Source organism: Mustela putorius, unplaced genomic scaffold (genome assembly GCF_011764305.1).
Source record: "Mustela putorius furo isolate JIRA1106 unplaced genomic scaffold, ASM1176430v1.1 tig00003845_pilon_pilon_pilon, whole genome shotgun sequence".
NCBI lineage: Eukaryota > Metazoa > Chordata > Mammalia > Carnivora > Mustelidae > Mustela > Mustela putorius.
Window position 1 is genome coordinate 54197013 of NW_025421998.1, and position 72089 is coordinate 54269101.

The window sequence follows — 72089 nt, forward strand, 5'->3', positions numbered from 1 at the left end:
ATCTCCAAGAGTCCCCTGGCCTTGTCTTTTTTTTTTTTTTTTTTTTTAATGACTTAGACTTATAGAAGAAACCAGGATGATGTGTCTTATAGGACAGTCCATATTCTGGATGTTTGATGATTTCCTTGCAGTAGCTCAATGTTTTTTAAAAATATGTTTTTGAAATAGTGATCTACATGTAGAATTCAGGCAATTTTCAGAGTCAAATTCTGGATTTCTGGCTTCTTTTGAAAAACATCGAAAGATCAGATAGCACTGGGTCGGTGCTATTGGCCAGTTACAATTTGTGGCACCACATATGGGCTTCTGCCTTTCAACGGGCACCCATGCTGTCTTCAAATTAGCACCCTGCTCGTCTCACCCATCTGCGTAGCACCTAAAGGCGCCTTAGTTTGTGACTACATCAGTTAAGGTTCTCCAAAGAAACACAGCCAATAGGATACATACAAAGATTTATTTTTAGGAATTGGCTCACGGCATTGTAGGGACTGGCAAGTCTGAAATCCCTAACATAGGCAGGATTTCAATGCTGCACACTTGCAGAATTCCTTCTTCTCTGGGAAAAACCTCAGTTTTTGTTCTTAAGACCTTCAGCTGAGGGGATGAGTCCACCCATATTACCAGGATAATCTCCTCTACCTAAAGTCAGCTGGTTGTAAATGTTAACTGCATCCACAATATAAGCAACATCTATCGAGGGCTCGCTCAAACAACCAGCTGGACACCATAGTCTAGTCAATTTGAAACATATAATTAACCATCACAGTAAACATTCTAAAACCAAACGTATAAATGTTGGTTTTACTTTGCTTTCTTATCACAAAGCCTTTTTCTTCCTTCATGTTAGTTTTCCATTGTTGTGTGGCATGGAAAGTTTAAGCCCCAAAACTTGTGGCTGAAAACAATACAAATTTATTATCTCTCAATTTCTGCAGGTCAGCAGTCTGGACACAGTGCGGCTACATTCTCTGCTCAGGGTCTCATTTGGCTAAAACCAAGGTGTTGGGTGAAACTACACTCTCATCCAGAACTTTGTGGCCTTTTCCAAGCTCTCTGCTTTTTGGAAGAATTCATTTTCTTATGGCTGTAGGCTGAGGTCTGTCAGCTAGGAGCCGCATTCAGCTCCCAGGGGTCACCCACGTTCTTTAGATGTGGCCCCCTCCATTTTCAGGTCAGTCAAAACACATCAAATCTGTCTCCTGCTTCAAATCTCTGCCTTCTTCTGCAACTGGCTGGGGAAACACAAGCAATCAACAACAACAAAAAAACTCTCTGTTTTTAAAAGTTTTATGTTGGGGCACCCGGGTGGCTCTGTCTGTTAAGGGTCTGCCCTCAGCTCAGGTCATGAGATTCCCTGCTCATTGGGGAGTCTGCTTTTCCTTCTCCCTCTGCCCCTCCCCCTGCTCATGCTCTCTCTCCCTTAAATAAATAAAGAAAATCCTAAAAAGAAAACAAAAAGAAAAACAACCTCATGTAATTAGGTCAGGCCTACCAAATAATTTCCCTTAAAGTCAGCTGTGCCATATAACATACTGTAACACAGGAGTAAAATCCATTAATCATAGTCTTATTTATTTATTTATTTTTAAAGATTTATTACTTATTTTAGAAAGAGGGAGTGGGGAATGGGCAGAGGGAGAGAAAGAATCCTAGACTCCTTGCTAAGCATGCAGCCCGACACAGGGCTCAGTCTCACAACCCTGAGATCACAACCTGAGCCGAAATCAAAAGTTGGACACTTAACTAACTGAGCCACCCAGTTGCCCCATAATCCCACATATTTATTACACAGAGCACCTACATGGAAAGGAGAGGTGCAAAGGCTTGGGCGCATGTGAGAAAATGCCGACCACATACTTGTTGAGGTTATTTTCAAAATGGTTATACTTCATATTCACAGAAAGAACAGAATCACAGGGAGCTGCTCAAAAATCAACTGATGAGCAAAACCAGTTTCCTAATTAGTACAAGAAGGTAGCGAGTAGCTGAGCCATGCCTTCCTAGACAGGACCAGGAGCACTTTTAAATAGAGCCTTGCTAAACTATGCATTCTCATAAAGTGTAAAGGGGATCTCCCTTTGTTTCTTTCCACAAACCTTGCCTTCAGAGTAAGAGTTTACTCATCTCTTCCCATTCTGAGCTTTATTGGTAGCTTCTTGTAAAACCAGTCGCAGCTACACCCAGCCAAGTAAGCATGAAAGACCTATGAAAGCAAAACCAGAAACCAAACACACTCCTTGGCATCACGTTTTAAAAATAATCATGAAAGGGGGAAGAGGGAAAAGATCCCAGACAGGGGCCCACAAATGCGTCTGTTAATCTCAAAGGGCCTTATGGTGGTAATTCAAATGTCTTGCACTCAGTTGCTATCTGGTGTACAGGAAAAGTGGGAAAGAAAAGTGAAAGAGGCAACATTGAAGAATGGATCAAAACCCCAAATTCCAGATAAATAGAAATGATGATTGGGCCACAAAAATGTGCAGCCACACTTCTAGGCTTTATCTTTTTATAACTCCTTCCTGTGTGTTTTACAGATCATTTTATAATAAGTCATGCATTCGTCTTCCAAAAATAAAAAGCCCAAAACAAAAAACTGACCTATTCACAGAGCAGCAGCAGACACACATTTATCAAGTCTCCATTTTATATAGAGTTCAGCACTGGTTACACTGACAGTCTTTGCCCCAGAATATTTCTCCAAAGACCTTTACAGGGAAGTTTTAAAAAGAAAAAGAGATGCCTCCATTCGCTTATTTGATTTGTCTTTCATTAGAAAACCTGGGGGGAGGGGCGCCTGGGTGGCTCAGTGGGTTAAGCCTCTGCCTTTGACTCAGGTCATGATCCCAGGGTCCTGGGATGTAGCCCCACATCGGGCTCTCTGCTCAGTGTGGAGCCTGCTTCCTCCTCTCTCTCTCTGCCTGCCACTCTGCCTCCTTGTGATCTCTGTCTGTCAAATAAATAAATAAAATTTAAAAAAAAAGAAAGAAAGAAAGAAAGAAAAAGAAAACCTGGGAGGGGGGAAAGCAAAACTCAGACATCACTAAGTGAGAAGACCCATTTTTTTCCTTGGATCCAATTTATAATCCTACCCAACAGAGAGGAACCTAAACCTTAAAAAAAAAAAAAAAAAGAAAAGAAATCATGAATGTTGCTAACATTTATCTTTCAACCTTATTTTATAATGCATGGCACTTTGGCATAGACTTGGCAATCTCCCGAAATGAACTGCTGGAAGTCCCCTCAGGAGAGCTTTTCCTCAGTGAGGAGCTACAAATGACACCTCACTTGAAGTGACTGTGATCAGAAGAATTTATAAGGAACTGAAATATTCTCATGAATTTTAATGTTTAACTTAAGCATTTCTTCTCCAAGCAAAATCTAAACAGAAACCTTGCCAGATACCTCTGAAAGCCAGCAGAACTAATAACGCAATCTCCTGTCAAGTGTTTGAGATACAAGATTGAAAATAATGATGTCAAGTGGGTAGAAGAATAAATGAAACAAGATGGGATTGGGAGGAAGACAAACCATAAGTGACTCTTAATCTCACAAAACAAACTGAGGGTTGCCGGGGGGAGGGGGTTTGGGAGAAGGGGGTGGGATTATGGACATTGGGGAGGGTATGTGATTTGGTGAGTGCTGTGAAGTGTGTAAACCTGGTGATTCACAGACCTGTACCCCTGGGGATAAAAATATATGTTTATAAAAATAAAAAATTAAAAAAAAAAAAAAAAAAAAAAGAAAATAATGATGTCTCTCTCAAGAGTTTTTAGGCCCAGGATTCCCTGCCCCCCACATTCCAACTTCCTGGGGAGCTTTCTCCTTTATATATCCAGGATGTTTCTTATTATATTTATTTAATAATGGAGAGTGGGGGGCATGAATGACAAAGGAATAACTATTTGGCTTCCTTGTATGTTGCAACCTAAAAAGAAAGACAAACATGGCATGATGAGGCAAAGGCTCAAACATGTCCAAGGCAAAGGCTGGGAGGAGACACCAAAAGCAATAGTCATTCATCATTCCTAACCCCTAGAAAACCCTGAGTGAGGGTCTAGAAAGAGAAGCTGTGATTTGTTTAGATGTCACAGTTCAGAGTCCCTGGAACCAACTTCCTTGTCTCATCTATAAATTAAAGCTCCTTTCATCACCCAGACTTTATTTTAGGGGAAGGTAAGAATGAGACTATAATAAACACATGTCTTCTTGACAACATAAATTATAGTTCCCAGAAGTTTCCTTCATGTGTTCCAATATTATCATTACCACTATTTACCACAATTGCATGTAGTCCCCCAGAGATGTCTAGAAGAAAAGCTATTTAAATCAACACCTCCTACAAGGTAAATAACTTCTCAGCTCACAGTTTTCATCCATCCAGCATTTCCTTCTTTTCTGTAGTCTCTCCTCTCCCTCTTGACTAAGGAAAATTAGACTCTCTCTTCTCACTTAGCATTAGTTTTGTATGGGTTCTCACTTCTTTTTCTTCTCCCCTACACCCATGGCAGTTGCGTATCCGACAGGATCCCTTTTATGAAGACATTTGTCTTTGACTAAGACATAAAACAAAGTGTGTCTATGGTGTTGGGTTTGAGACTAATAAGTTAACGTTTTCAACCTTGCCTGAACTATTGAGTTAGGTAATCCATGTGGGGGTAGGGGGCTGTACTGGACAGCTCATGAATAATAAGTTAGCAGCATCATCCCAGACCTCTATACTTTAGATGCCAGTAGGACCTCCCTCCCCCAGTGTGACAACCAAAAATAGCCCCATATGTGAAATGTGTCCGGGAGAATAAAACTGTCCCCAGTTGAGAAGCACTAGATTAAGTCAATGAGAAAAGAAACATAAGGCATAAGGCAGGGTCCCTTTGCTTCAATAGTTTGAAATCTTAGGGAGACATAGAATGTTAGATAAAGATGTATCCTCAGAAATGATCTTGATCAACTCTCCTTTGTGTGTGTGTGAATAAAATATGTGAGGCACAGAGGCATTGAATGACTTGCTCAGTGAATTGTACAACAGGAACACGGCAGAACAAAGCAGCATATCATTGTATTTGTGTAGACTGCACTCATTATGAAAATCTAAAGAAGGGAGAGAGCACAATGTTGGTTGGCAGTGGCATGGAGGAAGTAGGACTGAGCCTCATATGAGGAGCACTTGAAAGGTGAGATAAGGGAAAGGAATGCTCGGCATGCTGTTGCATGACCACAGTATGAGCAAAGGCTCAGAGCTCAGGAGAACGTGGAACATTGGAGGAATGAGACAGAGACTACCCTTGAATGGCGAGAGGTGAGGTTGGAGAGGTAGAGTGGGTCCGAATTCTGGAGGCATCTGATTTCCTGGATTAAGTCCCAGCTCTGATCCAGAGCCTTCCAAAAATTAATTAATTAATTAGTTAATTAATTAATTTAAAAAAGACTTCTGACATCCTCTTGGGGAAGGCAGAAAAATGGAAATACACAAAATGGGAGTCAAGAGATCTGTGCTCTAGTCTCAGCAATTCACTGACAGCCCAATGACTTGGACAAGCCCCTTTATTTCCCCAGGTCTCAGTTCCTACATCTTTAAAATGAGAGGGTAGAACTGGATGATCCCAGAGGTCCTTTCCAGCTCTCACATTGTATGATTCAGTGAACACTCACCCCTCAAAATACCCCCATGAGATTAGACCCACCTGCTCTCACACTACTGGCTCAAGAGCTTTTTGTCACTTGCCCTCATATGTCTCAGCAGCTCCCTGAAGAGAGCCACGAAGTGAGAGGGATGTAACTTCTGGCCTGACCCCACATCACATCCACATGTGAACAGCCTGACTAAAGAAATGTGCTGAAGTCCCAAATGTTCCTGATTAGTTGCAGTTTTTTCTGTTATAACATAAGGCCTGCCATTTCCGGCCCTGATTTTTGCTGAACACATGATTGCAGGGTTGACTGGGTTCAGGAAAAAAATAATGTACAACAGCTGAAGAGCAAGTGAACAGAGAACAAGTCATCTAACAGACATTATCACATCACTTAGTAAACTACAACAAAGCCAGAAAAGGGGATTAATGATGTTTGGTATGGTAAAGGCAACCAAAGAGAAAATGCAACAAATTTAAAACTTCTGTTTAAGGACAGCTAAAAAAGTGGATAAAGTTATTTGCAATGTCTAAAACCAATAAGGGACCGTTGATTAGAATATATATGAAATTTCTGAAGGTCAGTAAAGCAATTTCAGTAGAAAAATCAATAAAACCCATGAATAAGCAAGTTCCAAAAGATAAAAACCCCCAACACTAATAAGCATACCATGAAGATACTCAAAATAAGGGTAATCAGAGAAATGGAAAATTGAAGGAGTGCTAAGATACTCCTTTATGCCTATATGGCTAGTTAAAATTTAAAAGCTGGATGATGCTAAATGTTGGCAGAAATGTAGGAATTTCTAAATACTGTTGGTGGGAGTATGAACTGGTACAAGTAGTATGGAGAGCATTCTGACAGATGATCAAACGAAGTACATTCATACTTCTCAGTCAGCATCTGTATTAGTTTCTTAGGGCTGCCTTAACAAAGTACCATAAACTTGGTGGCTTAAAACAACAAAACTTCATTCTCTCACAGTTCTGGAGTTCAGGAGTCTGAAATCAAGAGATAAATTCCCTTCAGAGCCTGCAGGGGAGAAAACTTCCTTGTTGGTTTCAGAGTCTAGTAGCTCCAAGTGTTCCTTGACTGCCTAATTTCAATCTCTGCTTCTGTCTTCATGTGGGCTTCTTCTCTTTTTCTGTGTCTTTTCTTCTGTCTCTTCTAAAGGTAACCAGTCAATGGATTTAAAGCTCACCCTAATCCAGTATGACCTTGTCTTAATTTGATTACATATGCAAAGACTCTATTTCCAAATATGTCACATTCACAGGTTCCAGGTAGATATGATTTGGCGGGGATGTTAGTCAACCCAGCACAGTTCACTCTCTGGTCCCCCCAAGAGTTTGTCCTTCCCACATGCAAAATAGATTCAACATCCCAATCCCAACATCTTCCCAAATTTTAACTCAGTCCACTATCAACTACAAGTTCAAAATCTCATCTAAGTATCATCAACTAGAAAAGTTCTAAATCTCGTCATCTAAATCAGGTATGGGTAAGAATGGAAGTATGGTTCATCCTGGGGCAAAATTCCTCTCTACCTATGGATCTGTGAACACTAGAAAACAGGCTATCTGCTTCTGAAATACAGTGTTGGACAGTTAAGGGATAGACATTCCCACTCCAAAAGGGAAAAAATGAAAGGAATAAAGGGGCCACTGGTCCCAAGAAAGTCAAAACCGATTAGGGCAAATTTCATTTTCAATTTCAAGCCTGAGAATAATCCTCCATGGGAACACTATCCTCTGGGCCTGCAGTGATCCCACCCTCTGGCCCTCTGGTGACCCTGTCCTCTGGGCCTACAATGGCACCTCAGAGTCATTCTTCCTTTTTCTTGAAGGGTTGCAAGTGTTTGTAGTCAGGTAGTTCTATCAGCCAATTCTGTCTGTCCTGTAGAATTTTGGAAGTCTGAGAGCCTTCTCTAATGTTATCCCATCCCTCTTCTTTTCAGTCCAAGCTGGTAGTGTTTCTCTAATCTAACATTTCCAAAAGTCTTGTGGATCGTGGTACATGTCACATGGGTTCATGCCATTAGACAAGAGGGTTCTTGTCTGTCAAGAAAGACAGCTCTTTCCTGTGTAACACTATCTCTTATCCCAGCTTCTGTTGTGATAGCCAAGTGAATCCATGAGTCACATGGCTAACCTCTTCAGCAAAAAGTTATCGGCCAACACCCTTAGCCTACCCCCTAGAGCACACTTCCCAATAGTGAAATTTCCTAATTTTAGTGTCCTTTATAGCCCAGGTAGACTGAGAGTCTCCCCAGTCAGAGTGCTGGTTCCTTTTTATTTAATAGTTCCTTCTTCAGCTTATCTTTCTTCTCACAATTTACCATAAACAGCAAGGGGAAACCAGGCTGCACCTTCAACACTTTGCTTAGAAATCTCTTCAGTTAAATATCCAAGCTCATAGTTTACAAATTCTGCTTTCTACATGACAAAGAAAACACAATTTGACCAAGTTTTCTACCATTATATAACAAGGATAACCTTTGCTCCCATTTCCAGTACATGTCCCTCATTTCCTTCAGAGCTCTTGCCTGAAGTACCTTTAATGTCCATTTTCCTAACGGTATTCTATACATGGCAATATATGTATCCGCTAAGACCACAGATGCTTTCTCCACTGTGCTGCTCATGTCCTTGTGAGTTTCTCACCAGAATCTAGACTTTATTTATAATGAACCTTAAAATTCTTCTAGCCTCTGTTCATTACCCAATTCCACAGCCATTCCCACTGTATTAGGTGTTTATTATAGCATCTCCAACTTCTAGGTCACAAAATCTGTGTTAGTTTTCTAGGGTTACCTGAAAAAGTAACATGAAATTAGTGACTTAGTACAGTGAAATTTATTCTCTTACAGTTCTGAAGCCCAGAAGTCCAAAATCATGGTTGTGTTCTTCCTCTAAAGGATCTAGGGGGAGAATCCTTCCTTGTCTCTTCCAGGTTCTGGGGGCTCCAGGTGTTTGATTGGCTGCATCACTCCAAGATCCACCTCTATCTTTACATGTCTTCTCCTTGTCTGTGTCTTCTTCCCTTCTATCTCTTACAGGGATTTTTTTCATTGATCTGGGGCATGCCCACCTCTATAATCCAGGATGAGCTCATCTTGAGCTCTTTAATAATTATATTTCCAAAGTCCCTGTTTTCCAAATAAGCTCCTATTCACAGGTTCTGAGGGCTAGGATGTGGATATATCTTTTGGGACACCAGCCTTCAACTGACCACAACATCCCAGAGAAATTCTCACTTTGGTTTATGTGGCTATAAACCAAGGGTATTCACTGCAGCATTGTTTGTGGTAGTTAAGAGGTGGATGCCCACCCCTAGGGCAGTATGTAGATAAAATATGGTAGATGCTGGCTGCGTCAGAGACACTTACAGCTCACTGACTACCCATGGCATACCCTATATTTCCCAGTTGCAACACAGTTGGCTAGGGTCATATTACAGTTTTGATCAGTGTGCGGTGAGTGGCAGTGACTTGTGTTCCAAACTGAAGAACATCATAGTGGGTATGAATTTTCCATGCCCTCTCCTTCCCTGCCTCAGCAATCCTAGGAGGGATGTTCCTAGTGCCATAGCTATAAAGTACAAGTGGTAGGGACCCCTGAATCACAGCTTGAAAGAGCTGCCTGGACAAACTGCCAGACCCCCATGGGATTCTGCATGAATGAGAAACATATTTTTATGTGTTACGCCCCTGTGATTTTGGCGTTGTCACTTCAACATAGCCCAGCCCACTTTGAATAATGTGTACACCATGAAATACTATCACCTCTTAGGAGCAACAGATTACAAATATATAGCCCCACAGACAGGTCTTAAAAACACAGCGCTTAATGAAAAATTAAGAAAGAGAATGAGATAAAGAGCATAATATCATTTACAAATTTTGAAAGAAATGCACACAAATATGCACACAAAGAACATGTCCACTTTTTTAAAAAATACAATTAAATTGGGAGTCAGGGAGAGGAATGAAAGTGAGATAAGGAGGACATCAATCCTTCTATCAAATGAGGGACTCGCCAGTTCTTATTACAATAATATGCCAAGATCTGAGGAAGATGATTAACCAGACACACTCCTCTTCAGGGCCAAAACAGAATCTGGGGTATGCTGGCCTAGGGTGCTGCCCCAGGAAAAGAAAGAAGAGAAGCTTGGGGTCTGCTGAGACTAAAGAGGTGAGGATGAGAAAGCAAAGAGCCAGCTAAGGAGCCTGAGGAGGAGGAAGAGTTAGAAAAGATAAGAAGGTAAATAGTCCAGATGAAGTATAACAAGACCCTGACAAAGAGCACAGCTAGGAGAGTAAAAAGGAAGGTGTAGATAAAGGAGTTGGACTAAATAAAACACAATTAACTCCAACCTGTCTGCCATGTCCTACAATACAGCTCTCTTCATCTTTTCTTGACCCACAACTCTCTAGACAGTGGTCTCTCAGACTTTTTCAAACAGTCTCAGGGGCCAGACACTTGCAGTTTCCTTTATCTCAAATAATTACCTACCTCCCACCCTGACTTTGCATGGTTCTTAACATTCAAGTAGCCTCTCTGAGAGACTCTTTCTCTGACCACACTTCCTAAAGTAGCCTTCCCATCACACTCTCTCCCATTCCTTTTCTTTCTTTATATCCTGCTTGTTGCCTGAAAGTAGAATTATCTCTTCACTATCATCCTTCTCCCCACAAAACTGCAAGCTCCATAAAAGCAGGCCTTATCTGGTTTTTTCATCATTGTATGTACAGTGGCTGGAACAATGGATGGCACATAGTAGGTGACTGAGAAGTTTAGCCCAATTTATAGGGTGCACAGAACTGCTATTGACAACTGAGATAAGAATGGTGAGAAAAAGGAGATACTTTGAGAAATAGACAAGGAGTTTGGTTTTGTAAATGTTGAGTTTTGAGGAAGCCCATGAACTATTCAGGTGTAGCTTTCCAACAGGTCATGAGTCAAACACTGGGAGAGATCTATAGATCTGAGGGCTGTTGGCTATCACAGTTGAAATTGTAGAGGAAGAGGAAAGTCTTTTTCCTCTACCCTCTTAGGTCCATTGACTGGAATCCTGAGAATTAGACTGACAAAAGACAGATTGACAGGAGAAGAAACATGCAAATTCCATTTGATGTTGTTTTATGTAACATGAGGGCCTTCTTAGAAAAGATGTGAAGAACCAAAGAGGTGGATAGGCCTGAAATCTTATACATCACTTACAACAAAGAATGATAAATTGTAGAGATGTAACAAGACAAAGGAAAAGGTTTTGGGGGCTTCTGGTAATTGCAAACTGTGGGAAAGTAAATATAAAAAGGAAGTTAATGGAAGATAAAGGTTATCCCAGCTAAGTTTTTCATGCAGATTCATCTTAGTGTCGACTTTTCATTTTTCTTCATGGCCACAGATCTTCCCTAGCAGAGGGGACTGACGGCGGTTTTTATTTCTCAGGAGTTTCTGCTTTTAGTTGGATGAAAGAAGCTCCAGAAAGGTTTCTTTCTACATCTGTTGAAACTCAAATGTCTCTAGCTCAAAATAACTTTTGTGCCAAATTGGCATATTTTGGGGTGATATATTCTGATTCCCTTCTCCCTATGAGGAGAGATAAGGTAGTAGAAAAAGAGAGAACAGTACAGTTGAATGAGGTCATAGTATACAATGCTTGAGCCCCACTCGAGAACCTAGTGTCAGGATCCATGAGATATGGCTCTGAATTCCACTCCTAAGTGAAAAATTATAGCAGCAAGACTACAGCACATTTGCCCATTGTCTGGCACATTGGGACAGATGCAATCCCTGCCATCCAGGGAGCTTATGCTAAGCTAAACATACCATATATGCTGAAGTTCAGGGAGGCACAGCTGGGTCCCTGGAACACCAGTCTGACGCCTCCGCTACCTAAAAACCATTGTTCTGTCTTGGAGTCCCCCCAATAAAACCGTCTTCTCACCTGAGGCTCCAGGGGCTGAAACACTGCTGGAGCCTGGGAACATATCACTTTTTTTTTTAAAAGATTTTATTTATTTATTTGACAGAGAGAGATCACAAGTAGGCAGAGAGGCAGGCAGAGAGAGAGGAAGGGAAGCAGGCCCCCTGCTGAGCAGAGAGCCTGATGCGGAGCCCGATCCCAGGACCCTGAGATCATGACCTGAGCCGAAGGCAGCGGCTTAACCCACTGAGCTACCCAGGCGCCCCGGAACATCACTTTTGAACAGAAAGTTAACTATAATATTCAGATCAAGATGGCCTTTAAATAATCCATATCAATCACAGGCTTCTTACCTGGCCGTTCTAGATTCAGGGAAAGTTGCCCACGGACTCACTGAAAGAAGAGGGGAAATGCTAAGCCTTGGGGGTAAACCAGTGCTCATCCCTGGTTGCATGCAGAGTCATCAGGGGAACTTTAAAAACAGCCATGCCGCCCAAGTCCCTCCTCAAACCAATGAAATCAGATGTAGGTAGTTATGTTGTGAAAGCACTACAGGTGATTCTAGTCAGTCTTGGATGAGAAAAAAAAATGGGTTTGAACTATAAGTACGTGTCACTGGAAAATTTTCCTTTCTCCCTCCACGTCTCTCTTTCCTGGAAATAGAAGACATAAAAGCAATCTCAGCATGTATGCCTCACCCAGGTCAGACCTGGGTGATCAGCACCCCTTGGAGCTCTGCCCAAGAGTGGTGGTTGAATGAATTAGTCACCTCCCTGTTCCCCAGGAGGCACTGGGAAAAAAGATCCACTGGGAACGCAGAGGGAAGGAGAGAGAGTGGATCAGTTCCCAGAGACAGCTCGATAGCTTTGGTGGCTGCTGACTTGTTCAGTTGGTATTTCCCCCTCCTTCCCCACCCTCTTTGCCATGAAGCATGATCTTAAGACCTCTAGATCCCACCAGTAAGAAGACCAGGATTAATTTTCGGACTTCTTTAAAATAATGAGTGCTTTAAAATCCCGGAAGCGGGAACCATACTGGCTTCAATTCTGTTATTAATGATAATTAAACAAAATAATTTGACCAATGATCCACCACTGCATTCTTTCTCAAAGTCACCTGCTTAGTGACAGGACACATTCTCTCCATTGCTGTGACTGCTCCTCTTCCTCCTCATACTAGCCCCACACTTTTCTTGGGGCACCCCTGAGGTATCTCTGTGTGGCTATAAAGTTCCTCAGGACAGCTTGAAGCATAATTCAGCCCTATTGCCTCATTTTATAAGACTGAAAATTGAAGTCTAATAGGGTGAGTGATCTGCCCAAAGTCATAATTAGTGACAGGATCAAGAGTAGTGCTCCTATCCAGAGTGTCATCTGCATTCACTGCTTAACTCACCTTACCACTGACTTGGACACAAAAGGAAAAACAACAAAAGGTATCCATCTGGAAGATACTCTTTCTGTCCGGTCTTCTAAATCCTTGCTATTCAAGATACAGTAGTGTAGTGTAGGCCCCACCGGCCTAGTAAATGATTCAAAATCTGCATTTTAACCAGATCGCTAGGTGATTCTAAGGCACACTTAAATTGGAGAAGTACTTTTCTAAATTAGCATTTAGATATGCATTCACACAGAAATGCAAGTACTTATTTAACACACACAGTATAAACCAGAGTGATAGCCAGTGAGACGGTAATTCTACCAGAAAAAAACAAAATAACAACAACAAAACCACAAATAGAATATAATAATCTTAAAAATTTTAGAAATAATGGTAAATTAAGGTATTTAGTTGGATACCAATGATACAGATGGATCCAATAGCCTGATTTCCATCTCAAATAATTCTAGACTTAAATACTGTACTAACTTAAAAAATAAAAATTTAAACACTCATTATCCTGGTATTAAGTGCATGTGTCAAATTCCAATGTTCCCAAAGCACTCTTCATTGCAATTCAAAGCCTCTGCTTTGAATCAAAACCACTATGACATAGGACTGAGTCTGTTTTGAGGTCAAGGGCTGCACACCAGTTTCATTCTGGCAATTGTAAAACTCCTGGCATGGAATAACCTCACTTCCCTAGACCAATTTCCTTGATCTTGTTGCTGTCAAAACATCGATTCTGGTATAGATTCAAGCAGGCCCAAAGCACACCTGATGTCTGCCAACTTTCCTTTCCGCTTTTTTATTAACACTGAGTTTCACCTCAAGAGTTTTGGCCTCTCCTTGTTTCTTGGCAACAGAGCTTCCAGAGAAAGTGCAAGAGCAAGGGCATACACAAAGACCGGAACAGAACAAAGGCACAGAGGATAAACGCATACGCAGTGAAACACAAAACCTGTGAATGGCAGAATAATGGGCTCTTTGGTGAAATGAAAATATTTATCAAACCCCAGGCATCACAGCTCCTCTGCTCACTGCTCTAGCACTACTTTTGTGTGCTCAGGTGGTGGCCTTTGTACCCATCTAGGGGACTCTAATTGACTGTTGATTGTCAATAAGGTCAAGTGCTAACTCATGGAAGTGAAAGCCTTTAGAGTAAATATACTTGGGAAGAAAAGCAGTACGTGTACAGAACAGTAATGTCAGTGCCAGCCCAGATGTGACAGCAGCCAAGTGAGGGACAGAGATAAAACGTGTAACAGATGTTTAAGGGAAAAGCCCAGACTGGAAGCAAGGAGGAAACTGTCTTTTCCTCTTTGCAGACTGGCCTTTTTACTTCTCTGTGTGCATGAGAGGTGGAAGATGGCTACCCCACAGCTTCCAAGTTTACGCATTACAGATCTCTCATGGTCATGACTACAAATTCCCAACAGAGAAAATGACTGCTCTGATGTGAATCAGGGGATCGCCCCTGCACGGTCAGCTGCCGCCAACGTATGTTAGCAATCCCTGACTGCCTGTGCAGGGGAGAGGGATCCATTCCTAGAACAGGGAGTTTACTATACTGGCTTGTGAGCTGAACATACACCCCAGCAGATATTCACGGGTGAGACAGATGCAGTGACAAATGCAAGTGTCAGCCAACAGCAGCACCAAGTTCAGGAGTGGCTGGCTGGGCTGGATGGAACCCCACTGTCAAGAGTCACCCACAGGCAGAGCAGCAACATTTAACAGATAGTCTGGGGGACAGTAACACAAGTCTAAAAAGAGTTATAAACTCTTTCCTTCATCTCTCAAGCCTGCTCACTTATCAGTATGTGGTCATTTCCTACCACTTCAGTGCCTTCTTTGGAAACTCACTCTGACCTACCCTCCCCACTGGAGCTATTGTCCTTGTAGTACAGGTACCTGTCTTCTGGTGCAAGTATGCCCAGACTTGTGTCAGGAACAAGATGCTGTCCAGCCTCTGGTCAGCTTTCCATTTCCTCATTCTAGTCCCTTTCTGCGGTTTACCTTCTAAAGGATGAACAAAATGGTATTATTCAAAGACTGAATGTGAAAATAAATGCAAGTTTCTTTGTGGTTCCAGGCAGGTAAGGCCTGAAGTGAATCTGGGCCATACTCTGAACCAGTTTTTTGTTGTTTTTTTTTTTTAAGATTTTATTTATTTATTTGACAGAGAGAGATCATAAGTAGACAGAGAGGCAGGCAGAGAGGGAGGAAGGGAAGCAGTCTCCCTGCCAAGCAGAGAGCCCAATGCGGGGCTCAATTCCAAGACCCTGAGATCATGACCTGAGCTGAAGGCAGAGGCTTTAACCCACTGAGCCACCCAGGCACCCCTGAACCAGTTTTGATATTTTGATAAAGACTCTATACAATAAACCTGCTATTTGGTGTAAATTATATTCTAATTACAGGTATACTCAGGGATTTGAATTTCCAACTCCAGCACCACATAAGTGACCAAAGAGCTTTTATGTGTGCCACGAAGGGAACCCTATTTCTGATAGCTGCAGAGCTGAAATTATTTAAAATAAAATGTAGAACTTCCTCTGGTGACTGGTTGAATTATAACACAAGTTCAACACTCAGACTCTCAGGGAGTCTACTACTGAAGTGAGGGCATTGACTGGGAAAGAATGGGATCCTGTAAATGGGGAGGTGGGGACATGTAGGAAGACCCTGATGAAGTCAGGGACATTGGGCTCCTAAATTCTGATGGTCCCTCTCTGCCAGTGGAATAGGCCTCCCCACAATTACTGGTATAGGCCCACTTGTGGGGGGATTAATTCTGCATTGCCCAAGGAACTTGTAATGGCCTCCTCTAAGGCAGTTCCCATGAAGGCAAAGCTGATTCTCCTCAATAACCCCCTCCACCACTTTTCTTTACTTCTTCCTTATGGGGAAGTGAGGAAGTGTACTATACTAAAACGAGTTGAGTTTTCTAATTTATGCAGATAGAAATGAAGGAAACATTTATTAGGAATGGATACTAAGGATGTGGAATAATGGTGGAAGGATCATAAAGTTAGATTGGGCCAAATTTATGGATATGGGCTCACTAAGCAGAGATTCTACATCTAGTGTTACAACTTGGGGAGTTAGAAGGGGCCCTAAAAGTTTATTTGGTTGGCTAAAACATAGATGAAAATGTGGCTTATGATAAGTGAATCAGACATGCCTGACCTGCTTGATTTAACATAGAAGAGATTTAAAGGCAGAGAGACTGCAACATTACGGTGTATTTGTCATTTAGGACCTACTCACCCACACTGGGAGGGTGCAGAGACATACCTTTCACCAAGACTATGAGAGGAATAAGAAATAAATTTGTGAGGGGAGCCCCAGAATCCTAGAAGGGCTCCATGATTACTCTCTCTGTAGGCCAGGCCTTACAGTGGGAACTCAGCCGTTTAATCGGGAAACCAAAATTCAGTGGGAGTAATTGGACCTTGAAGTGGCAGGATCTAAGTGGGTGCACTCAAGAGCCAAAGGCAAGGTAGGCAGAATCACCACAATGGACAGCAGAATCAAAGCAGAAATCAGAAGTCTGATTCATGCAGATCTACGGCATTGACTACTTGATCTTGCTGCTCCTAGAAGTAAACTAGATAAAAAGTTTACTAAATTCTTACTTGATCTGTGTAAGCAGAAAAATCCCAAGTCAAGTGAATAAAAGTCCAACCTGAATCATAAAAACAGAGAGCCATGATCCCTCAGTCAAGTCCCAGATCTGTTTATAGACCTAGAATCCCTTGAATGAAGGGAAGTCTTCATTGCCTTGAGGAAGGACTTTGGCATACTACCAAAAATTGATACTGTTAATCTTTCTTCCAGAGGGAGATGCCTCTCCCCCAGAGGGAGGGGGATATGTGCATTAGAGAAAAGAAAACCATCAGACCCTTCAGGAACACCCTCCAAATTGACATTAATTCCAGGAGACCCAAATGTCACTATGGTCTACCAGTCAGAGTAAATAGTAATAGTAAATAGTAAATAGTAAATCAAAGGCAATAGTGCATTCCTAAAAGGATTGTAAAAACTAATGCTACTGTCAAGGACTTGAAGGATGTGGAGTGCCTATTCCCACCACATCTCAATTCAACTTTCCTATTTGGTCTGTGCAAAAGACAGGTCTTGGAGAATAACAGTGGATTACTATAAACTTAACCAGGTGGTGACTTCAATTACAATTGTTGTACAGATGTAGTTTCATTGCTCGAGCAAATTGAACACATGCCTAGTACTGGGCCTTTAACTATTGATCTGGTAAATGCCTTTTTTCTATCCCTGTCCATAATGCCCATCAGAAGCAGTTTGCTTTCAGCTGAAATGGCAAGGATTATAAATTCACTGTCCTTCCTCAGGGGTATATCCTGCACTATGTCATAATTTAGTTTACAGGGATCCTGATCACCTTTTCCTTCTACAAGATATTACACTGCTCTATTATATTGATGGCCTTGTGCTGATTGCACCCAGTGAGCAAGAAGTAGCAATTACTCTAGACCTACTGGTAATATATGCATACCAGAAGATAGAAGATAAATCTAATATTCAGAGGCCTTCTCTGTCCATGAAATTTGTAAGGATCCAGTGGTGTGGGGCATGTGGAAATATCCCTTCTAATCTGAGGGGTAAATTGTTACATCTGGCCCCTCCTACAACCAAGAAAGAGGGACAATGCCTCTTCATTGTGGGCTTCTTCAGATTTTGCAGGCAACACATTCTTCATGTGGGTGTGTTACTATGACCCACTTACTGAGTGACCTGAAAGTTTCAGTTTCGAGCGGGTCGCAAAACAAAAGAAGGCTCTGCAGCAGGTCCAGGCTGCTGTGTAGGCTGCTCTGCCACTTGGGCCATATGATCTGGCAGTTCCAATGGAGCTTGACATGTCTGTGGTGGGTCAGGATGCTGTTGTGAGCTGTTGGCAGGCTCCCATGAATTGCAGTGACAATTCTTAGGACTTTGGAAGAAAATCCTACAGCTTTCCACTGATAACTTCTCTCCTTTTTAGAAACAGTTCTTGGCCAGCTACTAGGCCTTAGTAGAGATTGGCTGCTTAACAATGGACCACCAAGTTACCATGCAACCTGAGCTTCCCGTCATGAACTGGGTTTATCTGAAAGAGCAAATCATAAAGTTTGGTGTACCATTATCAACAGAAGTGGTGTATATGTAATCAGGCCTAAGCAGACTCTGAAGACACAAATAAGTTACATGAAGAAGTAGCCCAAGTATCTATCATCCCCATTCCTGCCACTTTACCTTCTCTCTCCCAGTCTGCATAGTCTCATGGGACGTTCCCTATGATCAGCTGACAGAGGATATGAAATTCAGGCCTGGTTTATAGATGGTTCTACAAGATATATTGGCACCACTTGAAAGTGGACAACTGCAGCACTACAACTTGAAGGTCAGTGGTGAAGGGAAATCCTCCCAAGGGCAGAACTTTGGGGGCAGTGCATAGTTCACTTTGCTTAGAAGGAAAAATGACCAGATATGTGATTATATACTGATTCATGGGTCATGGTCCATGGTTTGGCTGGATGGCCAGAGACTTAGAAGGAATAAGATTAGATCATTGGTGACAAAAGATTTTGTGGAAGAAGTATGTGGATAGACCTCTCTGAATGGGCAGAAGAAGATATTTGTGTCCCATGTAGATATTTACCAAAGGGTGACCTCAGCAGAGGAAGATTTTAATAATCAAATGGACAGACTGAGAGACAGAGCTACTCTGTGAACACCAGTCTCTTTCCTCAGTCACGACTGTCATTGTGCAGTGGGCATAGTGGCAGGGATGGAGGTTATGCATGGGCTCAGCAACACTGACTTCCACTCACCAAAGCTGATCTGGCTAAGTCTACCACTGAGTGTCTAATCTGTTAGCAGCAGAGACCAACACTGAGTCCCCTATTTGGTACCATTCCCTGAGGTTATCAGCCAGCTACCCTGTGGCAGGTTAATTATATCATGGAAGCAACACTATTTTGTTCTTACTGGAATAAACACTCTGGATACAGATTTGCCTTCCCTGCATGCAATGCTTCTCCCCAAACTACCATCTATGGACTTCCAGAATGCTTTACCAATCATCGTGTCATTCTAGATAGCACTATTTCTTATTAAGAAAATCATTTCACAATAAAAGGAATTTGACAGTGGGTCCATGCTAATGGAATTCACTGATCTTACCATGTTCCCCACCACCCTAAAGCAGCTGGCTTCATAGAACGTTAGAATTGCCTTTTGAAGAATCATTTACAGTGACAGCTTGGTGGCGATAGCTTGCAGTGCTGAAGCAAAGTTCCCCAGAAGGCTATATATGCTCTCCATCAATATATGCTGCTATTTCTCACATAGCCAGGGTTCATGGATCCAGGAATGAAGGTGTGGAAATAAGAACAGCGCTGCTTACTATTACCCCTGGTGACCCACTAGCAAAATTTTTGCTTTCTGTTCCTACAACACTATGTTCTACCAGCCTAGGGATCTTAGTTCCACAAAGAGGACACTTCCAACAAGAGAGACAGCAATGATTTCATTGATCTAGAAGTGCCATCCAGCCGATTTGGACTTCCCATGCCTTGAAATCAACAGGTAGATAAGGAGTTACTGTTTTGGCTGGAGAAACTGGACTGCCATTCCATCACGGAAATCAGGGAAAGTATATCCAGAATACAGGAGATCCCGTAGGGCATCTCTTAGTATTACCTAGTCCAGTGATTAACGTCAATGAAAAACTACAACAACAACAACCCAATCCAGCCAGAACTACTAATGGCCCAGACTTTTAGGAATAAAGGTTTGGGTCACCTCACTAGGTAAAGAACTGTGGTCAGGAGCTCGTGGGTGGCTCAGTTGGTTAGGTGACTGCCTTCAGCTCAGGTCATGATCCCAGGGTCCTGGGATTGGAGCTCCACATCAGGCTCCCTGCTCAGCCGGGAGCCTACTTCTCCCTCTCCCTCTGCTGCTGTGCCTGCTTGTGCTATCTCGTGCTTTCTCTGTCAAATAAATAAAATCTTTAAAAAAAAAAAAAAAACAAAAAACCGTGGTCAGCTGAGGTGCTTGCTGAAGGTAAAGGGAATGCAGAATGGATAGAGAAAGAAGGTAGTTATAAATACCAGCTATGACCACATGACCAGTTACAGAAACAAAGACTGTAATTGTCATGAGTGCTTCCTCCATTATTGCCATGAATATATTTTTCTGTATGTATGTATCTTTGTTTTCTGTCCTTTCTTATTCTCTTACATAAAATAAGATATCTTGGCTTTATAGCAGTATTTAAATATTGCTAATTTTACATCATAGTAGTTTGGTTTAGGATTTCAAAAAGAGTAAACACCATTCAAGGACTTCTCCTCCTCTTCTGGAGAAGAGGTTAGTGCATTTTCAGTTGTATGCAAGATAGTTATATCATACTACACAGAATTATGACCTTGTTGTTGTCTTCATGTGGATATTAAGTAGAATTTAAGGAGATGCATGTGGGTGCCAACTTGATAGACTGGGGGGACTTGTGCTGGTTGGTTTTATGTGTCAACTTGACTGGATCACAGGGTGGCTGGATATTTGGTTAAACGTCATTTTTGGGTTTGTCTGTAAGGGTATTTCTTGATAAAATAAGCATTTGAATCAATGAACTAAGGAAAGTAGTTTGCCCTTCCCATTGTGGGTGTGCGTCAACCAAAATATTGAGGGCCTGAATAAAACAAAGAGGCAGAGGGAGAATTTCACCATTTCTTCCTGGCTGAGAGTGCTGAAACATTTTCAGGCTCTCAGCATTCCTTGTTTTCAGACCTCGAAACTTGAACTTGAATCTATATCATTGGTTCCCCTGGTTCTGAGGTCTTTGGATTTACACAGAATGATACCACTGGTTTCCATAGTTCTCTAGTTTACAGAGAGCAGATTATGGGACTTCTCAGCCTCCATAACTGCAGGACCCAACTCCTTATAACAAATCTCTTCCTATATGTATATCCTATTCATCTATTTCTCTGGAAAACCCTTGCTCATAAAACCTGTTAGCTGGCTACCCTCATGATCCCAAGATGGTTGCTCTCTCATGAGTCTAAGATATTTGCATCTTAGGAGTCAAGTATTGGCAACATCCCCAGGATAGTTCCTCAAGAGAGTTTCTTTTCATCAAGGAGGAAAATATTTCCCAGAAGCCTGCTGCAGACTTTCCCTTATCTCATTGGCCAGAATCATATCAGGCACACAGGGTTAAGTTAATCACAGGCAAAAGGAATGGGATCACCATGATTGGCTTAGGCCAATTAGAATTCATTCCCAGGACTGACCAGGAGCTTCAGTTTCCCCTGATACATCTGAGTATCTGATACCCCAAATTTTGGAGTTCTATTAGCAAGAGCAATGGGTATATAACCAATCATGTCTACGTATTCAACGTCAGAAGCTCCAACTTCTAAAAAGGCATTTCTGGTTTAAAAAGAAGACACCTGGGTAGCTCAGTCAGTTAACTAGCTGCCCTTCATTTGAGTCGTGATCCCAGGGTCCTGGAATCAAGCCACACATTGGGCTCTTTGCTCAGAGGGAGGTCTGCTTCTCCCTCTGCCTACCTCTCTCTCTCTCTCTGACAAATAAAAATAAAAATCTTTAAAAAAAAAAAAAAAAGATGACACCTTTCTTATCAAACAAACATAGAACCAGGATTAGAAAGTCGCTTCACTCAGTCACTTGTCCTATTCAAGTTATATGGACACCCCAGTAAGTGCTGAACTATGAGATAATAATAAAAGCAATAATGACAACTTAATAACAATTTCTAAGCGCTCACCATATGCCAGGCTCTGGGCTAAGTGCATTACACACAATTGGGAATGCTGTGCAGGGACAGCACTAGGGTGAGGCAAGCAAGGCACAGAATTTAAGGAGGCATTCACTCTCAGGATGGTGCACATGCAGTTTGACACTTAAGAGTGAGTGCCTCCTTAAATTTTGTGTCTAGGGTCCTTACATGCCTACCTCTAATTTCAGGCCTGATGCTGTGTTGTGCCACCCAGACCACTCCATTTAGAATTAAGGCACCCATTCCCCCAGACGCTGGGACTATGGGTAGCTCAGAGTTCTAGGCTGACGTCTCCCTGGGGGAATTACCCTCAGCTGAAGACAGTTGCTTTGTCTGAATTCTCATCCTTTCCAGGAAGCAGTCCCTACCCAATGACTGCTAAATGCAGAGGTATCAGCTCAGGTAAACTCTGCAAGGGTCATCCCATATCCAGAGTAGCCCATGCGATTGACTAAGACCTTTTTTGTAACTGTACTGCAGTTCAGCTTCTCTTTCTGTCCCATCTTATTTCCTTCATTCACAAAAGCACTTCCTAATCACCTTTTAGCATACAAATCTGAGAGCTTATTTCTTAGTGAACCTCTATGGCAATATTGGTATAGATGTCTGGAAAAGCAGACATTAAAATAGGCCACAACAAGGACTTTGTCCACAGTGATAAGATGAAGCACTGTTAGACCCTGATATACTTTAATAGTGAAATTTAGAAACTTTTATAGGATGAAGTAGGGTAGGACACAGTGATAGAGTATGCACTATAATGTGTCAAGCATTCAGGAGATGGGGTAGATAATAATTTAAGGAGTATGGAATTGGATGGCTATTGCAGGGAGAAGAGATGCATTGGAGAAAAACAATGAAAGACTGAGTGTGATTAATTACTAATTAAAGTTAGATGTTAATACCAGAAGGCTTCCTTAGAAGCATATTCAAACAAACAAACAAACAAACAACTCTCATATCCTGTAGCCAGAAGGCAGAGAAAACTGAGTATCAGACTCAGGACTTAATTATAATAGCAGAGCCCCAAAGGAGGTAGAATTGTCAACCTAGAAGGTATTCCACGTCAGAACCTGGTCCCTAATTAGGAAAGGGTGAACCCTAGAGACTTGGGATAGGAACATCTCGTTTGATGCACTCAAAAACCTCAAATCCTAAGATTCCCCTAGACACTTTGGGTCTGCCAAATTGGTTCACTCCTTCTGCCAAAGGCTAGCATTCAAACCTTGCCTAAAGATGATGTAGAACTTCTTCTTGCAAAATAACACATTGCTCTGTGGTAGACAGACCCAAAGATGGCCCAGTGGTCCCATGTTTACTTTTGCTCTGAATGGAACTTTTTTTATCCAACAAAATATTGCAGAAGTTCCCAAGTATAACTACTGAGGCTAGCTCATAAAAGACATGTGGCTTCCCTCCTGGGGTTTTTTTTTCGGGGGGGGGGGTTTGGGAGGGAGTAGTTACCCACTCCAGAGGAAGCCAGCTACTATGTAGTAAGGATACTCAAGCAGCATTATGGAAAGATCCACAAGGCAAGGAACTGAAACCAATTGCCAGCAAGCCACTAAGACGTCCTGCCAAAGGCCATGTTATGAGCCATCTTGCAAGCAGATGTTCCAGACAAGACTTCAAATGATTATAACCCCGAGCAACATCTTGACTGTAATCTCATGAGTGACCTTGAACCAGAAACACAGAGTTAAGCTGTACCCAAATTCTTCAACCACAGAAATTGTGAAATAATAAATTTTGTTGTTTTAAGCTGTTAGATTTTGAGGTAATTTGTTACACAGCATGGATAACTAATACAGGACCTTAGGATCTACTCCCACATCCCATATTGGTCATCAGACCAAGAACTAGAGTTAAATCACAACATGACCCAATTGAGGAAGTACTGAGTCCTTTAAGAAAAAAAAAAATCTATCTATCATATCTACACACACACACACACACACACACACACACATCCCTCCCAAATAAACTATAGGATCTAGATAGCATATGCTAATAGGAATTGTGATACTCTGTGAAAAGGATTTAATACCTCAGGAAACAGTGCTAAAGCATTATCTAGAATGGATCTTGGATATTTAGCAAAAGCAGTGAAGTAGAAATGTCAGAACTGCCGTGGCAAACAGTGGAAGAAGGGGCTGAAGGGCTCTGGGTAGGAGGCATGCTGAAGTGGATACACTAAAAACGTTGAGAAAACGCAACAGAAAACTTTGTTTTGTGGGAGCCCCAGAAGACGTTCTTTTAACCAAAGTGACAAGGAATGCCCTAGTAGAGGAGCACTAACATCAATGAGAAGTTTCAATAGTGAACATCCTCGGTAGAGCCAGCCTGTTGGTAGCAGATATCATTACAGAATCGGACTCACTGATAGCAATGGTAATGGCAGCATCCTGAAGAGGGGCCAGGTAGCCACACTGAACCACTAAAAGAAAGGTAGTCACAATTGCCCTAATCCATGGAGATGGTTAATAGAAGACAGAATTTCTAGAGCAAGCCGATAGGGTAATGTTCAATCTATACAAACAAAAGAAATAAAAAAATGGGTGATCAAGAGACTACTTATAATCCAATGAAAAGTCATGTCCCTAATCCAATTTCTGGATCTGAGCCAGTATTTGACTTGGAACCTATTGACTGAAAGAGAAGCAAAGTCCCCAGAAGGGAATGCCCTATCATACCATGTTAAGTATATATACTAATAATCAGCTCAATCCCTCCCTAAAGGGACCTATTGTCATTTATTCAGGAAGTTGTACACTTGGAAAAGGGCAAATCCTGAACAATTTAAGAATGGTTGGATATAGGACACATATATTGAAAATCTGGGCTCAGATTTATCACTTTGTTCAGATCTTAGCATTTCAATCCCTTCACCTGCTGGAATGTTGGCAGCTACCAGCTATGAGATGAATCCCTCTTGAGGCACTACCCTCCGCTAAAGAGTTTCTTTGCCTGAGATCACACCCCCTTCCTGGGGCCAGCTCACATCCAGTGCCTGGGCACTGCCAGAGTGTCTGGCTGACCCCTTTTGTCTCTGTTTCGAATAGTTCTGAAGGGCTACTGCAGCTGCACAGCTGCACTCATGGGAGTGCAGCCAGTCAGGCACTGACTCCCAAAAGTTTGGAGCTCTCTCTTGTGCTCAGGTTGCTGTCTTACCGACCTGACCCAATGCCACCCCCAGCCCCATGGGTCCCAGATCTCAAGGTAACTGGAGTGACCCAAATGCACAGTAGTCTTTTTGTCTTATGAATTCAGTGGTTTAATACGCGATTTGTGGCTAGAAAAATTGCGTAACTATAGAGACCATTCAAATCTACATCAGGTCTCTCTTCCCTCCCCACCCCCAAGCTGTCAGTTCCTCCTTTGAGTAAGGCTCTGCCCCCCTGTCTCCCCCATGTTCTAAGATGTCAGTGCAAGATATAGGAAATGCTTGATGGGAATGTGGCTAAAACTGCCTCCACTGGAGCAGAGAAGCAGATTGTCAAGAGCTGCAAGTAATCTAGAGGCTCTTTGTCTCTTAGACAACTTTATTCTCATTTTACTCTCTGAGAAATCTCATAGACAATGCCCAGACCACCATCAACTTCTGCACATACACAACATTTATAAGTAACCAGGCAGGGCAATGAAGCATGTTTAGTCATTTTGCATAAGAACTTCCCTTGCACAACTTCTATATATAACTCACTTGGCAACCCCCTTTTCTACTTATTGAGGCACCAGAGCAGAACATCCTCTTATGAGTGCTCACAGCAACTTCTCTTGAGGGCTCCCTGAAGCAACTGAAAGAATATTCCAGGAGTTCTAGTTCCCTTACCCTTATATTTACATCTCCAGTCTCTCCTAGACTTGTCTCATTATTCCCAACCACAGTTCTTCTGCTTGGGAAGGTCTGTCTCCTTCCCCCGATCAACAGGTTCAGCTCATTCCTGCCCTCGTTTTCCTCCTATGACATTTTCCACTTTTCTCCCCATAGCTGGATCTCCTTTGATTCCTTTAATCATCCATGTGCACTGCACCCTTTCCCAAGATAGTATCCTGGGGGAACCACATTCATGAAGTCTTATCAGCATGCACTTATACAGATATTGGACTAAAATAGCCAGTTTTCAATGGAATCTGTTACAGTTTTAGAGTCAGAATACTATTTCTAAGACTCTTTCCTTTACTGGAATGTGATCCTGGGCAAGTCCCTCTTACTTTGAGCTTCGCTGTCCTCATTGGTAAAATGGAGACTGTAAAACCCACACAAGATGTTTGTGGAGAGAATCAATGAGGTAAAGTAATGGGAAGTGATTATACATTTCAAGTGTTGTACAAGTGTTAATTATCATTATTGTGTTGTTTCTCCCCCATGGGCCCTCAGAGACCACATGTTTTACTTCCTTTCTAACTCGTCCCTGGGTCATATATGGTGCCAGTAATGCTGTAAGCTAAAATTAGACACACAGTTAAGAAGAATAAAAGGAAATGATTTACCTAAGAGGATTAAGGCAAAATCATAACCATATTAAATCTATTGTAGACATTTTTCCACAGAGTGAATCTAGGACGCTCTTTACAGGGAAAGACCATGAAAATTTATTTGCAGCCCACTCTTGCAAGTCTAAGCTGAATGGAAGAGGAATAGCATCAAGATAGTTCCATTCCTCATTCTAACATGAGGCCAACATTGCTGGCAAGGGTAAGGTGGCCTCTGGAACCCTTGTTAGTTTTCCTCGAAAAGGCTGCTACCTTTAAATAACCAGATTTTAAAAATTCTCCTTAGAGAGATCATTTTTATCTCTATGGTATGATCAGTTCCTCTTCAACATCTGATGCAACCCTTAGTGTTTTCCATTGCTTTCTAGCTGTGTCAGATTTCCCTAGAAGACAGAAATGAAAGTGATGACTAAGAAAATTGTGCTTAAAATTCAAATTTTTGACCTACACATTGATTTCCCCACCCACCCCTCCCCTTCCTGGCTCCTTGACTTCCAAAGGGGAAAATTACCATTTTTACACAGTGTAAAACCTTCAGTTTGCACCATTACCTGCAGATTTGCCATCTCCAAGTACAAATTTAGTTCATTTGGTTGAAACTATACAAAGCAGAAGCTACTCAGAGAATTCAGACTTTTTTTTTTTTCTATTTCCCTGATTATCTTCTGAAGAGACAGAAAGGGTTAGATCCCCAAAGTGTACCAGATATGGTCTATGGTCTATTTCCCCTCTGTCACTCAGACACAATTAGGCATTGCCTTATCTCCTCCCCAACATTGGCTTCTATTCTATATTCCAATCTGACCCAAGTGCAGTTATTTAAAGCACCATGTCTGGAATGGAGAAAGATACTGGGGGAAAAGAAAAAGACAGTGAGGGGGAAAAACAACAATTATATGGAGTCTTTCTTCAGGCTACCTCAACATGGTCTTATAGAACATTTCCCTCACAGAAACAGGATGAGATTTCTCAATTGCTTGTATTTTCCTTCAACGACCCAAACTTGAGTAATATAGCCAATACTTTGATGGGTATCTAAGAAAATTAAATGGTTATGCTGACGTGTTAATGAAGCTCATTTTCCAGGGCAGTCTGTTCCAGATATGCTCACTGAAAGCAAAATCACCTAGAGTTTTAGCCCCATTCTCTACCAAAAGGCAGTTTTTCTAGTCTGCCAAGCTAGCAAAAAGTAGATCATTAGATAGCCCAATTATTACTGACAGATCTTTGGCAAACATGCCTTAGGTACCTTGGGTGTAGTGCAGAATATCCTGCAGGAACTCCACACTTCTCCACGTATGTATTGAAAGCCATGTACTGGAACTACAAAAGTGATCAAAACCACTCCTAAACAGAAGTGCACGGTCTTAGATTGACCCATTAGCAGATGATGATAATACAAATCAGGTGGTAGACAAATACAAGGGCCAGGGGCTGGGGGCAGTGTAGGGGTGTAAGAAAGGAGCTGCCTATGTTTTAAAAGATAAGCAGGAACTGGACCAGAAAAGAGAAGAACAAAGGCCAATCTAGGCAAAGAGAGCAGCCAGAACAAAGAATCAAGACAACAAGAGAATGTCCCGTGCAGAGAATCAGCAAACATTTTTATCCCAAATGTGTTTTTTATATGCTGCTACCAGTTTGTGAGTCAAGACTGCCCATTTTGTTTCTCTTTTGTTCTGGAGTTCTCTGGAGAGGTTGGCCTACGAAGGAAGCACTCCCTCAGCCTCCCACTGTGTGGCCACCTCCCTCAAAGCTCTGTTGCCTCACGGCTCTCCATCACCTCTCCCAGGAAACTCGGAGGTGCCAACACTGTCCAGGAACCTCGGGTGAGCTGAGGAAGGCGGCTCTCCCTTATCATGTCTGCTTGAGGGCAAGCAGGGTTCAATGTCTTCCAGAACATTAGAAGAGACAGCCCTTGAGAGGTCTACCTCAGCCCATTGGGCTCTCTCTCCAAATCAAAGGACTCGGAAATGACTCCACGGGAGTCTGCCAGGGGATTAGAGGAAATCACTTCTTCAGAATCTCCCTCTCCCGCCCCCCAGCAAAGCCTAAAAGCTTTGATGTGTGGCCAAGCTCCTTCTCCCTTAGGCACTCCTCTCTCCCACACAGTTCCTCATTCTGCAGCCCTCTGACTTCTGGCTGGCTGCCCTATCAAGTTTGCCAGACAGCCCACATGTGCCTTGATCCTGACAGGAGGATCCAGCTGAGGTCAGAGCTGGGGGGCCTTTCTACGGGCGTTTCTTTCTCCTTTAAGCACAAGTGAGAAAGTAAATCTCCGAACATCATTTTCAGTACCAGAGATGGTTAAGGGCAGATGTCTCTGGAGAGGGGAACAGAGCAGCCAGCCAGGGGGCAGGGGGCAGGGAGACGGACTTTTTCACACACCCTTTGGTAGTTGTAAGTGTTGTACTACGCATATGAATCACCTATTCCAGAAGCATAATTTTCTAGAAACTTTAGAAAGAAAAGTAATTTTTTAAAAAGATTTTATTTATTTATTTGACAGACATCACAAGTAGGCAGAAAGGCAGGCAGAGAGAGAGAGAGGGCGGCAGCGGCAGGGGTGGGTGCAGTGCAGGGGAGCAGGCTCCCCACTGAGCAGAGAGCGATAAGGGCCTCCATCCCAGGACCCTGAGATCATGACCTGAGCCAAAGGCAGAGGCTTAACCCACTGAGCCACCCAGACGCCCAGAAAAGTAATTTTTTGAAACCCAGAGTTTTAAGAATATTTTTGAGAATGCAATATTGAGGTCTTTCCTGTGTACTCAACTGGTTCACTATCTTATAGGTAAAAAGTCAGTTTAAAAAAAAAAAGGTGGTGATTAACAAGACAGATCTCAGACAATAAACTCACTGTGAGACTTTAACTTTTTCGCTCTGTGCCTCAGTTCCCACATCGGTAAACTGAGGACTATAAGTCTAACTCAGATTTCTTGTGAGATTAAATGACTCATAGGTACGAAGCACTTGGTGTTTGCCACATAATAAATGCTGTAGAATTGGTTGCTAACAATCATTATCCTTTTTTTTTTTTTAAGATTTTATTCATTCATTAGAGAGAGAGAGACAGCACACAAGCAGGGGAAGAGGCAGAGGGAGAAGGCAAAGCAGACTCCCCGCTGAACTGGGAGGCAGACGTGGGGCTTGATTCCAGGACCTAAAGATCATGACCTGAGCTGAAGGCAGAGGCTTAACTATCTGAGCTACCCAGGCACCCCCAACGATCATTATCCTTAAAAGTTGTGGGGTGCCTGGGTGGCTCAGTGGGTTAAAGCCTCTGCCTTCAGCTCAGGTCATGATCCCAGGGTCCTGGGATCGAGCCCTGCATCGGGCTCTCTGCTCTGCGGGGAGCTTGCTTCCTCCTCTCTCTCTCTGCCTGCCTCTCTGCCTACCTGTGATCTCTATCTGTCAAATAAATAAATAAAAATCTTAAAAAAAAAAAAAAAGTTGCAACACACTTGTGTCACCTTCTGCTATAGCAATTGGTAAGAAGAAAAGCTCCCGGTGAGTAAAGCACACCTCTAAGTATTAAAAATGAAATCTTAGGGGCACCTGGGTGGCTTAGTCGGTTAAGTGTTGCTCTCGATTTCAGCTCAGTTGTGAGATCAAGTTGTGATCTCAGTTATGAGATCACACGCTGCATTGGTCTCCCCTCTCAATGGGGAGTCTGCTTTTCTCCCCCTCTCACTCTTTCCCTCTCTCTCCGGCCCTCCCTCCACTCATGTGTCTTCTCTCTCTCTCTCAAATAAATAAAATAAATAAATCTTTTTTTTTTTTTTAAAGATTTTATTTATTTATTTGACAGGGATCACAAGTAGGCAGAGAGGCAGGCTGAAAGAGAGAGAGAAAGAAGCAGACTCCCTGCTGAGCAGAGAGCCCGATGTGGGACTCCATCCCAGGACCCTGGGATCATGACCTGAGCCAAAGGCAGCAGCTTAACCCACTGAGCCACCCAGGTGCCCCTAAATAAATCTTTTTTTAAAAAACGAAATCTGAGTGCTTTCAAAGCCCTTGTCACACTTTGCTCTCTTTCTCCACCTTGCGGGAGAAACACTTCCACGTGAATCACCCCAGCCATGCTCTGCCTCCAATAACCTCAGTTGTGAGATCAAGTTGTGATCTCAGTTATGAGATCACGCGCTGCATTGGTCTCCCCTCTCAAATCTGGCTCAAACCCTTCACTAACCTGCCATGAGACTCTTGGCCAAACCAAAGGTCTCCAGTCTTAATGTCTTCACAGGAATGTCAGAGGAGAATGCAAGTCACTGTAAGTGAAGGTGCCTTGTATCCACCCAAACTCTGCCAGTTTCAGAAATACACAACTGATGATCTGTTACATGAAAGGGCTGAATTCAAAGAACAAGTGTCTAGCAAGTCACTGCCATAAGAAAAGTTTACTTGTTGATAAAAACTCTGTGGTGATTGAATCAACTGCTGAAGGAATAGCCCCCTCCCAGAATGCTCTCCTGGTGGGGCTGCTGGTGTCCCACCTGCCACCAGCACGTCAGGGTAGAAAAGCCCTGAAATGCTGAACTGTTCCTTTTCTCCCCTAGACGTTTCCTCTAGGATCAACACTCTGTGTCCTTTCACTTCTCTGGAAATAACTTGTCTCCCTTCAAATCCAAGGCACCAAAACATACTGCAGATTCCTACAGTTCAATCCACAACGACTTTTAATCAGTTCAAAAAATCTCAGAGAAGCGGGTTCACCAGTTCCGTGACTTCAAAGCAGTTAATCTCTTGAGGCCCCAGCCTCCTTACTAGGAAAATTATATTTCAGATTCTAAGAGTCAACATGGGCTTGGCACAACTGTAAACTTGGCTACCACTGTGTCCTATCTCTCTGACCCTTCTGGTTAATTCCATAAACCTCCACCCCTAGACCAGGTTGATATCCATCTCACTCTCAGATCTCTCTGGTTTTCAAGAAAGTGGGTCATGACTTGTTTTTGTTCTCAGGTGTGAAAGGTTGCTCTCCTCCCACCCTGGCCCACCTGGCCAGGGTCCTCACACAGCTGTGGCTTAGAAACGTCATGCTTAGTGGAGAGACAAAGGAAGGAATGCATGGATGAATGGATTAACTTGTTCATTCATTCAACAAATACTTACTGAGTGTCTGTTATATACCAGAGAGAGTAGTTCAGTAAGAACATGATCCACCTATTACGTGGAGGTGAGAGGCCAGGGGACGCTCCCCTAAGTAAGTGAGATCTGGCTGAGACCTGGAGGAGGAGTAGGAGGTAACTCTACCAGGAGTATTCACAAGACCAAAGGTCCATCAGCTGGAAAGAAGGAAGAGATGAATGGATGAAGGAAGGAATGAGTGAATGAATGAGTGAACTAAAGGACCAATGAATGGGCAGCCAGCCTTCAACCTTGGTTACTGGCACTCTGTCTGTCTCTCATTGGGCTTCTTTTTCAAAAGAAATTAGCACCTCTTTGTTGCGGGACACATATGGTTATGTTTCATTAGTCTGTGAAGCAGGTGTAAGTCCTGGACACCTGCCATGGTGTAGAAAAGAAGTTGGCAGTCTCTATCAAATATTTCCTTGGTTCCTATTGTTCAGAAAGCAGTCATTATCCAAATGGAGAGCTGAGAAATTTCAGACTTCTGCCACTGCAGGGGATCGGCTCCTCTCAGCTCTTCACTGATTCACCCCAAGTTCTTCCAAAGGATAGCTTCTGTATCAGCCCTTTCCATTATCAACATCATTGAAACACCTCCCCATATGGGCTCTAGCAGTTTCGATTTTTAAAAAATTTTGCAATAAAATCCAGTAAATCCAGCACAGAATTTAACCATGTCTTTCTTTCTTAAGGTGAAAATCCTCCAGGGAGATAAGTTTACTAAGCAGAAAGAAAGAAAAAAAAAAAATCTTTTGTCATTCCTGAGAAGGGGGGGGGAGGGAGGGGAGAAAAAAAAACCCTGTAAATGTCACTACTGACTAATCCGATCTATTTTTGGAAGGCCTTGGGGGGTTTTAGGGCTTTCCGTGTGGTAAATTAAACAGCGGCATTCCTCTGAAACAGGAATGTGCAGTCTTTACTCCCTGCGGCACTCACCTGCAGCAGCCATAATTAGGAGCCTGAAAGGTGAGTGGGAATTTTGGGGGTGGGGTGCAGTTTCCAGTTGCACCCCTACCTGCCCTGGGGTACTGCAGGTCACTGGCATTTTTAAAGCCCATGAATCAAGCGTGACCCTCATCTGACAGCTTTCCCAGGGCCCCTGTGGACTCGAGATGGTGCTCTTCTTGCCCTCGCCTCCCAGGCTGTCTCCTACCATTGACTCCATTTACACGTGACTTAGACAGTGGATGGTGCGGTCAGATGCCCAGATCTCTCTCTTCCTATGAGCCTGCCCTGAACTTGATCAAATCAGTGTGAGTCCTACCCAAAATGTCACTTGTTAGAAGTTCAGAAAGTGTTTTGTTGTTAACAAATGGCATTTGCATGATACTGGTATTCACTGGAGGAGTAAAGCTGGACATACTGGGAAGTACGTTCTTGCCATGTTTTTAAGTTCTACCGAACTTGTAAGTACTTCTTACACCGGCCACTTTGTGTCTTCCCCTATCAGGTTGATGGCGTTACTCGGAAAAGAAATGGAAAAGAAATGTTTGCAGCGGTGGTTCATTAAATGAGCCTCTCTACTTTTGTGTGTATTTGAGATTCTCCATGATAAGGTGAAAGAAAAATAAACAAGCACAGCATTTCACATGCTACAGGATCTTTGATGCTTTTACTTTCTGCTCTTCAGCCCAACTGAAGACCTCTCCAAGTGAGAAACCTTGGAAAGCCGAGCTTGCCCCAAATCCCGGCTCATTTTGCTCCGTTGCTTCAAAGTGGGGCTCATTTTTTTTTCATTTTACATCCCACCAATACTTTCATAAAGGAACTCTGTCTCATCGGGATTAAATTAAAGGTTCATTTCTTCTAAGAGGGAAATTACATATTAACAGGCATTCTGATGTTATTCTTACCTTTTACCTAAAAGGTAAAGGCTTTAAGGACGTATATAGTTGCAATGTTATTACTGGAAGTAAATTTTATTCCTCTGTCTAGAAAACATATTAGCGCAAATGATGATGTCACGGTAGTTGAATTTTGCAATACAACAATTGAGGATTTTTACGACTACCTTAAGCCTAAACCACAACACAGATAAGTAAAACACTGAAAATGAATTCTGTAATTGTCATTGCCACACCCAAAAATATCCACTGAACATTTACAAAGTTAATAACAAGGCATAGCATGCTAGCAGATAATCATGGGGGTGAAACTACACTGGTTTCTTAGGAACTGTTATAAAAACTCCACATCCCACCTACACAACTTCGGGTCACAAGTGTTCTACTCCCAGCTGAAAACCGTTCTCTCAGCACATGTTTTTAATACACCCCAGGCCAGGACAAATTGGCATTCCCTTCACAGCCCTGTGCATATAGACAAACAGACACATGAAAGAAGCGGGGCAGAGAACTGAGGACTCCAAGCCAACTCTCCCCAGATCACAATCCCCATCCCACTCCACAACACCCCAGCTTGGCCCTGACATCAAACCAGCTTCCTGGGCTCTGGGTGAGAGCAGAAAACAAATTTCCTCATGCTCCATTAAAACATCCACCGGTTATTCAAAAGAAAACCCTAGAATCTGCTTGATAATATGGATCATTTTGAACTAACCGGATGATGATGGCCAGTCTGAACTAGCAAAAGCCTCCTTTATGCTTTAATGTAATGTAGAGGACAATTTTTGAAGACTTTATTTATTTGTCAGAGAGACAGAAAGAGTGAGAGAGCACAAGCAAGGGGAGCAGCAGGCAGAGGGTAAAGACTCTGCCCCTGAGCAGGGAGCCTAATGCAGGACTCGATCCCAGGACCCTGGGATCATGACTGAGCTGAAGGCAGCTGCTTAAGTGACTGAGCCATCCAGGCGTCCCTAGAGGACAATTTTTAAAAGTAGTTTTATTACACTGATAATCTTGGTGTAGGCTAACATGTAAGGTAGGCTAACAAAGGACTGTTTTATAGGCATCTCTTGCTTGGCGACTCAGTAAGAAAGACTTTCAATGCAGTCATTTCTTAAATTCTAAGATGTCCAGATAGCGCTCAGTAACCATGTGGGGTTTTTTTAAGCTTTTTGTTTGTGTTTTTAAGCTTTCTTAAAAAATTCTACTCTTATTCCAGTGTAATACCAATGGATTTTGCTCAGTTTACCTTCTCATATCTACTATTTGTCTACTTTATCTTAGCTGGGTTATGACCTCTTCTTAAATCATTAGTTGAATGTGAGATTTTAAGAAGAAAAAGCTGCAAAACCAGGTCTTCTTAAGAATCCTTGCTCCCAGACAAAGGGGCAACAAGCAATCTGCAAGACCAAATAGAGAGAAGGGCATCCACACAGCTTCCCAAAGGTGCACAAGCAGTGCCAGGGCCCCAGGCTGAAGATGAGCGTGTGCTGTGTGAGTCTGGGACGCACATCCACGGTGCCTGCACACACACAGTGTGTAGGCTTATTCTAGACGTCAGTCTCCTTCCTCTTACCCACAGCTATCCTGTAGAAATTGGTACACTAACCCCTATTCCAGAATCCTCTGGGAACCTCACCCCACACCTAAGTACTCTCACTTATATTAAAGGGCAGATTCAAAATCCCAATATTCTCTTTCAGATTAAACAAGACTTCGGAGAGTAAGCTTCCATGTAAACAATAATACAAGGCCAGGGAAAAGATGTGACTTAGCCAGAGGAGATAAGAATTAATATACAGGCAGAGCTTCTAGGTCCACTTAAAGAATTTAAAGTTTGCATTTATTTACCCCAAACCCATCAAAATGGCATTGCAAAAAAAAAAAAAAAAAGCTGTTAAGGAGAAAAAAACTAAGCAGCCAAGCAATTCTGTGTATGGGACTTCAGCCACAGGTGTAGGTAGAGTGAAATACCAACAGAAATAGAGTGAAATACCAACCAACCCCAGTGGTTGAAAGAGTGAAATACCAATAGAGTGAAATGCCAACAGAAAACAGGGAGATTAACTAAAAGATTCACAATGGATAAAGAGACACACAGGTGCACGTGCACACAGCCACCAACATCACCCCTTTTACTAACCTTTGTGAGACAGAGCTATCAGAATACTTGCAAGGCAAGTTTACACCTTCCCAAAAAGAGACTAGACAACTCTTCTCTGGGGCAACTGAATATTCCAGGAGAAACCAGCCCCCACCTTCTGCATATACTAATATTTAAATCTTCCTATGGAAAAATCAAGAGCCCTTCCAGCTCTCTCTTCAGAAAAGCCCACCAACTAATAAGCCCTACCTACATCAAACTTCCAATCCCCATTTTAGTATCTCTCCCTTACAAATAAGTAACCAAGACATTTGGAAAAAACCACACCCTTCTTCTGAAAGAAAGAGACCAAACACAAAGAAAAACTCAGGAGAAACACAAAAAATAAGAATTAGAAGAAAAATGTTTTAAGGCAATGCTAATTTCCTCAGAAAGCTAAAAGCAGATATATTCATGGCACAATAATAGACATATAGATCAATGGAACAGAATAGAGAACTCAGAAATGGACACTCAACTCTATGGTCAACTACTCTTCAACAAAACAGGAAAGAATATCTACTGGAAAAAAGACAGTCTCTTCAACAAATGGTGTTGGAAAACTGGACAGCAAACATGCAGAACAAAGAAACTGGACCATTTCCTTACACCACACACAAAAACAGACTCAAAATGGATGAAAGACCTAAATGTGACACAGGAATCCATCAAAATCCTAGAGGAGAACACAGACAGCAATCTCTATGACCTGGCTCCAAAAGCAAGGGAAACAAAGGCAAAAATTCAACTATTAGGCCTTCATCAAGATGAAAAGCTTTTTCTCAGCAAAGGAAATTAGTCAACAAAACCAAAAGACAACTGACAGAATGGGAGAAGATATTTGCAAAAGTCTTATCAGATAAAGGACTAGTATCTAAAATCTATAAAGAACCTATCAAACTCCACACCCAAACAACAAATAATCCAATCAAGAAATGAGCACAATACATCCCAATGGCCAAAAGACACATGAAAAAAACACTCGACATCACTTGGCATCAGGGAAATACAAATCAAAACCACAATGAGATCCCACCTCACACCAGTCAGAATGGCTCAAATGAACAAGTCAGGAAACAACAGATGTTGGTGAGGATGTGCAGAAAGGGGAACCCTCTTACACTGTTGGTGGGACTGCAACTGATGCAGCTACTCTGGAAAACAGTATGGAGGTTCCTCAGAAAGTTGAAAATAGAGCTACCCTATGATCTAGCAATTGCACTACTAGGGATTTACCCCAAAGATACAAGTGGAGTGATCCAAAGGGGCAACTGCACCTCAATGTTTATAGTAGCAATGTCCACAATAGCCGAATTATGGAAAGAGACCAGATGTCCATTGATAGATGAATGTATAAAGAAAATGTGGTGTACATATATTCAATGGAATACTACCCAACCATCAAAAAAAGGTGAAATCTTGCCTTTTACAATGACAGAGATGAAACTAGAGAATATTGGGCTCAGCGAAATAAGTCAGTCAGAAAGATAATTACCATATGACCTCACTCATATGTGGAATTTAAGAAACAAAACAGAGGATCATAGGAGAAAAGAGTTAAAAATAAAATAAAATAAAATCACAAAGGGAGGGGAACCTGGGTGGCTCAGTGGGTTAAGCCGCTGCCTTCGGCTCGGGTCATGATCTCAGGGTCCTGGGATCGAGTCCCACATCGGGCTCTCTGCTCAGCGGGGAACCTGCTTCCCTCTCTCACTCTCTGCCTGCCTCTCTGCCTACTTGTGATCTCTCTCTGTCAAATAAATAAATAAAATCTTTAAAAAAAAAAAAAAATCACAAAGGGAGACAAACCATGAGAGACTCTTAATCATAGCAAACAAACTGAGGATTGCTGGAGGGGAGTGCCTAGAGGGATGGGGTAACTGGGTGATGGACATTAAGGAGGGCACATGATGTAATGAGCACTGGATATTATATAAGACTGAAGAGGGATGCTTTTTTGACTCAGTCAATTGAGCACCTTCTTTTGGCTCAGGTCATGATCCCAGGGTCCTGGGCCTGAGTCCCTCATGGGGCTCCCTATTCAGTGGGGAGCCTGCTTCTCCTTCTCCCTCTGCTTGCCACTCTGCCTACTTGTGCTCTTTATCTGTCAAATAAATAAATCAAATCTTAAAAAAAAAAAAAAGACTGATGAATCACTGACCTCTACCTCTGAAATTAATAATAACATCCTATGTTAGTTAATTGAATTTAAATTTAAAAAAATTTTTTAAATGAACTCTCATTTTCCCAAGTTAAAAAAAAAAAAGATATATCCATGAAACAAGACACTATTTTTAAAAAGAGAACTCTTGGGAATTCTAAATATGACAGCAAAGATGAAAAGTTCAATGCACTAAATAATAAAATGAGGATAATAATAATAAATAAGCTAATAATAATAAATAATAAGTAATAAGCTAAATAAATAATGAGCAAATTCCCAGAAAGAATAGGGAAAAGAGAAAGAAATAGAAAAGAGAAAAAGGGTTTTATTTGGTTATTTTTGTTTTTTAGATAGAAGATTAATCCAGAAAGGCCAATATCTAGAAAAAGAGTAGTGAAAACAGAAAAAGAGAGGGAGGGAGGGAAAACAGAAACAGGAATGAAGAAAGAAATGTAATACTTATGAATGATGCAGCACATATGTAGTTGGGGTTCAAGCAATTTAGCACACCGTAGAACATTAAGCCAACAACGGCAAAAATGGAGAACCATCAAAATTTACAGTAATCCTCAAGACTCAGGAACTTGCAGTCCCAGATACTTGAGAGTTAAGGCAAAGAAAACCAAAGAAAGGCTATGTGAAGGCGGTTTGAGAAGCAATCAGAGGTTCTATTGCCTCCCAGCTCTGTATCATTGAGTCTACACCCTGCTCTTCCCCACACCTGTTAGAAAATGGTAGGTTTATTCTTTGAAGAAATTCAAAGAAAGAAATTGAAGAAATTCTTTGTGGATTGCTGGTCAAACCACCCAGCCATTGGTTTTGGGAACAGAACCACAAACTAGGGCATAGAGTGACCATAAAATGCTGAGACTCCCAGCCCTATTTCCCCAGGTGGCTCCCAGAACACTGGCAGCATAACCCTATGAACTTGACATAAGAAAAGAAAAGTTTCTTTCTGGAGAATGCGACCAGCCCAAGAAAAAAGACCAGAAAATGGGGACCTGGGTGTCTCAGCTGGTTAAGTGTCTGCCTTCAGCTCTGACTCAGGGTCCTGGGATCCAGCCCTGGTCGAGCTCTCTATTCAACAGGGAATCTGCTTCTCCCTCTCCCTGTGGGATCTCTCTCACCCTTGCTTTCTCTCAAATATGTAAATAAAATCTTTTTTTTTAAAAAAGACAAACTAAATCCTTTAACTTTAGAAAAATCTAAATCATGTTTCCTACAATAATCAGTGCTTCATGCTACGGTGAAGCTCAGTCAACAAGCCCCAAGTACAAGCCCAGAGATTCCAATTAGTTTCTTAATCTTCTACTCTAATACAAAGCAGACATCCAAGGATTACCAGATTCCTAAGGAAAGCTGAAAACAAGAAAACTAGATAATAAAACAAGTAGATAAAAACAACTTGAAGAAAAAAACAAAAAACAACTTGAAGGAAGCAAAATAAATAAGGATTAAAGAAATTAAACAGTGCAATTAAGGGGAGCCTAGGTGACTCAGTCAGTTGAGTGTACAACTCTTGGTTTCAGCTCAGGCCATGATCTCCTGGTTCTGGGACTGTGCTCACATCTGGCTCCATGCTCAGTGGGAAGTCTACTTTCTACTTGAGATTTTCTCTCTCTCTCTCTCCCACCTGCCCCTCCTCCACGAGCATGTTTTTTTCTCTCTCTCTAAAATTAAAAAAAAAAGTCATTAGTACTCTCAGTAAAATAAGATACAGTATTATACCCTTCAAACAATGATAGGAAAGTATGCAAAAGAACATCCAGGTTACGAAAGAGAAATATTAGTGTAAGGGCCTGGTTAGCCAGAGGAATTAAGTTGCAAATCCCAGATACAGGGGTGGGCCAGGCCAGATGGAGACATCCAATCAGTGGGGTGTGCATATATTTACTGTGGTAAGTTGAAATCCCATTGGCGACCTGTGTATGGGTCGGGCTCAACCACCTATATAAAGGTTAGTCTGTGAGGCTAGGGAGTAGTAGGAGTAGTAGGAGGAGTTAAAATAGCCATTGCAGGGCGCCTGGGTGTCTCAGTGGGTTAAAGCCTCTGCCTTCCACTCGGGTCATGGTCCCAGGGTCCTGGGATCGAGCCCCACATCGGGCTTCTCTGCTCGGCGGGGACCTGCTTCCCCCTCTCTTTCTGCCTGCCTCTCTGTCTACTTGTGATCTCTATCTGTCAAATAAAACATAAAAAATCTTTAAAAAAAAAAAAAAAGGTTAGCCGTTGGGATAGCCGTTAGGGTAGTCTTCGGGAGAGTCTGAGCGTCATGGTCATCATGGTCGTCAGGAGCATGGTGGCTGTCCTGGTCATCCTAGTCGTAGGCAGCAGCGCCAAGCCGAACAGCCTCGCCATGGAGCAGCCATGGAGCAGCCTCGCTGTGGAACCACCACGAGCTGCGGTGCCGCCACAGCCTTGCCAGAGTGGAATCATTCTGGGGAGTGGCCCTGTCCAGGGAGCGACCTCAGCAGCAGCGGCCTTGTCCTGGGAGCAGCCTCGTCCAGAGTGGCCTCTTCTTGGGAGCAGCCCCGTCAGGGGAGCAGCCTCGCTGGAGCAGCCTCATTCTGGGGAGCGGCCCTGTCCGGGAGTGGCCTCGTCCAGGCAGCGGCCTCATCTGGAGTGGCCTCATCCTGGGAGCAGCCTCCTCCAGAGCGGCCTCATTGGAAGCAGCGTCATGGGGAGCAGAGTCTGCGTCATCAGGGCTGTCGTCCTCGTCATCATCGCCTCTTCGTTGTCAGGAGCGGCTTCCTCCACAGCAGCCTCGTTGGCAAGCAGCCTCATCCAGAGTGGCCTTGTTGGGGTCGTCGTCGCCTCCTCGAGTGGCCTCGTCTGCGAAGCGGCCTCGTCCAGAGTGGCCTTCTTGGGAGTGACCTTGTCAGGGTCATCGTCGTCATCTCTTAGTAAGAGATGGCCCCTACCAGTCTGATTTTCAATGCTTGGCATGAAATAAAGCTTTTTGATTTTTGCTTTGTTTTAGTCTCATTCCTTTGATCACAGACCCTAACAATTAGAAATTAATAAACATTATGGTAATAATGAGAAACTGAAAAGAAGGATCAGAAAAAAAAGTGGAGGTATTCTCCTAAAAAGGAGAGTAAGACACAGAGGGAACAATAGAAAAGAAAAAATAAAGACATTAGAGGACCAACTGCAGGATTTCCAATATCTAATTAACAAGAGTTTCAGAAACAGGGAACAGAAAACCAAGGGGAGGAAATCATCAATAAAGTAATTCAAACAAATTTCTCAGAAGTGAAAGATGGGAGTTTCCGGATTTCCTGAAAGGGCCCTGAGGGCCCAGCATAATAAGTGAAAATAGGCCCATGCCCAGGAACATTTACTGTGTTTCAGAACACTGGAGACAAAGGGAAGATCCTTTCTGTCTTGACTACTACAGGATATTCTCCACCAAAACAAGAGAGTAAACCAAGAAAGAGGAAGAGATAAGGAATCCAACTCGGAAGAAAAACAGGAAATTCCAAGGTTGCTAAGGAAAGGAATGTCCTAAAATGACAGCTCTGCAACAGCACGGAGAGCACTCAACCCAGACAAAATTGGATTGGGGTGGGGATGGGGAGGCTCTATTTAAGAGAAAGAGACTGACTGGTAGATTACCAAATTTTGGTTGATCTGTGTCAATCTGAAGGTAGATACAAAGAACATTATGTAAATAGAGTGGGAGTAGGAGTGGAGGGGCAACAGTTAATTTCAGGAAAAACAAAAAGAAAAGAAACAACCACAGTCTACAATGTTCAACTGTGAATTGTAATTGCCTAGACAAGTTATGTAAGTACAGAAGTTGATTTAATCAATGCGTGTATTATCTTGGGAGCATGTGACACAGGAGCAGAGAAGAAGATGATGTAAGAGAATTGGATGCTTATTTACCATAACAGGTGATAGAAAATGTCTAGAAGTCACAAATCAAAGCAGTCTAATCTAGGCATATTATTTGGAAGTGACAAGATATACACTACAGGGGCACCTGGGTGGCTCAGTGGTTTAAAGCCTCTGCCTTTGGCTCAGGTCGTGATCCCAGGGTCTTGGGATTGAGCCCCGCATCAGGCTCTCTGCTCAGCAGGGAGCCTGCTTCCTCCTCTCTCTGTCTGCCTCTCTGCCTCCTTGTGATCTCTGTCTCTCAAATAAATAAATAAAATATTTAAAAAAAAAAAAAAGATATACACTCCAGAAGAAATGGCTGAGAGAATCAAAAGTGGTTGTCTCTATGAAGGGGTACTGAAAGTAGTGTAAAGAACAATGCAGGAGACCACTGTATTTTGTTATAAACTTTTTAATACTATTTAACTTTCTAAATGATGTACATGTATACTTTTAATAAAGCAATTGATATTTTAAAATATGTTCTATTTTTTCAAAATGAGAAAATAAAACAAGTGTAAAGGATTTTAGTTCATAATTAGATCAATGAGTCAACAGGGGGATGGACTACTGACTCCTCCAGATAAGAACTGGTCTTACTCCCCTCTTTTCCAGCACCAGCATGAAGTAGGAACTCAGTAAATTACTTCTTTAATTGATCATTCTATGGATAAGTATTTTAGGCTACATCAAGAGAATGATAGGGGAAAAGTTAATAGATAACACTCACTGAACACTCACTATGTATCAGTCTTTGGTCTAAGTCCTGGGCATATATTGCATCATTTAACTTTTACAATCCCGTGAGAAAAATGCTGACATTGTCCCATTTTAGTGACAAGGGAACTGAAGGACAGAGTATGTCATATAGTTCATTCTAAGTTACACAGCTACAAAGTATCAAAGCTGAATCTACACCTCGTCTGGCTGGCTCTGGAGTCTCCACTCTTTGCTAAACTTCACAGCCAAGGAGGAGTTGTCCTAGGGGCATACCACAGTTGGAATAATCTGTTCTGTTTTGAACACACTCTCTCTCCCTTTCTTTAGTAGTGGACTGTAATAGGATGTGAGAAGACCAAAAACCACCCAAGCGGGTGTGGGAATAGAAATAGTTTGTCAATGATGAAAATCATGTCTAATGTCTAATCATCTTTCAAGGAGGCTGATAAAGAAGAGGCAAGAACTTATTCCTTGTGCCCCAAGCATTAATGTTAGAACCAATGACAGAGATTATCTGAAGCTATATTTCAGTTTCAGGAAGAACTTATCCACTGCTCAATGGGAAGTCAATTGCTTTAGAAACTAGATGGTTCCATTACTGAAAATCATTAGCTCATCACACTCCAGGCTTAGAAGAAAATCTAGACATTTCATCAATCAACCTCAGAATGCTTAAATCACCTTTACATTATCCTCCTCAAAGGTATTCTTAAACATTTCAGAGATAAAGAACACAGAAAGGGAAGTACACTCAAAAAATATTTAAATCAAAGTTTAAACATGCACACAATTTAAGGAGTTTAATAGTTCTACAATATTTTTTAATTAATTTATTTTTTTTCAGCGTAACAGTATTCATTGTTTTTGCACCACACCCAGTGCTCCATGCAATCCATGCCCTCTCTAATACCCACCACCTGGTTCCCCCAACCTCCCACCCCCCGCCCCTTCAAAACCCTTAGATTGTTTTTCAGAGTCCATAGTCTCTCATGGTTCACCTCCCCTTCCAATTTCCCTCAACTCCCTTCTCCTTCTACAAGATTTGTTACAAAAAGTTCCTCACTGGAGGCAACCACTTTCAATTTTTTTTTTAGGCGATTCTTCTGGAAATTTTTATCTCTATATTTCTAAATATCTCCTTATATTGCCACTTCTTGATTTTTCAGGATTAGGCATTCTCCAATTACTTTCCACAATGTTATGATTTTATTCTCTTTCACTCCCCACCCACAATATACCCTCTCCATCTCTTTACTATTTAAACATAGTTTATGTAATTTTGGTTATTTACTTTGGTTATTTAGTGTTTATATTATTATAACTAAACACTACTCAGAATCGAATCATGATGCAAACCATGCCTATTTTCCTTTCCTAAACATCTTCGTGATGCCTCTGAAATTAATAAACATCTCCCTTTTTTGCCTTTGCTTATTTTTTTAGTGTACTTAGTAATACAAATCCTCCATTTTCCATTCAATATATGAATTTCTTCTTGAGACAGTCATACACATCAGGTTTCTGGCCATTTTACCCCTAAAGAAGCCTGTCTCAGAGCCTCCCAGCTTTTCCTAATGCGGACTGGCTACTCTCCATGCTTAGTGCACAGTTGCTATCTGGGAACTGCCCTTACCATCACCTGGAGATTCCCATCACCTTTCTCCCGTTTCCTGTATCTCTTGTATCACTCTTAATTTGGTTTTCTCCATTGTTTTAGTGGTGTTCATCCCACAGCAGCTTCTTAAGAAAGGTTGTGTGGGAGGTAAAAGAATTTTAATATTTCAAGACTAAATATATCTTTATTCTACCTCACACTTGATTCTAAATTGCATTCTAGCTTCTACTATTACTATTGAAATGTCATTCTGATAGCTGTTCTTTGCATGACCAGTTTTGTCTCCCTTGAAGTTTTTAAGATTGTCCCCTTGTCTTGAGTGTCCTGAAATTTCACAATACTGTGCCCTGGGTGTGGGTCTATTTTCTTGCATTGTGCTGGGCACTCAATAGGCAATTTCAGACAGGAAACTCATGTCTTCCAGTTCTGGGAAATGTACTTGAATTACTTTGTTGATGACTTCCTCCCCTTGGTTTGTTCTGTTCCCTCTTTTGGACACTTTTATTCAGAAACTGCACTTCCCAGGCTGATCCTCTTATTATTCTATCTTTAATTTATCACCGATGTTTCTATCTTATTTCTTTCTAATTTCTGGGGTAGTTCCTCAACAGCATCTTCCAAACCTTCTGTTGAAATATTCACTTTTTGTGCCATTTTGTTAATTTCTGAGAGCATTTTTTGTTCTATTGATTGCCTTTTCTAAAAGCATCTTATTTTCATTTTATGATTAAAATATTTTTTATATTTCTAAAGACATTAATAATAGCTTTTTTCCTTGAAGTGTTTTTCTCTTTCCATAAATCTCCTTTTTTCTCTCTCTTTGCATTGGCTTTTCTAGTTGTTTATTTCATTATTTTGGTCTCTTTCATTTGAGGCTGTTCTTGGGGGTCTTGTATTCCTTGGTTATCTGCTCATATTAAATAGGGACTTAAAAACTGGCTGGAAGCTCTGGCCTTTCAATGGAGTTTGGCCAATTTTGGTTTCACTATAGTGGAACCTAGCTGGGTTGTTTGGTGGGGAACCTCCAACATCAGAAACATCAGGTATTTCTTCTTGGATTGGTCAGATACACCAGAGTATACTCTTCTGTTCTGTTTGGAAGTTGGAGTCCCGGCTCACAGAATTCTAAGAGCCCATGGGTGTGTTTGGATAATATTTCTGCCATGGTCCTCAACTATGCTGTAGAAGCAAACAAGTAGAGTGAGTAAGAGCATGAGCTCTGAAGCCAGGATTGATATACAGCTTTGCCACTGCATGACCTCAGGCAAATTATTTAGCTCCTCTGTGCCTCTGTTACCTTATCTGTAAAATAGGGTTGGACTATTTTTCTAGGCTCTATAACAAATCACTACAATATAGAAACTTAAGACAATATGCATTTATTATCTCACAACTTCCATGGAGTCAAGACATGACTTAGGTGGGGATTCTGCTCAGGAACCCATACAGCTGCAATCCCGGTATTAGCTGGGCTGTGATCTTATCTGGAAGCTTACTGCTTTTAATTTCATTCAAGTTGTTTGTAGAATTCATTTTCTTGTGTCTGTAAGACTGAGAACCCTGATTCTTACTGGTTGTCAGCTGAAGGCCACCCTCAGATCCTAGAGGTTTTCCTCAGCTACTAAAAGTAGCTTCAGGTCCATGCAACATAGCTGCTTACTCCATCAAGCCAGCAAAGAGAGTGACCAAAGCTAGTCTGCTACCAAAATGGAACCTTATGTAATATTACATAATCATGAGAGTGACATCTATCATCTTTACCATATTCTAGTTAGAAGCAAGTCCCAGATCCCATTCACACTCAAGGGAAAGCAATTTTACAAGGGATGTGAACACCAATTATATATATATTTTTATATAAGTATATGCATATAATTATATACAAATATATAAATTTTATATATAAAATAAATTCTATTTATATTATTATATATAATTATATAAACTTATTTATATAAGTTTTTATAAAATAAATTATATATAAAAATAAATTATCTATAAACATATATTTATATATTTGTATATAATATACAATAACTTATTCTTTTATAATTATATATTTATGATAAATACATAATTATATAATGTATATTTGTATATGTATATAGTATATGTTTATTATAATTATATAGTATATATTTATATCTTACATATTGTGATTATATATTGATATTAATATAACAAATATATAATTATAAAAGAATGTTATTTTTATATGATATATATTTATGTATAATTTAAGTATATAATATATATAAGATACTTTTATACTTAAGTATAAGTATTTAAGTATGTAATTATAATTACATATAAGTATATACTTCTTTGAGGTAAAATGGCTAGAAATCTGATGTGTATGAATGCCTCAAGAAGAAATTCAGATATTGAACAGAAAATGGAGGATTTGTGTATATACACATATATATAATTTATATATTATTATATAATTGTCATAATTATATAATAAGTATAAAAAATTTCAATCAGTCAATGCCTGGTTTATTGTTAGCATTGAATAAATATTAGCAATTTTTTTCATTATTATTCTATTGGAAGATATTTGATGATATAGAAATATATCAAAGAAATACTATAAAGTAAAAAACCAAGTTGCTGAGTGAGGGATAATATATTACCTTTTTTTAAAAAAATTTAAAACATACAAATATATATACTCATACATAGATAGGGAATTTTTAAATTAACCGTTAATATTTGGGGGTGTGAGTTAAGGCTACCCAGAACTGCAGCACAGGTGAGAATGTTGGGAGTCCCATGATCTTTAAGGACCCTTTGAACCCTAGAGTCTAAGAAATTATTGATCTAGTCCAACTATACCTTAGCTGACCTCAGACTAGCAGTGCCAGTAAAAACTCGAAACTTTCTTCTAAATCCATACTTCTGGCTAGATATTTTTTAAGATTTTATTTATTTATTTGAGAGAGAGAGACAGTGTGAGAGAGAGAAGAGTGAGCGGCAGCTGGAGGCGGGGAGGGCAGAGGGAGAGGGAAAAGCAGGTTCCCCACTGAGCAGGGATCCCCCCCTCCCCAATGCAGGGCTTGACCCCAGGACCCTCAGAACATGACCTGAGCTGAAGGCAGATGGTTAACCAACTGAGCAACCCATTCAGCCCTAGGCTAGATCTTAGTCCCCAAATAATACAATTGAACTCAGCAACAATTGACTGAGAATATTTTATACATAAAGCATTGACTTTGATGCTATAAGAAATAAGAGTATTGAAAGAGATGGTCTTGGAGTGAATCAGATGAAACCACAAGAAACAGTAGGAAAAAATACAAGGCAGGTATGATTAAAAGCTAAACCTCTACCATCAATGACACCACTTGTTAATGTTTCTATATATCTGTTCTTCTGGCTCCTTCACAGTTTTTCATCTTGGAAGGCAATCCCTTAAATGTACATCCATCTCATTGTGGCCAAGGGGAAGGCTCATCCTGATTGACTCTAACCCATCAGAATTCTGTCTATGGTCAGGAGTGGGTCTATCCCACTAAATGTCAGTAGTGTCTCCTTCTAGTCATAATGATCAAGAATATCCCCCCACACATTTTCAACTACATTTGGGAATAACTACTCAAAGCTGACAACCACACCTCTCTCTTCTCCTTTTTTTTTTTTTCCAGTAGTCTCCATGTTCAAGCTCTCCAACATAGAGCTTAAACTCACAACAACACTGAGCTCAAGACCTGAGCAGCGATCAAGAGTTGGATATTTGGACACTTAAAGACTGAGCCACCCAGGGGACCCTACGCTCTCTTTTTAAAAAGGTAACTGCTTGCCACACAATGGAGGAGCAGCAGAACGGAATTTGGGGCAATAACTACGATAGTACAGTATCATCATCCCCATTATAGAATTAAGAAAACTCAGGCTCAGAAAGTTGTAACATGTCCAAAGTTACTCTGTGATCAAAAGCAAGCCACTTAACTTCTCCGATGCCTAATTACTTCTTCTATTATAGGAAGCTAATAATGCCATCAGAAAGTTTGCAAACTTGGTGCTTACACAAGTTGAACACACATACACGCAAACATGTGTTACAATGACACATTAACCTGCCTCCACTCCAGAAGAGAACAATGAAAATCTTAGAGATGACATCAAATGGCCTCTCCCAAAACTGTCTCAAATAGTATGATCTCACATTCTTTCTCAGTTGAAATACTGTGAGTTTGTAAAGGGGAACTCACTCTGTGTGTATGTGTACATATGTGGGTGGGAAAATAGGCAGAGTAAGCTTTTTCTGACTTAATTTCTGTCCTCAGCAGCCCTGCGGAAAAAACACTACTCAGTTGGCAACTATGATAGATCAGCCCTTAAGACTGACAATTCTCAGAGGAATTTTATGTGATCCCCAGGGGTGGGCTATCTGAGCACACTTGAAAGGAACAAGACCCAAGCAATTAGGATCCAGGGTCTTAGCGTGCCCTGAGTTAGCTCACCATCCCATTGTTTATCTCACTCCTGCGCTGCAGACCCTGTTACTACTCAGACACAACTGCTCTAAGTGCCTTCCTAGCAACATCCTACTCATGCACAGGAGCCTCTTCCAAAAACACACCCAGTGCCTGGAAAATCCTTCCCTGCCCTCTGAACAGCCTTCTTCATTCCCACCCCAGTCTCGGGTCCTGAAGTCCCAGCCTCCCCAGTTGTCAAGGCTCCACTGATTAACCAGAAAAAGAAGGTAATTTCCTAGAGTCTCTACCATTACACACTCACCTAAAAGGCCTTTCACCTGTTGTTCAAAAACCCAAGATAAGTATTTCCCAAAGAATAGCTGTTTATTGGTTGGTCTTTTACCTCACCAGTCTTCCTCATTCTTTCCACAGATAAGTCTGAAGAGGGTAGAAATGGTGTCCAACTTATTTGCAAAGTATCTAACACAATGCTATGCTACTCATTCATTCATTCATTCATTCATTCAACAAGTGATAGCATCATCTCTGTACGAGGCTGAATAAGACTCTGCCCTCTTATAGATGAACAGGAGATAGAGAATATAGACATTTACAATACAGAACGATGCTTGCCCCCATGGGGCTGCTTTCAAAGCCCCCTCAAGTTGTATGCAGAATTCATCCCCTTGTGTCTGTAGAACTGATGACCCTATGATTAAGAAATAGGGAATTAAGGAAGACTACACAAACAGGGTAGCATGAGGTTGCCCTATTCTTCCCAGGTAGAGAGTAGAAAGACGGCATTTCAGAAAGGGTGAACAGTAGATTTGGGGGAACATCATCAAGAAGACATGACCACCAGATGACCTGTGAGCTGGACCCTGGGCATTCGGAGACTCCTCATCCTTTCCCCATTCCTTAGCATGTAGATTCTGCTTGCCTTTGCTGCGCCCAGAGGCTGCTCCAAGGGCCTACTCTTGAGATAGTAATGTGATGTTAAGAATGTCTGTACAGGGGCATTTGGGTGGCTGGTTAAGCCTCTGCCTTCAGCTCAGGTCGTGGTCTCAGGGTTCTTGGATGGAGCCCCGAATTGGGCTCTCTGCTCAATGGGGAGCCTGCTTTCCCCCTCTCTGCCTGCCTGTCTGCCTACTTGTGATATCTCTCTCTGTGTCAAATAAATAAGTAAAATATTTAAAAAAAAAAAATGCCTACACAGCATATGTGACTAAACCGTTAAGGTCTCTGTAAACTTTTAAGGCTTGGCAGGTAAGTATGGGGATCAATTCACCTTGCTGCCACCCAAAACAAACCTCCCTTTGCTTATTAAAACTACCACCTACCGACCTGGAGTGGTCTGTCTCTTCAGGCTCTCTCTGAGCTGTGAGTACAGGGGCCAGTTTCAAGTTACACTAAGAAAGCTCTTGAGAGTGTTATTAACCAACAGCAGCACAAAAGCATAGCATAAAGTCTATTCAAACAATAGTCAAAGTTTGAAGGGAGAGTAGCAAGGTGATAAGTTTGGGCAAGTAGGCAGGGGCCTTATTAACAAAGGCTTGCATGCCTAATGAAGAGGTTGAAATGTGAAGTCACTGAAGCATTTTGAATCCGAGAACGATAAAATCAGTTACTGTGTCAGAAAGAAGCCCCTGCCCCCGGCACCCAGCAGAAGGAGCAGAACAGGTGAAGGGAACAGAACAGAGAGGCTTTAGGAAAGATCTGGCAGGAGATGATGGCCCTGAACTAGGGTAATGATGGTACAAGTAGAAAGAAAGGGACAGATCAAGGAGAAGTTGATGAGGTATAACTCACAAGAGAGAGTATGGGGAGACTCACCTCATCAATACCAAGTCTGCGGGAGGGTGAGCAGATATGGAGAAGAGCCTACTTCGGGACCTATTGGCTTAGAGATGCCTGTGGGACTTGCATGTGAAGATATTCAGGAAGGGTGGAAGGGTCAAGGGCTCAGTCCAAGGTTGGGTTGAGATGAACATATGTGAGAGTCACACCCATAGAGATGGTGGCTGAGGCCATGGCAGGTGATGAGGAAATTCCCCAAGGAGAGGATATGGAGGGAGGAGAAAAGAGGACCCAAAATGGACTTCTAGGAACACATACAAAGTCATCTAGAGACCACACAGAAACTGAGACAAACTAATTGTGGTTGATTCCTTTGGATCCTGACACCGTATCTTCTCTTTCATACAACACAGGTCCTGGACAAATTAGATCAATAATACCTTGCACAATATTATATTGGAAGGCTTAAAGGGATATGTACAGTCAAAATTATAACAAATTGTGTCTCCTTCCCTGCTCAAATCAAGGCATAACATGCTTGCCCTACAGCTATGTGGCCCTATTTGCATAGGAGCATGACTCCCCAAAAGCATCTTTTGTTCCCATGCAAAGTCATCTTTGCTTGAGCCCAACTGCATTCCTCTGTAAGTAAAGGTAGAATTAGAGGAAGAAAGACACAGAAAGTCTCTTTCCCTTTCCTGGAGCTGTATTTGGGATGAGTCCTGAGCATTAAGACACTAAGTTAAATGACACAAGATATCCAGATTGATAGAGGTGGGTCTCCAACGACCAACAACTCTGAGGAATGGATAAGAATTTCAATAACATATGAGATAAAAGATTTTTTCCTCTTTATTGTAATAGCTGTGTGTGTGTGTGCGCGTGCACGCACACGTGAAGCTAATGGAACACATTTTAAACTCCAATTTCCACCATGTGATGACCAGTAACAATTTATTTAAATCTTGATTTCCATGAAGCAGAGACTTTTCCACTTATAGAAAACTCAAGAATAGGCAAAACCGATCTTTGCTGATTAGCAGTCATGATAGTGGGTATATCTAGAGGGTGGTTATTAACTGGAAGGGAATTGTACAGAATTCTATGGGGTAATGGAAATATTCTATATCTTGATCTGGGTGGTAGTTACATAGGTGATACATACATAAAAATTCTTCATGTCCTGCAACTAAGACCTTTGTATCTTACTACATGTAAATTCTATATCAGTAAAAATAGATAATCTGAAACAAAATAGATATAGCATACATTCCTACACACACACATAACAGACACCCAACAAGGTCTATGTTGTCCAGGAAAGAAAACAAATTAAAAGCAGACTGACATGATCTGATGAGCACTGGGTGTTACACGCAACTGATGAAACATTGAACACTACATCAAAAACTAATGATGTACTGTATGTTGAATTAATTGAACTTAATTTAAAAAAAAAGAAAGAAAAGAAGACTGGTCCACTTGAAGTGGAATGAACTGAAGGCCCCGGTGAGATCCAAGAGCTGACATAATGAGAAAGGGAGTGACAGAGCAGGGAGGTCAGGAACCATGATCAGGGTGGGCTGCTGGCCTCTAGGACCACATGGGTGAAGCAACCCCACTAGACAGCAAAATCCAAGATGAGGCTATATTGTGAAAAGCTACAATGGAAAAGAAGTGATGATCTTTGGAACAGAGGAGATCTCCAAGAGAAGGAACATCAGAGGGATCAGCTATGTGGTCACTAATGCTCACCAAAAAGCATGGCTGGAGTAGGAATTCCAAGTGTCAAAGATCTCAAAGCATTTGAGGAAGTAGCCAAGGAGACAGGAGATGATAGCTTGAGATAACAGCAAATCACTCAAGTGACTCATGAATGGTTTTGATTATGAGAGTAAAGAGGGAAAAAACTGGTTTAGGGTAAGGAACTCTGAAAAATGAGGTTTTTAAGCGAGAATGAAGTTAAAGGTCAGTGTTAAATCCCTGGAGGGAGGAAAAAACTGATGTTAGGTCACCTTCTCTTTGCTTCAACAGCCGTCTGTGCCATGCAACTGTAACAAAGCATCCCAGGTCAGAGTTCCTTAAGGACAGTGCCTTCACAATGCCTGGGGGTCAATGAGTGTTGCAATAGAAAAAGAGAAAGGAAAGAAGGGAGGGATGAAAGGAAGGATCTATTATAAAGAAAACCTCAGTTGTAATTTTTTTTTAATCTTTAATTTTTTAATTTCTTTTCAGTGTACCAGAATTCATTGTTTATGCACCACACCCAGTGCTCCATGCAATATGTGCCCTCCGTAATACCCACCACCAGGCTCACCCAACTTCCCACCCCTCTCCCTTCCAAAACCCTCAGTTTGTTTCTCAGAGTCCATAGTCTCTCATAGTTCATCTCCCCAATTTCCCCCAACTCCATTCTCCTCTCCATCTCCCCATGTCCTCCATGTTATTTCTTAAGATGCACAAATAAGTGAAACCATGTGATAATTGACTCTCTCTGCTTGACTTATTTCACTCAGCATAGTCTCTTCCAGTCCCGTTCATGTTGATACAAAAGTCAGGTTGTAATTTTTTAAAGTGCATTAACTACAGCATGGTGGGATAAGCAGGGTTTAAAGTTTTACAGGCTGTGAATTACAGAGTTCTGATACTAAAAGGTTACAGAAAAATAATATTTTAAAATGTAAAAATATTTTAAACATTTAAAAACATTTGCATTTATTTGATGTACTGGCTAATTAATGAATAGACCAAGTGTCAAATGATCAGGAGGCTGTCACTTGCTATAGTACTTACCTTCCCAAAAGGTAAGTACTATAATGAGCCCATTCCCCAAGAAGCAGGGTGGAAAGAAGGGAGGGAGCTGATTGGCAATTCCTTTATACACCGGTCATGTTACAAGGGGTGGACTACCCTCGAGTTACTGTAACAGAGTATGATCCAAAAAGCAGCAGCAACAGTATCATCATTGTGCTCACTCCCCTGCAAAGAATAATCCTCAAAGTTTCCTAAGGCAACCATCCTAAGGTTTCCTCAAGGTAAGCCTAGATGGAATCAAAGTCCTCACACACCCAAGAAGGAAACAGAAGTTTAAGGATTTCTTCTAGGACTTCAGAGGACCTCTCAGAAGTGACCATCTGGTTCAAGGGACTCACAATGGCTGAGTCAAGTCAAGAAAGGAGAGGAGGCAGCAGTTCCCAAGAGACTGGCTGGCAGGAATGAGCTGGGCTGCCTCAGAGTCTTGTCATACTTTCCCCAGGCTCTGTCCCCTCTTCAGCTCTTCATCTTTCCCTGCCTTTCTTCCTGGTGGTCTCATCAGAACAAAAATCATTCTGAGGGGGGCACCTGGGTGGCTCAGTGGGTTAAAGCCTCTGCCTTCGGCTCAGGTCATGGTCCCAAGGTCCTGGGATCAAGCCCCACATCAGGCTCTGCTCAGTGGGAAGCCTGCTTCCTCCTCTCTCTCTTCCTGTCTCTCTGCCTGCTTGTGATTTCTGTCTGTCAAATAAATAAATAAAATCTTTTAAAAAAAAGATTAAAAAAGTCATTCTGAGAAATCAAAGAATTAGGGCCTAATTAAACCATCTCACCAGGGCATTGTGAAAAGAGGACTATCTAAGCAGGAAAAGTAATCTACAGTGGTGAATTTCTTTGGGAACCTGGAATTGCACCGTCCAGGCATCTACACGTTCAAGTACCTGGGTCAATTCATTAGTATCTGAGAGGCTTACAGAAAAGCTCAGTCACTGTTGTTCTGGCCCTTGGATGGCTGGCAACTGTGCTGGGGCTTGATTTCACAGTTTCCTTTTCTAGCAGGTGCATTCTGTTTTCCAACTCCTGTACATCAAGATACATTGTATCTGGAGATTTTTTTTTTTATATGTAAGATATCCTCTGAAGTAAATGAAAACACCCTTTCATGAAGCCCCACCAGATGAAAAATTGTTGCTGTCAGCATCTCTTCAGGCTGCTTTCCCAAAACTATAATAAAATCAGTTCTCACCCCTAAACTTAGAAATTGTCAGAGCTTTTATTTAATGTTTGAAAATATGGGATAGTGTATGGGGAAGATAAACCTGACCTAACACTTAATGAAAGATCTATTCTCTAATAGGAAACTTAAAGTCCAAAATAGCACAAGTAGGATCAAGTAATTAATTAAGATCAAGTAGTTAATAACTTTCATATGCCTGTCTGTGTCTTTTTAATGCCACCAGAGTAAATGTGTCCTAGATATAAATGCAAAGAATTTCCTCCTGGTTAAACTGAAGATATAGTGGCTAATCTTTTTTTTTTTTTTTTTTTAGATTTTATTTATTTTTCTTGACAGACAGAAATCACAAGTAGGCAGAGAGGCAGGCAGAGAGAGAGGGGGAAGCAGGCTCCCGCTGAGCAGAGAGCCCGATGCGGGGCTTGATCCCAGGACCCTGGGATCATGACCTGAGCCGAAGGCAGAGGCTTTAACCCACTGAGCCACCCAGGCGCCCCTGTAGTGGCTAATCTTGATAATATAATCCAATGATAAAAAATTACTTAATTTCTTTTAAAGTCTCCCAAATTTATAGGCTTAGGCCATGTGTGAAAGAATTTCAGACATGAACTCAGTCGAAGTGGCAATAGACAAAGAACAAATAAATTGGAGAAACTCCCTAATTACTTTTGGGGAAAATGAGAGCCCTCACAACAGATTTTCTTTTTTTAAGATTTTATTCATCTATCTGACAGAGATCACAAGTAGGCAGAACGTCAGGCAGAGAGAGAGAGAGGAGGAAGTAGGCTCCCCACCGAGCAGAGAGCTCGGTGATCAAGCCCACCTCTGCCTCTGGGTGGGCATGGAGTCTGCTTGGGGTTCTCTTTCTCCCTCTCCCTCTTGGTGCCCTCCCCTCCCCCCCAATCATGTACTCTCTAAGATAGATGGAAGGAAGGCAGGAAGGACGGGAGATGATAGATAAATATCATTCTCAATAACGTAGATGCTATCAGAAAAATCTTAATCAATAAAATATTTACTTAACAATAGGCTTGGTGATTGATCTAGGAGAACTGCACTGTGTAAGAATACCACCTTAGAAGAGCTAGCAGGGAGTGCCAGGTTGTATTAACTCTGGGCAGAATTTCTATATCCAACTAGTTACACGATGTCATTGACTAATGTAATACCCCAAGGTAGACAGTTAAAATGTTGTTTCTTAAAGTGGGGGAGGAGGTTGTGGACTTCCTCTTTCAAAGCTACTGATCCCTGGTCCCCAGCCCAGCCCAGCCTACTTGCTAGGATTGGGATTCCTTAAAGTAGGACCCAGAATCTATACTGTAAACATTCCCCAGGTGATTCTGATACACATTAAAAATTGAGAGCTACTAAGTTAAGACTGTATATATTTCTTTATATTCTTTTTGGGTTTCCCAGAACAGTGGAATTTGTAACTTCCACTATTCCCATCACTTTATAACCCGCCAGGGAAAAAGCTGAGCAGGATTAGCTCAATTGTCTCTGTTGTCATATGGTGGCTGTGTGACTAGGGATTAGGCAACTCACATATTCTTCTGAATTTTGGCTTCCTCATCTGAAAATAGGGATAGCAGTATCTACTTTTTAGGGCTGTTAGGAAAATTAAATCGTATAATACATGCAGATTAAGTCATGCTGAACACAAGACGGTAAATGGTTCCACCCTTGTGCAATTGCAATCACAAGGGATATGAAATGATTTTACCACAGACGTGACAAGGCCTTCGTAACTTTGCTCAGTGAAAAATCTGTTCTTAGTTATGACACCAACATGGAATATCTACTTCCAACAAGTTACCTCCAACAAGTAAAAACTGAAACCAGACGAGGAATATTCAGAAGCTCTGCAAGCTTTTAACATTTTAGAAATTTGAGTAGTAATGAGACAAGAAAAAAAATAGGTATAAATCTCACAAAAGATGACACAAAATTATTATTTGAGGTATATGATTACTAGTAAAAACCCTATCAGGTAACAATATCTACTAGTATAAATAGGCCAGTTTGGATAGAGAACCAGTTACAAAAAACACAAAAAGAGAAAACTTTCTCCCGTACGTGATGTAAACTTTAATAACTTTAATAACAGCAAAGTTTATATGTGATGGAAAAATTTTCTATTCCTAAAGAACAATAAAAACCAAAATACATAGGAATTAATCAAATGAAATACATAGGACCGATATACTTAAAAAAAATTTTTTTATGTGTTTTTACCATGATTTTTTTGAGAAAATCAGCCTTGATGGAAAAAAAAAACAAAATTTTATTGAAATATGTTAAATATTTTAAGAATAGACATAAACTAGCTTATTAAATGAGAAAAGCCAGCAATGTAATGATATCAATTCATTTCACAGTAATTTATACACTTAATTCAATTTCAATAAAAAAGATTATTTGGAATTAAAAAATTAAATTTAATTTACTATAATTAATTTAATTTAAATTTTAAATTTAAATTTTGGAATTAAAAAAATTAAATTCTGAAGTTAACAAAATGTGATAGCTAAGAAAATAATAAGAGTAATAACAAAGGAGGCACCTTCACTGCCAGAAAGTAGGATATATTTTAAAGCTAAAATAATTTGAGTAATGTGGCATCAGTGATAGAAGGATAGTGAACCCGGTGAAATGGAATAGGAAGTCTGGAAACTTTAAGAAGTATATATAATTATTCACCATACAATAAACATGAGAGATTATTCAATAAATAGTACTGAGATTTCAAAAAGCAATAATATTAATATCTTATCTCATTCTGTTTACCAAAATTAATTCCATATAAGCTAAGTAATTAAAAATTTTTAATGAACAAATGAGAAAGCAAACAAAACCTTGGATGAAAATATGGTGACTGTTTACATAAGCCTAGAATAAGAAAGGAGTTTATATGCATTACACCATGGTAGAAGCTACAAAAAATATAATAAATGTGATTTTGTAGTAAAAGGCAATATACAAAATTGAGAAAATAGGGGAAAGTATTTGCAACTTATATAATAAAGGGTCCCTGTCCTTACTATAATAGAGAGTATCTTAAGTATTTATAATAATCACATTTATTTAGCAATTGCTATATGCCCAACAATGTTTCAAACGTTTTACTGACTTATTTACTTCTCACAATACTCTTAGATAGGCAAGATTGTTCGTTCTATAGATGATAAAACTGAGGCACAAAGAGGCTAAGTAATTCACCCAGGATTACACAGCCAGTAAGAGAGTGGGATTTGGGTTTAGGCAGTTGGGCTCCACATTAATCACCCCTCTACTATTAATACAAAGAAATAAGATATCTCATTGGTGATTGATCTAGGAGAATTATCAACACAAAGCTATCAACACAAAGAAATAAGAAAAAGATGACCCAGACAAAGGACCAATGACCTAAAGAAGCAAATCACACAAAAAAGTTTATCTGAACATGAAACACATGTAAATATATTCAGACTCATAATCAAAGAAATGCCATATTAAATACCGAGATACCATTTTATACCTATCAAAATGAAAAAGATTAAAAAGTCAGTGCCCACTATTAACCACAGTCCTGAAATTCCCATACACTGCTGGTGTAAGCAAACTGGTATCACCTTTCATTATAAAGGGTAATATGGCAACATTTACCAGAACACTTAAAATGTATATGCCTTTGACTTTACAGTTTCACTTCAAGGATCTTATTCTGAAAAAAATGTCAAATGAGTGCAGAGACATCTGTGCAACAATGTGCCCTGCAATATTATATATGATAGAAAAATGGAAATGATTCATCTATCCCCATAAAATTGAACTAATAAAATCTATTCAGAAAAATGTTGCAAAATACATTTTTATATGAATACTATGGGAAAATGAATATAACATATTGCCAAATTTTAAAATATTATAACACAGGAAGCACAATATGATAGTTCTTTTGTAATATAAATTAAAATGCATGTGTGTTTGTGTATACATATATATATGCACATTAAAATAATAGTGATGACTTCTGGGTAGTAGAATCATAAATAGTTTTTCCCTTGTGCTTTTTGGTGTTTTCCACATTTCTCTATTGATCATGTTCTGTAAATAGGGTTGGTAACACTCATTCTTAAGGAGGGGAAAAGCAGGAAATAATTTTTCCAGCCAAGGGGAATGGACAAAACACAGTGTGAGATCACTAGAGGAAAAGAGAACAGAGGAGAACAAGAGAACAGAGTAGAGGAAGGGTAGTAGAAGAAGGGTAGAAAGACAAGCTATTTCTTAGTAATACGTGACAAGAAACAGGCTTACCACATATCCTTTTGATGGGAGGATAAGCCTCCTTAGCCATGAAGTTTGCAAAAACTCCAGAAATAACTGAAAAACCACAAAAACAGAAGATGAGAATAAGATTCATTCAAGAATTTAACCGCCCCCACTCTTGACTAGCTTAGCACAGGAACACAAATGAGAGATCTAAGCCAGAATGGAAGGAAGGCAATCCTTAAATAAGGACTTGATTCACCAATGCCTTAGGTAGGGGGCTCTGAAGTTAGTAATCAGTACCCTACTGCAAATCAGTGATAAAGTATTCAACATAATTATGCTGGAGTTAATTGCATAGTAAATTACATCAAGCTCCAATTCCATGGTCTATGCTTCTTCATTCCCAAGTGACTTCTCTCGTTTGTCTTCAGAAGTTAGAGATGGAGGTTCCTCCCTGTGTCTGGATGAGCTCTCCCAGACATCACATCACAACTTTGGTGCCTGTTATTGGCAGACCTACACAGAATGCTGTTGTAACAATGGATTATTCTATATTGGAGTGTTCTGTAAGGAAAAAAACCTCTGGTACTGCCAGCAGTTTATGTTCTGTTTAATTTATACAGTGAGCCCTGGAAACAGGTTGTTGCTACTAGTAGCTGGAGCTGCAATTGGAGGTTGGAGGTTGGAAGCATGAAAGAAAATGATGAAATCTTTCAGAAATGACAAAACCAGACAATCATTTTTAATTTCTGCCACCATTTACATCAAAATAATTAAATGCTCAGGTGCAAGTTTCAACTCTAAGGAAGAATTGTTTCAATGTCATATGGAAATACAAGTCAGAAAGGAGCTTTGAAATTATTCAAGTACATGATGTAGAGCAGGGGAAAATGTATCATTGAGGAGAATCTTTTAACTTGAAGAAGCCAGAATAGAAATGTTACAAGAAGATCATGGAAGATTATTAAGTTTTGAATAGTGGCCTGGTCTCTTTCCATGAAGGATAGAAGAGGAAATGATCTCAATTAAGTAAAGCAAGACCCTCTAACTTACAGAAGGGTTTGATGCACAATATTTTGTGGATAGTCTTGGAGCCCTTCCTCCTCCAGAGATGTTTAAAGAGCAGAAGGATGCAAACCCACTGTCCGCGGGGCTGAGGGAAACCTCCCTAGGGATAAAAACACAGACTCTCTGACATTGTATGGTGCTTTCCAGTCCTGGGTTTCTATGAGCAATGAAGAGATGCTTATTTTTAGATTCTAAGCTATTACTTCTCCATGCTGACCTTCGTCTTACACACCTCCATCACATACTTCTCTCCCACCCTGACGTATTTTTCTTCTTTATTTTCATGCAGACATTTGCTATTAAAAAAATTAGAGGAAAGAGAAGTTATTTAGGTAAGTTATCCCTGGCAGCTGCTATATCAAAAACAACTCTTTCTTCTGACAGAATGAGAATACTAACAACCTGCAGGTGTCCTTTACTTTAAGTCAACAGACCATACATATTGTCAAGTGTTCCAACCCTATTTTCACAGTAGCTCCTGCTAGGGAGTAAAGGGAAAGACGAGTGTTGAGGATGTGAACTCTTTCATAGCTTTTTATAAAAGCAACAGTATGTGGGTGTGTAAATATTCATACTAGATAAGACAGTATTTTTATAAGGTTAGGGATGAAGACAAATTATAAAAATTATAATGAAAAAAAAACGAAACCAAACTGGTCAGGAAGGGGGTGACACAGATCTAAGAACTAAAAATCAATCTCTTTTCTTGCCTCACAATTACTTTCCCCCCAAGACAATCTTTTATTACCCTAATAATTAGTCACTGTTTTAAAAGGATTGATTGACTATTTTATTTCTGGGACAGATGTTGTTATATTTATTTAAATGACTTTTTTTGGCCAATTACAAACTGTCACTCACACATTCTCACCTGTTCCCTCATCAGGCACTTCTGGATTGGTCCTTTTTTAGGAGGATAAACGTCCGTCCCATCTATCACAGCTCCCAGAATCCATCAAAAAAGTACCCACTCTTATAAATCATGTAAAAAATTAAACACAGCAACCCAAAATAAAAGTAAGCAAAAGATATGAACAGAGTGAGGATACAAGCCAATAAAACATACATGATGCTCAACATCATGAATAATAACAAAAGAGTGAGGGCTAAAAAAAATAAAACAGATAATTTCTGTTTTGATCAAAATGTAGAGAAGCTGGTATTGTTGGTCAAAGTGTAAACTAGTGTAATTTCTCAAAAGAGAAATTTTACAGGCCAATGAGAACTTCAAATGCACATACCCTTTGTCCCGGAAGACTACTTCTGATAAAAAGACTACTTACAGATAAAATATGGCAAAGATCTATGTTCAGAGGTATTAGCAAAAAAAAAGAAAAAAAATTTGGAAACAATTTCAGTATCCACGAAAAAGAGGAACTAATTATAGCAATTATGGTAATTTCATATAGTAGAGTATTATACAGTTCCTAAAAGATCATGTAAATCTAAAGGGACTAAGGGGGAAACTGTCCAAATAAATATATTCTAAATTGTATTTAACAGTCACATATGCACTCATCTTAAAAATCAAATGATCAAATGGCTTAAAACAAAATACAGTAATTCCCTATTCTACCCCTTCCCAATCCTGCAATTCTTTCCTCAGAGACAACCACTTCTTACTATTTTCGCTCTTTCCTTTGGCATTTATACATCATCTTATTTCTAAATCAGTACTGTCCAACAGAAATATAATGCAAGCCACATACAAAATTTTAAGCTCTCTGGTGGCCACATTTTTACAAAAGGTAAGAGAAACAAGTGAAATGAATTTAATATCTCTTACTTAACCCAATATATTCAAATATTATCTTTGCAATATATAATCTATATTAAATTCCTAATGAGATACTTTACATTCTCTTTTTGTTCTAAGTCTTCAAAATTCAGTGTGTAGCTCACACTAACAGCATATCTCAATATGGACCAGTCACATTTTCAGTGCTAAATAGCTACTCACTATCATGCTGGATAGCATGGCACTAAACAAACTATTTGCTATCTTGGTACATGCAAAAGAATGAAACTGGACCACTCTCTTACACCATGTACAAAAGTAAACTCAAAATTGATGAAAGAACCTAACTATGAGATCTGAAACCATGAAACTGCTTAAAATGCCTCAGCAACATTTTTCAAAATACCTCAAGCAAAGAAAACAAAAGCAAAAATAAACTATTGAGACTATACCAAAATAAAAAGCTTTTGCACAGTGAAGGAAACTCTCAGCAAAATGGAAAGGCAACCTACTGAATGGGAAAAGATATTTACAAATGACATATCTGTTAAGGGTTTAGTATCTAAAATCTAAAGAGAACTTACACAACTCAACACCCAAATAATAATAATAATCTGACTAAACGTGAGTAGAGGACCCAAATAAACATTTTTCCAAAGACATAGAGATGGCCAATGGACACATGAAAAGATGCTCAACATCACTTATCATCAGGGAAATGCAAATCAACACAATAAGATATCACCTTACACCTATCAGGTTGGCTAATACCAAAAGGACAAGAAATAACAAGTGTTGACAAGGATGTGGAGAAAAGGGAACCTTAATGCACTATTGGGGAGCAATGGAAATTGGTGAAACCACTATGGGAAACAGTATGGAGTTTCTTCAAAAAAATAAAAAATAAAAATATTGTACAATCCACTAATTCCACTACTGGATATTTACCCAAAGAAAATGAAAACACTAATTCAAGAAGCTACATGCACCCCTATGTTTATTACAGCAACATTTATAATAACCAATATATGGAAAAAACCTAAGTTCCATCAATAGAGGTATGAATGGATGAAGGAGATGTGTTGTACATATATAATGGAATATTACTCAGACATAATAAAGAATGAAATCTCACCCTTTGTGATAACATGGATAGACCTAGAGGGTATTATGCTAGGTGAAATTCTCTCAGACAGAGAAAAACAAATACCACAAGATTTCACTTATATGTAAAACCAAAAAAACAAAACAAATGAACAAACAAACAAAAAACAGCAAGAGAATCACAAATACAGAGAAAAAACTGGGGGTTGCCTGAGGAGAAAAGTGGAGGGATGAGTAAAATAGGTGAAGGGGATTAAGAGGTACAAACTCCTACTTATAAAACAAGGAAATCATAGGGGTGCAAAGTACAGCATGGGGAATATAGTCAACAATATTGTAATAACATTGTATGGTGACAGACAGTAACTACATTACTCTATGTTCACCGACAGACAGTAACTACATCACTCTATGTTCACCGTGACTGGTGAACATAGAGTAATGTACAGAACTGTTGAGTCACTATGCTGTATGCCTGAAACTAAAATAGCACTGTATGCTAACTATGCTTCAAAAAGTTTTTTTGATTAAAAAAATAGAATACTGGGCACCTAGATGGTTCAGTGGGTTAAGCATCTGCCTTTTGCTCAGGTCATGATCCCAGGATCCTGGGATCAAATCCCACATCAGGCTCCCTGTTCAGTGGGGGGCCTGCTTCTCCCTCTCCCTCTTCTCCTCCCCCTGCTTGTGTTCTCCCTCTCTCTCTCACCCTTGTTCTCTCTTAAATAAGTAAATAATAAATAAATAAATACTATCTTAAAAAATAGAATACTGCTTTTCATTCATTAATGAATTCCTATTATGAGCAAACAAAGGTCTAGCTCTACTTACACTTTTTTGCTTTCTTTCTCACAACTTTATATACATTATACTTTTTGGTTAACTATTCAATATTTACATTATATACCCATGCAAATGTTAATGACAACCAAGCACTATAATGTGCTATAATAGTGTTTCCCTTCCTCTTTTGTTTTTCCTTAATTTAATAATCACCTTGTTTTTTATTAACTTGAATATAATAGGTATACTATTATAGTAAGTCTTCCACATTGTCCAATGGTCTTTCCACTGGTCAATCCCATCAGGGAATGTATCAGTTCTCAGTAGTCTCTCATATTCTTTCTTCCTTTATATACATACTTTTATCAAACTCATATTCTAGTAGTTCTACACAGTTAAGAAGACTAGTTCTATGTTCCAACTACCAAAGGAAATCTACAGATTCCATGCAATCCCTATCATATCCCAGCAGCATTTTTTGGACAAATAGAAAAATTCATCCTAAAACTCATGGAATCTCAAGGGACCCGTAATAGCCAAAACAATTTTAAATAAAAAATTTGGAGAACTCACACTTCCTGATTTCAAAACATATTGTGAAGCTACAGTAATCCAAGAAATATGATGCTGGCATAAAGACAGACATGTAGATCAATGAAATAGAATGGACAGCCCAGAAGTAAACTCACATTATTGTCAAACAATCTTCAACAAGGCACCAAGACCACTCAATGAAAAAGGGACAGTCTCTTCCACAAATGGTGCTGGGTAAACCAAATATCCACCTGCAAAACAGTGGCTGGACCTTTATATATATATACACACTGTGTACATGGGCAAAGGACATGAATAAAGGTTTTCCAAAGATGATCTACAAACGGCCAAGAAGCATATAAAAAAAAGTTCAATGTCACTAGTTGTCAGAGAAATGCAAATCAAAACTACAACGAAATATCACCTCCCACCTATTAGGATGGGTACTATAAAAAACAAAAACAAAATCAACAACAACAAAAAAAAAAAAAAACAGAAAATAACAAGCATTAGCAAAGATGTGGAGAAATTAGGACACTTGTGCACTGTTGATGAGATTGTAAACTGCAACTGCTGTGAAAATAGTATAGCAGTTTCTCAAAAAATTAAAAATACAGCTACCATATGATCCAGCAACCCCACTTCTGAGTATATATCCAAAAGAATTGAAAGCAGGGTCTTGAAGAGATTATTTGTACACCCATCCTTATAGCAACACTATTCATAATAGCCAAGAGGTGTTACCAACCCAAATGTCCATCAACGGATCAATGAATAAACCAGATGTGGTATATACATACAATGGAATATTATTCGGCTTTAAAAAGGAAGGAAATCCTGTTGCATACTACAACATGGATGAAACTTGTGGACATTGTGCTAAGTGACCTAAGTCAGAGACAAAACACAAATACTGTGTGATTCCACTTATATGAGGTATCTAAAGTAGTTGACTTCACTGGAGCAGAAAGTAGAATAGTAGGGAAATGGGAGGGGGAGTTGGTATTTAATGGCTGTAGAATCTCACTCTCAGTTTTGTAAGATGGAAAGGTTCTAGAGATCTATTTCACAACAATGTGAAATACTAACACTACTAAACTGTATACTTAAAATGGTCAAGGGGCACCTGGGTGGCTCAGTGGGTTAAAGCCTCTGCCTTCAGCTCAGGTCATGATCCCAGGGTCCTGGGATCAAGTCCCACATCTGGCTCTTTGCTCAGCAGGGAGCCTGCTTCCCCCCTTCTCTCTCTGCCTGCCTCTCCACCTACTTGTGATCTCTGTCTGTCAAATAAATAAATAGAATCTTTAGAAAAAAATAAATAAGATGGTCAATTTTATGTTATGTGTTTTTATTACAATATTTTTTTTGAAAGACTGATATAGTGGCAAAAGACTTAGTGATGCCAGCTTTCAACCAAATTCCCGAATCATGCTATTCCAATCAGTACTGCTTGCCCTCTACATTTGATGGGCAACTGTTGTCCTGGGATCTCCTTCCACCTCTCTCTGGGAGATTCCCTTCCCTGAACTATATTCCATACTTTCCTCTTTCTTGGCTTCTTCACTCACCTATATGGAGTGTATCCTCCCGGAGCTTCCTGAAAAGGGGGACTTTCTGCAAGATTTTTAGATTTGCCTGTCTGAAAGTATCTCCTTTTCACCTGATTTGACTCAAGGTTCTGCTCATTATAGACATCCACGTTGGAAATAAACATCCTTCATGGTTTTGGAAGTATTGCCCAAGGCCGCCTAGCTTCCAGTGCTGCTGTTGAGAAGTTCAGAGACCTTTTAATTGATGACCACTTATATGTGACCTGTTTTTATATCTGGGATCTTGTGAAATCTTCCTTATCCTGAAGGTAATGAAATTTCACAATTATGGTGGAGCCATCTTTTCCTTCACTGTTTTCGGCAATCACTGAGCCTCTTGAACCTCAAAATTCATGTCCTCGCAGTTCTGAAAAATGTTCTCCCCTCCATGTTCTCTGCACTCTATTTCTGAACCTTGTACTGTTGGATCGTTGGGTTTCCTGGACTTATCCTCTAATTTTCTTCTCTTTATTCCATTTTCAACTCTTTCCTTTTTGCTCTACTTTTAAGGGATTTCCTCACCTTTTCATGTAACCCTTCTTTTGGGTTTTTCCTCTGGTGATATGTTTCCATTATCCAAGGATTATTTCTGTTTCCAAGCACTACTTTTTACAGCACCTCATTCTTCTTTCATGGAAGAAATATTTTCGCTGAGGATATTAATGTCAGTTTTTTTTTCTAACTGTACAATCTGTTTATTCTGTTGCTTTTCTGTTTATTTTGGACTTTCTCATGTAAGATGCTATCCTCACACAGCTGGTTGTCTACTCACATTCAAAAGAAGGTGAAGAAAGGGCTAATTGGAAGCTTTAAGCTTGAGGATAGGGCTTAGTGACTTGGAGCTTCACTATAGAGTGATCTAGCTGATATGGTGTCCATATCTTTATGTCTTTTTGCTTGCACAGGTCAAATTTCCTATAGTGTACTCTTCTGGTCCCTACCTGGAAGATGAAGAAGGCCTGACAGCTGAGCTTAGGGAGCCAAATGGGAAATAATCTTCAGTATGTGCAGTATCATGCACACAATCCCTCCATTTTCAGCATAGAACCCATGCCATGCCTTCACCTGTGTCTTGCATTCCAAGCCCAGACACCCTGATCACCACATCCCTAACTCCCCCCTCCTCACCACTTTAATACTCCTGTTCCAGCTGTCAGCTGCTGAGTTCGAGCAGAAGGCTCTCAGCTTTCTCTGGGGCCAGATTAGGTTTCAGTTTTCCTGGGTCTATATCATTTGCTACTCTTCCACCTACCTTTCTGCTTCCAAAATGTTAACAACTTCTGGCTCTTCTTTTATTTATCCCATCTTTATACGTTTTCATCTTAAAAGAAATCCTCTTTCTATTGTTGTAGTGGTTTTGGAAGGCAGAGAAAATATATGTTCAAGCTACCATATTAACCCAGAAGTTGCCAAAATAAATCTATTTTTAAAAAGAAAAAAATTTGGAACACATAATACGTATATTCCCATTTATATATAAAAAAAAAACTTTGTACTGCTGATGAGATAAAAAAAAAAGATGAGAGATAAAAAGAAGATGAGACTCTAGGTAGGCTGATAAATGCATGAAAGACTTCTGGATAAGGGTACACTCACTTTTCACTTTGTGCCCCTCTAGACTGGTTAGTTTCTTTAAAAAAAAAAAAAAAACATGAGTATAATTAGTGAAGAACTTATTTAAGATTACATTTTAAAGACCTAGCTCTATGAAACAAATTATCCTAACCAAAGAGAGCATGTCATAGGCCAGCATGAACCTCCCTGAACCCATTACCTGCTCTAGCTTGTCAATGGTCTCAGAGAGGGTTAAAACAGGTTGTGTGTCTAGAAAGCCACAAGTGCAATGTTTGGCCTCAGGAACCTTAGAATATACAATAGGCCATTCTGATTCCAAGTAGAGAAACAACCCAGATCTTGACTTCCAATCCAGAAAAAGAGCAGTGTTATGAAACAGACCAGGCCAGACCACCGTAGGTCCTGGAGTATTCTGCCAGACTTGCCTACCCCACCTACCGTACCCTCATCTGTCCCCTTGAGCACACACTGTAGTTCCCAATTAACTGCATCCTCAACATGTCTGTCTGAGTGATTCATATATCACATATGCAAAGCTGCTCTAAGTCTATTCCCAGGGAGCTTTCACTCTTTAAAAACAAAACAAAACAAAATAAAACAAAACATTTATCTGTGGCAGCAGATCATAATGATTAACTCATCCAAACTGATTTAGTTCTACTACAGTTTCCACTGTCAACGAGCACATTACTTAACCTCTCTGTGCTATAGCTTCCTCGCTGACAAAACGAAGATGATAAGTAGCTGCTTCTGAGGCTCCTGGGGGGCAGGGACTAAGTGAGTTGATACTGGTAAATGGTTATTGAGTACCCATCCTATACCAGAGGTGGAGACACACAGAAGTCATCAAAATAGAGATTCCTGCTCCCATGGAGCTTAAGTTCTAGTAAGAATGGCACAATTTGGTTACAGAAAAGGAAAAAAGACGCAAATAACCAATCATAACACCTGGTGCTAGGATTTATAATGGAAGAGTAAAAATGTGGTAGAAGTTGCAACAGGGGGCCAGTTTCTCAATTAATTCTCATAGTTAGGCAGGAATTCGGTGGTTGCACAACAAAAGATATTCAGAAAAACCTTCCTCTTAGCCAACACTTGAAGCTTATTATATAGTTTCTTCTATTTAAGATTACCTTTTAAAAGAAAGGTCCTATTTTTTAAACATTGGAGTGTCTCAATAAAAAAGAAGACAGATTCCAATGTATGTGTGCCTTGGAGAAAAGGAGAGTTAGCATGTTACTTCCTCCCTCCACTAAAGCAAAAACGTGCCTATTTGTTCTCTGCAGCAGTAATAGAATTGCTGGCATTAACTAAGCGCTAAGTATAAAGGCACTGCATGTCTGGTCTTGGATAGTCCCTAGTTTCACTTTCTGGTTCTTGGGGACACTCCCAGATGCCCCAGGGAAGATCTCAGAGCCTCCCCACCCTATCACCGCCTCAAGCCAGTAGTTTGTTTGGCTGGTTGAACACTCACTTGATGAAGTGCCCTACACCATGGAACCCCACCATCTACCAATCTTAGATTGGCTAGGTATAAGTTATGGTTGAAAGTAATTAGGAATAATGATTTATAATAGTATAAAATCCCTGACACGATCAACTAAAAAGTCTCAGAGAGTAGCCTAACATTTTTATTCCCACAGGTAAAGGAATTCAATGGACGAGAAATAGCTATAGATTTCCATCTTTTTTCCCCCGAGTTATCCAGTGTTCAAGCCTTGATGCAAACCATTGATACTCTGTGGCCTCCAGCCTAACTCTTGTCTCTTGCTTTCATGGTCAAAGGGATTTCCCCAGTAGTTCAGTAAAAAAGAGAGAGGAAGGGTAATTTACTAAGTACTTCCCTTCCTTACAGTCACAAGGCCCACGCTATTTCCTATCTGAGACACTCAACTTAGAAAGTATTGATGAAGATGGCTGAGATGGAATGTAGAAGTTATCTTATGATAAAGAGAATATAAAAGACAAACCCATATATACACATGCTCAGCTAAATGTAAATATATGAAAGATAGGCTTTGGGTGATTAGAGTTAGATGAGGTAGATCAGGGGAAGGCTTAAGAAAGAATTGACTATAAGTTTCATTCATTCATTAAACAAGTATTTACTAAGGACCTACTATATTCCAGGCACTGTGCTAGACATTAGGGGAACAGTGAGCAAAATAATTTTATCTATTCTCATGGAACATACGACGGGGAGGGAAAGACAGAAATTAATCGAGTATTTATACAAATGAGTGTACGAATTACAGACTGTGATAAACATACATACGGGGGATGGGGAATGCCTGTAATAGGAATGTGACAATCTGGAAGCAGTTAGGAAAGGTTTTTGTAGGAAGTGAAGCCTTGAGCTAAGATCTTGAAGGATGAGTAGGAGATGACTCAGCAAAGGAAGAAGGGAGAAAAAGAGTGTTCCACATCAGAGAGCAATGTGGACAAAGGCCCCATGGCAAGGAGAAGCTGTCACATTCAAGTAACTGGAAGAAGGAGTACAAAGAAGAGAAGAATGCCACAAGATAAGACTAAAGAGCCAGACCTTGCAGGGCACTGGAGGTCACGTCATGTTGTGTCTCCAACCTAATCACCACAGGTTGTCCTTACAGGTTTTTAAACCAGATGGGAGACAGAGAGACAGCAGAATCACCTTGTGACAAGTTCAGTCTGAGACCAGACAAGAAAGTTACAGTCCAGGTGAGAGGTGTTGGAAAATTGGACTAGAGTGGTAGCTGTGAAGACAAACAGAAGTAGATAAATTTGAACATAATTTACAAGGGAAAATTGATAGGACCTCCAGACGATTACATATGGGATGAGGGAATGGAAGGTACCTGCAGTGACTCCTCTGTTTTTCCCTGAAGCTTGAAGAAGAGGGAAGTAGCACTGGGAAAACCCGGAGGAAGGAGAGGCAAGTAAGCTGGTACACCTTGGAACTGAATGGGTGGGCCTGTCTAGGGTCTGTCTTTCTACCTTGAGCTGCTTTATGTTTGGAGAACATACTAGAGGATTCTTCTCCTACTACCTCAAACCCTGGTAGGACACTACTTTTTTTTTTTTTAACTTCATTCATTTTTTTAAAGATTTTATTTATTTATTCGAGAGGAAGAGAATAAGAGAGAGAGAGAGAACATGAGAAGGGTGAGGGTATGAGGGAGAAGCAGACTCCCTGCTGAGCAGGGAACCTGGTGAGGACTCATCCAGGGGCTCCAGGAACATGACCTGAGCCAAAGGCAGTCGCTTAACCAGCTTAGCCACCAAGGTACCCTAGGCCACTGCTTTAATTGGCAAAATGCTTGAACCTGGAAGCAGGAAACTCCAGATCAATTTCGGACTTTGCCACTGATTGGTTGCATGGTCTTAAGCAAGTCACCCCACGTCTCCAGAGTTTAGTTTCCCGAAAGGTCCTCACTGCTTCCTCCCATATCAGAATCTCCTGAGGCACTTTTTAAAATGCACACTTGTGGATATCTGTCTCCATTGGACTATGAGAAAGCATAAACTGAAAAGAGTTCCCTTAGGTCATACAGGTAGTAAGAGCCAGAATAAGGGCTTGACTCCAGGTCTGACTCACCCTAAAACTGTAAGAGATGAGTAATAGAGGAGAGAATGAAGAAGATCCCAAACAATGTATCCACAGCATTGCCAGTGAAGGTCATGATGTAATATGGCCAGGTTTGGGGCTGTGGCTGCTCTTCCAGCCCCTGGTTGAGCAGAGCCACAGTTAAGTTTCATCATTTCATCATTTCCTCTATTGACCCAGGCAGGCACCACCGCACCCTTAACCAGAGAAACACATAAGACTCTGACATTTCACAAAATATTCCTAAAAAGAAGCCTAAAATTTCCCTTTGAAACCAACTGGAAGAACCAAATCTACCTCAACTCTACTCTGAAGCTACTTTTCAACGCAGATACCAATAACATTTTTAAAAGAATTTCAGGATGCTGACTCTATAGAAACCATGACAAACACGTAATCAAACTTTTGAAGAATGAGGCTGACATATCAGCCTGTCATATGATTTATGAGATGCTTTCAAGAAAATCATGGGAAATTAAAGCGGACTCTTTAAAAGCATCAGACTCCCAAGAAGAAATTATCTCACTGGCATAGATTTTTTTTTTAGTTATCCACATAAATAATCTCCAACGTAGATCTTAATTTCTAGGGCACTTAGAGCTTTTGAAGGTCTTCATTGTTTCCTAATGGTTTCTGACAGGTTTGGTGTGTTTTTCCAACTAATTTGGAATAAAGTCCAGTGCTTCCTTTTGCATTCCCTTCATTGTCTGTACACGTTAAACATCTAACATAGTATACCAGGCACATAATAGTAGCTCTGAGAATAAACATTTATCAAATACTAAATACTGCACATGTATTATCTGATTTGATTTTCATGACAACCCATATAAATGGGGAAACTGAGGTCACAGAGTTAATAAATGGCAGAGCTGGAATTCTCACCCAAGTCTGTATGATTCCATCCATGAACCTTACACTTGGTTCCACATTATAGTGGTGCTTGCCAAATGATTCATCTCTTTCCTTCTTGTTTCTTCTTCTCTTTCTTCCAAATGCATTCTCATGCTCTCTTAATCACTAACATACTTATAAAAATCCATTATCTTAAGGAAAAACTATGACTTTCTTATCAGTAGATGAGATTGAAGAATGCCACAGCTTTCTTAGATAATCTTAAATTCACAGACCAGTTGGTTCTGCAATTCCATTGCTAGAGATAGAGCCAAAAGATATACTCATACAAACATGCAAGAAAACCAAAACTATGTATAATAATAATCACTATTGTAATATTTGTATTAAAAATGACTGGAAATGACCTAACCATCCTTTAGGAGGAGACTGGCTAAATAAACTATGTTAGTTTTTATGACCTGTTATGTAGCTCTTTTTTTTTTTTAATTTTTTTATTTGACAGAGGGAGAGAGATCACAAGTAAGCAGAGCAGCAAGCAGAGAGAGGGAGAAGCAGGCTCTCCACTGAGCAGAGAGCCCGATGCGGAACTCAATCCCCGGACCCTGAGATCATGACCTGGGCTGAAGGCAGAGGCTTAACCCACTGAGCCACCCAGGCTGAGCCACCTGGCGCCCCCCTGTTAAGAAGCTCTTTAAAAAGAATATGATAGGTTGGTGTCTGTGTGTGAATATGAATGAAAAGATCTTCAAGAAATATTAAATTGAAAAAGAACAGAACATTATATGTAGTATGACCTCATCTTTGAGTAGTTTAAACTAAGATATGCATATGTAACAGGACCGCTTTTTTAAGAATCTCCAAATGTATGTATGTTCCCTTATCAACAAGCTTATTCCTCTCCCTGAATTCTCAGTTAGTGTTTAATCTAAGGTATAGCACTAGAGTTGGCATGCAGAGGAATATGCCATAGGAGAAGTCCCTAGTAGACACAAAGAAGACAGGAAGTAAAAGCCCAACCTTCAGGCTCAGAGGGCTCTGGGAAGGA

At 40.5% G+C, this 72089-nt stretch overlaps 1 long non-coding RNA gene across 1 annotated transcript; it reads right to left on the reverse strand.

Annotated features, from left to right (window-relative positions):
* Positions 1 to 26351: 26351 nt before the first annotated feature.
* On the reverse strand, positions 26352 to 58692 carry LOC123394816. Its single transcript, XR_006609544.1, has 3 exons — positions 58579 to 58692; positions 58258 to 58323; positions 26352 to 26646 (listed from the first exon to the last, which is right to left on the reverse strand). It is a non-coding gene; the product is annotated as an uncharacterized LOC123394816 (long non-coding RNA).
* Between the last annotated feature and the right edge of the window lie 13397 nt (positions 58693 to 72089).